Raw genomic sequence first — 72089 nt, 5'->3', positions numbered from 1 at the left:
AAGTGGCCTTGGTACACCACCGGTAGACCACCTGTCAAGTTTCGTTCCATTTGGAGGTCGTTTGATGCTCCAACGGTTAACCGGGTAAACCGCAAAGTCCTTTTGTGTGTTGCAGCAAAAAAACCCCTCCAAACAGTCCAATAACCCCTCTAAGTCCCCTCCATGCTCTCGGTCGTTCGATCACGATCGTGTGGGCGAAAACCATGCCCCATTCGGACTCTCCTAGCTCCTTCTACCTATATAAACACCTCCCCCTCCGAAATCCGGGTCGAAACCCTAGCAAAATCGCCCCCACCGCCACCGAACAATCTCCGCGCGACACGTGGCGGCCCCGTCGCCCGTACGCCGCCGGCCCGCTCGGCCCGGGGCAGACCCTCCTGGCCCATCCGGCCGCGCCGCCGCCCCTCGGCCTCTCGCGCGAAGCCCCTCCCGCGCCCGCCATCGCCCGCCGCCGCTCCGGCGACCTCGCCGCCTCTCCTCCCGCGCCCGCCATCGCCCGCCGCCGCTCCGGCGACCTCGCCGCCTCTCCGTGAAAATCTCAAAGCTACGCAATCGCGCCAGAAGAGTTACTATGATAGCAAGCACCGTGAGTTGGCTTTCGAGATCGGAGACCATGTCTACCTCCGCGTCTCTCCAATGAAAGGCACTCGTCGCTTCGGTATCAAAGGGAAGCTTGCCCCTAGATACGTGGGTCCTTTCAAGATCATTGGCAAAAGAGGCGACCTCGCCTATCAACTTGAGCTTCCCTCCAACTTCGCGAACATGCACGATGTGTTCCACGTGTCACAGCTTCACAAGTGCTTCAAGACTCCTGAGCGCACCATCAACTTCGAAGAGATTGACCTCCAAGAAGATATGTCTTATCATGAGCACCCCGTTGCTATCCTTGAAGAAACTGAGCGCAAGACTCGCAACAAGTCAATCAAATTCCTGAAAGTGTAGTGGTCGCACCATTCCGACCGAGAAGCCACCTGGGAACGCGAGGACCACCTCCGTTCCGAATATCCGGAGTTCTTTCAGTCCTAGATCTCGGGACGAGATCCTCTCGTAGTGGTGGAGTGTTGTAACACCCCGGATATAACTTTCCATATTTGTAACTCCAACTCTTGCCATTTTCGGCTATGTGTTATGATATTCCCTTCGTGGTTGGGTTTTCTTTTTCGTTTTGCATTTTGTTCATGTCATGCATCTCATATCATGTCATCATGCGCATCTCTTTTGCATACGTGTTTGTCTCATGCATCCGAGCATTTTCCCCGTTGTCCGTTTTGCAATCCGGCACTCCCACATGCACCGGCGCACCCCTCTTGTTTCTTTCCGTGAGCGGGTGTTAAACATTCTCGGAATGGACCGAGGTTTGCCAAGTAGCCTTGGTACACCACCGGTAAACCACCTATCAAGTTTCGTTCCATTTGGAGGTCGTTTGATGCTCCAACGGTTAACCAGGTAACCGCAAAGTCCTTTTGTGTGTTGCAGCAAAAAAACCTCCAAATAGTCCAATAACCCCTCTAAGTCCCCTCCATGCTCTCGGTCATTCGATCACGATCGTGTGGGCGAAAACCGTGCCCAATTTGGACTCTCCTAACTCCTTCTACCTATATAAACACCTCCCCCTCCGAAATCCGGGTCGAAACCCTAGCAAAATCGCCCCCGCCGCCACCGGACAATCTCCGTGCGACACGTGGCGGCCCCGTCGCCCGTACGCCGCCGGCCCGCTCGGCCCGGGGCGGACCCTCCTGGCCCATCCGGCCGCGCCGCCGCCCCTCGGCGTCTCGCGCGAAGCCCCTCCCGCGCCCGCCATCGCCCGCCGCCGCACCGGAGCTCCCGCCGTTGCCCGCCGCTCCGGCGACCTCGCCGCCTCTCCTCCCCGTCGCCGGCCCCCGCGGTCCCGAGCTCCTCTCCGCGCCGACGCCGCGGGCACCCGTCGCCCGACGGCGCCCGAGCCTCCCTCGAGCTCCTCTGCCGGCCGCCGCGCCCTCCTCCTTCCCCTTCGCTAGCGAGCGCTCCGGCCAGCTCAACTGCGCCGACGGCCCGAGACAGATCTTGATGCACCGACGGTTGACTTTTTCTCCCCCCCCCCCCCACGAAAATCCTCAGTCCCGAAGATAATTGCAATATGTTGCTCATTTCATCGCATCATAACTCCGTGCATACTGCTCCGTTTTGCGTGCATGTTATGTCGAAATGTTCGACTCGAGATGCTCTTCATTTTGTTCCATTCTGCCATGCTCGTTTGAGTCCATCTTGATGCCCAAATCTCTGGTGCAAGAGTGCTATATGATGTTTTCTGCTGTTACTTATCAGAACTTGGTGATTTGTTATTTTTGTTGCAATTGATGTGTGCATCTTATGAGTATGAGCTCGACATGTGTTTGGATCTATGCCATGCCATCTTTACAGAGGTGTATGCCATGTATTTTTGTGATCTATGTGGTGACTAGCACAAGCATGCAAACTAGGCTTCGTGATGTTTCTGATTTCAGGGACTTAGGATTTTGCCAAGTCTGTCTGCTGTTATCTTGTTGCTATCTATCCATGTGGCTACAGAGAGATCCATGCTTATTTTGAGTATGTTCAGTAAGGATGTTTTGTAGATATAGTTGTGCTCTATCCATCCTTGCCACGGCTTGCAATTATGGAGTGCCATAGCATGTCTCAATCTTGCTCTACTTTTGCTATAAAATATTTCTGGCATAATGTTAACATGATATTCAATTTTGCCAAGGTTGTTGTAGTTGATCCGTATATGCCATGAACTTGCTCTTGCCATGGTTAGATTCATAAACATGCCATCTTTATGTAGGTATGCTTGTTTTGTCATGCATTACTTTGTGGTGAGTGAATCAAGCTCATCAAGATGCCTTCATAATTCTGTTTACTGCCATGCTCTGTTTTCTGCCAAGTCTGAAACCTGATAACGGAACTTGCTATGTTTACATGGGTGCCATCATGTCTTCTGATCCTTTTTGGCTTATGTGCAGTAAGGGACTTTTGTCATATGCATTTAGTAGATTCATGTCATGCCTTGTTTTGATATGTTAAGTTCCTGTAACATGTGTTTTGCTTGCTCTGAACATTGCTACCTGATGTTGTTTCTGCCATGTCCAGTAATTTCACCAAGTCTGTGAACCTGTTATCTTTTGCACTATTGCCATGCTTGTTTGAACCTATTATGTTGTGATCTAGCCGTAGCTCAGTGTTCATCTTTTGTCAAATATCTCCTGTAGATCACCTTCATATGCTTTGTTGCTATGTTGGAGTGCTGTAGCATAGTTACTTGATGTATTCCAAGTGCTATCATGCTGTTAATCGCAGAATCGTGTCATTCTTGTTTTGCTTGCCATTTGCAAACCGTGCATCCGTTTCCGGTGATCTTTATATCGATTTCGACTGAAATCATCTCATCTTTCCAGTGGCATACTTGGTTTTCCAAGTTACTTCCTTGTTCATCATTTTTCTTCCGGAGCACGCATATGCATCGCATATCATATCCCGCATATCATGCATGTTTTGCATCATGTTGTTTGTGCATTTCCCGTGATTGATTGTGGTTCCTTTGCTTGTGTTCTTGCTGTGGGTAGAGCCGGGAGACGAGTTCGTGAACGAGGAACCTGTTGAGTACTCTTACGAGGATCAAGCTTTCGACAACTCTGAGAACCTTGCAGGCAAGATGACCATACCCTCGAAATCACTTCTATCTTTGCTTTGCTAGTTGTTCGTTCTATTGCCATGCTGCGCTACCTACCACTTGCTATATCATGCCTCCTATATTGCCATGTCAAGCCTCTAACCATCCTTTCCTAGCAAACCGTTGTTTGGCTAAGTTACCGCTTTTGCTCGGCCCTTCTTATAGCGTTGCTAGTTGCAGGTGAAGTTGAAGTTGGTTCCATGTTGGAACATGGATATTTTGGAATATCACAATATCTCTTATTTAATTAATGCATCTATATATTTGGTAAAGTGTGGAAGGCTCGGCCTTATGCCTGCTGTTTTGTTCCACTCTTGCCGCCCTAGTTTCCGTCATACCGGTATTATGTTCCTTGAGTTTGCGTTCCTTACGCGGTTGGGTGATTTATGGGACCCCCTTGACAGTTCGCCTTGAATAAAACTCCTCCAGCAAGGCCCAACCTTGGTTTTACCATTTGCCACCTAAGCCTTTTCCCTTGGGTTTTCGCGAGCCCGAGGGTCATCTTTATTTTAAGCCCCGGGCCAGTGCTCCTCCGAGTGTTGGTCCAAACTAGAGCACCGTGCGGGACCGTCCCTTGGCAACTTGGGCTACGTTGGTACCTGTACCCTTAGCTTATCCGGTGTGCCCTGAGAACGAGATATGTGCAGCTCCTATCGGGATTTGTCGGCACAGCGGGTGGTCTTGCTGGTCTTGTTTTACCATTGTCGAAATGTCTTGTAAACCGGGATTCCGAGACTGATCGGGTCTTTCCGGGAGAAGGTTTATCCTTCGTTGACCATGAGAGCATATGATGGGCTAAGTTGGGACACCCCTGCAGGGTATTATCTTTCGAAAGCCGTGCCCGCGGTTATGAGGCAGATGGAAATTTGTTAATGTCCGGTTGTAGAGAACTTGACACTTGACTTAATTAAATTACATCAACCGTGTGTGTAGCCGTGATGGTCTCTTCTCGGCGGAGTCCGGGAAGTGAACACGGTTTGAGTTATGCATGAACGTAAGTAGTTTCAGGATCACTTCTTGATCATTTCTAGTTTCGCGACCATTGTGTTGCTTCTCTTCTCGCTCTCATTTGCATATGTTAGCCACTATATTTTCTTAGTGCTTGCTGCAGCTCCACCTCATTACACCATCCTTTCCTATAAGCTTAAATAGTCTTGATCTCGCGGGTGTGAGATTGCTGAGTCCTCGTGACTCACAGATTCTACCGAAACAGTTGCAGGTGCCGACGATGCCAGTGCAGATGATGCAACCGAGCTCAAGTGGGAGTTCGATGAGGAACGTGGTCGTTACTATGTTTCTTTTCCTGATGATCAGTAGTGGAGCCCAGTTGGGACGATCGGGGATCTAGCATTTGGGGTTATCTTATTTTCATTTGGATTTTGACCGTAGTCGGTCTATGTGTGGATTTTGGATGATGTTTGAATTAATTTATGTATTGTGTGAAGTGGCGATTGTAAGCCAACTCTCGTTATCCCATTCTTGTTCATTACATGGGATTGTGTGAAGATGACCCTTCTTGCGACAAATCCACAATGCGATTATGCCTCTAAGTCATGCCTCGACACGTGGGAGATATAGCCGATCGTGTGGGCGTTACAAGTTGGTAATCAGAGCCATCCCCGACTTAGGAGCCCCCTGCTTGATCGAATCGCTGGCGTTGTTGAGTCTAGAACAAAATGTTTTGAGTCTTAGGATTATATATATCGGAGAGTAGGATTCTTTTTACTCCTCAGCCTCTTCGTCGCTCTAGTGAGGCCTCCTGACATAGAAGTTTTGACTCTTCTCTCCTCAAATTTGACTAAAAAAATATTTTAGGATCACGCGCGTATCTTGGAATCATTCCGATGGTTTTGTGACGAGAACATTGTTCTTGGTGCCTCCTGACATTTAGGGGTTGTGGCAGTGTCCTGGGGAGTTGAGCTCCGAGGTGTTGTCGTCACAATTTTATCGTTGCAGTTCTGGAATACCTGAGTTTCGCCGACATCGAAAATCTCTTTTATGCAGTTGTTGGTGAGATCACCTCCATGCCACCCAGTACTGGGGCGGGAGTTCGGGAGTATTGCCATAACTCGTATAACGGATGCTTTTCGAAGGTTGAGGTACACGATTTCCGAAGGTTTCTTGGATATGTGTTGACGGATGGATACAGCTGGATCTAGGGATTGCTAGTTTGGGTGATATATTTTGTGTCCCCTGTATCCCCAACACCAGATTGCATAACCAGAAAGTTTCGGGAGTTTATAGGTGGGATTCAAGTAGCTCTTAGCATTTCTTCCCGCAGATATTTGGTTTGTGATTGGGTAATCCTTACCACTTATTTGTTCCACTCGTACCTTTTTATTTTATTCATCAATCTCTTATCAAGTGGCTTCTCACCTTAATGGAAGTGTGATAATTTACTATGGAATTCATTCGTTCATCCTCGTTCGAATGTTTATTGTGAAGACTATATGTTGCAATTTCCATCCGTTGATTCAACTTGTCTATTTGTCTATCAAGATGCTAACGGATGTCACCCTCTTCAGGATGGCTCCGCCAACGTGTCAGAATCCGGAACGCAATGAGGGGAGTCAGGCGAACCCTCCACCACCACCTCCGCCTCCGGAGGCATGGCAAGCTATCATGGCAGCCACCAACGCCAACGCTCAGATGATTTTGCAACTCTTGCAAGAACGCACCCAAGGGCAAGGCAATCAAGGAAATCAAGGCCAAGGCAACAATCAGCCTCACTTCGCTACTCTCAACCAGTTCCTCGCAAATCAGCCCAAGTCTTTCAGCTACTGTGCTGAGGCCACAGACGCCGATGATTGGCTCGTGGACATCAACAAGCATTTTGAATGTAGCAATGTCAGGCCTGAGGACTTTGTCAAGTTCGCTTCTTTTCAACTCAAGGATCAAGCTGCCGAGTGGTATCAACAATACAAAGATTCCAGAGGAGGTCGTGTGATTACCTGGGATGATTTCCGCCGAGACTTCAAAGCTCACCACATTCCGCGAAGTGTTGTTGAGAGCAAGCGTGAGGAGTTCCGCAATCTCAAGCAAGGCAGCATGTCCATGTATCAATACAATACTCAGTTTCAGAAACTCGCTCGCTTCGCTAAGCAAGATGTTCCTGATGAAAAGAGCATGATCTATCAATTCAGAGGTGGCCTCAGAGAAGATCTGCAATTACCTCTCGTGCTTTTTGAGTCGACCAAGTATGATGATTTCTACAATATGGCACTGAAGCAAGAGGCTGCTCAGCTCAAGTGTGAGGCTTCTAAGAAGAGAGTCAGGGACGCAGTTCAGTCTTCTTCTTCCTCACTAGTGGCTGCTAAGCAACAGAAGTTCTGGTTGCCTCCTCCTCCTCCATTTCGTCAGCCTTTCCAGCAGAAGAAAAAAGGTGGCCATGGATCTTCCCACTCTTCCAACCCTGGCTATCAGAACAAGTCTCAGAATCAAGCTCCAAAGTTGAATGCTCCTTACCATCGTCCACTCTCAAAGGTGACTTGCAACAAGTGTCAGCAGAAAGGTCACTATGCTAACAAATGCTTCAACCAAAGGCGCCTTCCGCCTCCTCCTCCTCCTGTGAGATCTTCCAGCAATGCAGTGGTCAAGCATAATCCCAAGTATGCAAAGGTGAACATGATGAATGCAGCTCAAGAGGAGGAATCTACTGATGTGATAATGGGTAATCTTCCTGTTAATGACTTTCCTGCAAAAGTTCTTTTTGACACTGGTGCATCGCATTGTTTCATGTCAAGATCATTTGTTGCAAAGCATGATTTCATTTCGGAAATGTTGGAAAAACCCATGGGAGTTGTTTCTCTGGGCTCTTCTATGAGGGCTACCACAATGATTCCGGATGTTTCTATCAAGATGGGCAACTATAAATTTCTGTCTAAACCTTTTGTTCTTGGAGACTCTAATATTGATCTAATTCTTGGGATGGACTGGCTTTCTAAGCACAAGGCTCAACTTGATTGTGCTGCCAGGGAAATTCATTTCACACACTCTTCTGAGGATGTTATCATCTATGCCGCTCGTGATGAAACCATTCGGTTATTTTCTCCCAATGAGAAGGGCGAGTTGAATGCAATCTCTCAAATTCCAGTCGTTTGTGAGTATCAAGATGTCTTTCCAGAAGAGCTTCCGGGTATGCCTCCTCACTGGCCAGTTGAGTTCGTTATCGATCTTGAGCCTGGCACGGAACCCGTTTGCAAGCGTCCATACAAGCTTGGACCCAAGGAGCTGAAGGAATTGAAGAAACATCTCGATGAACAAGAGCGTCTGGGTTTGATCAGACCGAGTTCTTCTCCATGGGGTTGTGGTGTTCTTTTTGTCCAGAAGAAGGATGGCACGGACCGACTTTGTGTCGATTACCGTCCATTGAACAAGAAGACAATCAAGAACAAGTATCCACTTCCCAACATCAATGAGCTATTCGAGCAACTCAAAGGTGCTAAAGTATTCTCCAAGCTTGACCTTCGTATGGGTTATCATCAGATTCGCATTCGTGAAGAAGATATTCCCAAGACAACATTCAGAACAAGCTTTGGTTCTTATGAATATACTGTCATGTCTTTCGGTCTTGTCAATGCTCCTCCAACATTCTCTCGAATGATGAATTTCATTTGCAACCCCTATACCAATGAATTTGTCCTGGTGTACCTTGATGATATCTTGGTCTTCTGCAAGAATAAGAAGGATCATGCCAAACATTTGCGATTGGTGCTCGACAAGCTCAGAGAGTATCAATTTTATGCGAATTTTTCAAAATGTGAGTTTTGGCTCGATGAAGTTCTTTACCTTGGTCATATCATCTCTGACAAGGGCATCACTGTTAATCCCGAGAAAATGTCTGCAATTGTGAATTGGGAACCTCCTCAGAATGTCAAGCAGCTTCGCAGTTTTCTTGGTCTTGCAAGCTATTGCCGAAGATTCGTTGAGAATTTCTCTAAGATTGCAAAGCCTCTTTCCAACCTCCTCCAGAAGCATGTGAAGTATGTCTGGACTCCTGAGTGTGATGTTGCTTTCAACTCTCTCAAAGAGAAACTCGTCACAGCTCCTGTCTTAACTCCTCCTGACGAATCCAAGCCATTCTAAGTTTTCTGTGATGCTTCTCTTCAAGGTCTCGGTGCTGTGTTAATGCAAGAGAAGAAAGTTGTGGCCTATACCTCTCGTCAGTTGAAGCCCAACGAAAAGAACTACCCCACTCACGATCTTGAGTTGGCGGCAGTTGTCCATGCATTAATAACATGGAGACATCTCTTGTTGGGAAGAAAAGTGGACATATTCACCGATCACAAGAGTCTCAAGTACATCTTCACTCAGCCCAACCTCAACCTCAGGCAAACTCGATGGGTCGAAATGATTCAAGAGTACAATCCGAGTATTGAGTATACTCCAGGCAAGGCCAATGTCATTGCAGATGCTTTGAGCAGGAAGGCCTATTGCAACAGCTTAATTCTCAAGCCATTCCAACCGGACCTTTGCGAAGCTTTCCGCAAGCTGAATCTCCAAGTTGTTCCTCAAGGCTTTCTTGCCAACCTCATAGTCTCTCCTACTTTGGAAGATCAAATTCGTGAGGCACAACTCCTGGATACCATGGTGAAGAAGGTGAAATGTGGTATTGATAAGGGTCTTTCCAAATACAAGTGCTATCGCATTGATGACAGAGACACTTTATTCTTCGAGGACCGGATTGTGGTTCCTAAAGGTGATCTAAGGAAAGTCATTATGAATGAGGCACACAATTTTCTTCTTTCCATTCATCCTGGAAGTATGAAGATGTACCATGACCTCAAGCAGTCGTATTGGTGGACTCGAATGAAGCGAGAAATCGCTCAATTCGTGAATGAATGTGATGTATGTCGAAGAGTGAAAGCAGAACACCAACGACCAGCTGGTCTCCTCCAACCTCTTGCTATCCCGGAATGGAAGTTTGATCATATAGAAATGGACTTCGTGATTGGTTTTCCCAAGTCCAAGCGCGGAAATGATGCTATCTTCGTTGTCATCGACAAGCTTACTAAAGTGGCTCATTTCCTTCCAATCAAAGAATCAATCACAGCAGCTTAGTTGGCAGAGCTATACACCTCCAGGATTGTATCCTTGCACGGCATTCCACAATTGATTTCTTCAAATCGTGGAAGCATCTTCACGTCTAAGTTCTGGGACTCCTTCCAGAAGGCCATGGGCACCAACATTCGCTTCAGCACAGCTTTCCATCCTCAAACTAGTGGCCAAGTCGAGCGAGTCAATCAAATTCTTGAAGATATGCTCAGGGCTTGTGTCATTTCCTTTGGCATGAAATGGGAAGAGTGTCTTCCATATGCCGAGTTCTCCTACAACAACAGCTTCCAAGTGAGTTCGGGCAAGGCCCCATTCGAGATTCTCTATGGCAGAAAGTGTCGTACTCCTCTCAATTGGTCATAGACTGGTGAACGCCAACTTCTTGGCAATGACTTAATCACAGAGGCTGAAGAAATGTGTAAAGTCATCCGTGAAAATCTCAAAGCTGCGCAATCGCGCCAGAAGAGTTACTATGATAGCAAGCACCGTGAGTTGGCTTTCGAGATCGGAGACCATGTCTACCTCCGCGTCTCTCCAATGAAAGGCACTCGTCGCTTCGGTATCAAAGGGAAGCTTGCCCCTAGATACGTGGGTCCTTTCAAGATCATTGGCAAAAGAGGCGACCTCGCCTATCAACTTGAGCTTCCCTCCAACTTCGCGAACATGCACGATGTGTTCCACGTGTCACAGCTTCACAAGTGCTTCAAGACTCCTGAGGCACCATCAACTTCGAAGAGATTGACCTCCAAGAAGATATGTCTTATCATGAGCACCCCGTTGCTATCCTTGAAGAAACTGAGCGCAAGACTCGCAACAAGTCAATCAAATTCCTGAAAGTGTAGTGGTCGCACCATTCCGACCGAGAAGCCACCTGGGAACGCGAGGACCACCTCCGTTCCGAATATCCGGAGTTCTTTCAGTCCTAGATCTCGGGACGAGATCCTCTCGTAGTGGTGGAGTGTTGTAACACCCCGGATATAACTTTCCATATTTGTAACTCCAACTCTTGCCATTTTCAGCTATGTGTTATGATATTCCCTCCGTGGTTGGGTTTTGTTTTTCGTTTTTCATTTTGTTCATGTCATGCATCTCATATCATGTCATCATGCGCATCTCTTTTGCATACGTGTTTGTCTCATGCATCCGAGCATTTTCCCCGTTGTCCGTTTTGCAATCCGGCACTCCCACATGCACCGGCGCACCCCTCTTGTTTCTTTCCGTGAGCGGGTGTTAAACATTCTCGGAATGGACCGAGGTTTGCCAAGTGGCCTTGGTACACCACCGGTAAACCACCTATCAAGTTTCGTTCCATTTGGAGGTCGTTTGATGCTCCAACGGTTAACCAGGTAACCGCAAAGTCCTTTTGTGTGTTGCAGCAAAAAAACCTCCAAATAGTCCAATAACCCCTCTAAGTCCCCTCCATGCTCTCGGTCATTCGATCACGATCGTGTGGGCGAAAACCGTGCCCCATTTGGACTCTCCTAACTCCTTCTACCTATATAAACACCTCCCCCTCCGAAATCCGGGTCGAAACCCTAGCAAAATCGCCCCCGCTGCCACCGGACAATCTCCGTGCGACACGTGGCGGCCCCGTCGCCCGTACGCCGCCGGCCCGCTCGGCCCGGGGCGGACCCTCCTGGCCCATCCGGCCGCGCCGCCGCCCCTCGGCGTCTCGCGCGAAGCCCCTCCCGCGCCCGCCATCGCCCGCCGCCGCACCGGAGCTCCCGCCGTTGCCCGCCGCTCCGGCGACCTCGCCGCCTCTCCTCCCCGTCGCCGGCCCCCGCGGTCCCGAGCTCCTCTCCGCGCCGACGCCGCGGGCACCCGTCGCCCGACGGCGCCCGAGCCTCCCTCGAGCTCCTCTGCCGGCCGCCGCGCCCTCCTCCTTCCCCTTCGCTGGCGAGCGCTCCGGCCAGCTCAACTGCGCCGACGGCCCGAGACAGATCTTGATGCACCGACGGTTGACTTTTTCTTCCCCCCCCCCCCCACGAAAATCCTCAGTCCCGAAGATAATTGCAATATGTTGCTCATTTCATCGCATCATAACTCCGTGCATACTGCTCCGTTTTGCGTGCATGTTATGTCGAAATGTTCGACTCGAGATGCTCTTCATTTTGTTCCATTCTGCCATGCTCGTTTGAGTCCATCTTGATGCCCAAATCTCTGGTGCAAGAGTGCTATATGATGTTTTCTGCTGTTACTTATCAGAACTTGGTGATTTGTTATTTTTGTTGCAATTGATGTGTGCATCTTATGAGTATGAGCTCGACATGTGTTTGGATCTATGCCATGCCATCTTTACAGAGGTGTATGCCATGTATTTTTGTGATCTATGTGGTGACTAGCACAAGCATGCAAACTAGGCTTCGTGATGTTTCTGATTTCAGGGACTTAGGATTTTGCCAAGTCTGTCTGCTGTTATCTTGTTGCTATCTATCCATGTGGCTACAGAGAGATCCATGCTTATTTTGAGTATGTTCAGTAAGGATGTTTTGTAGATATAGTTGTGCTCTATCCATCCTTGCCACGGCTTGCAATTATGGAGTGCCATAGCATGTCTCAATCTTGCTCTACTTTTGCTATAAAATATTTCTGGCATAATGTTAACATGATATTCAATTTTGCCAAGGTTGTTGTAGTTGATCCGTATATGCCATGAACTTGCTCTTGCCATGGTTAGATTCATAAACATGCCATCTTTATGTAGGTATGCTTGTTTTGTCATGCATTACTTTGTGGTGAGTGAATCAAGCTCATCAAGATGCCTTCATAATTCTGTTTACTGCCATGCTCTGTTTTCTGCCAAGTCTGAAACCTGATAACGGAACTTGCTATGTTTACATGGGTGCCATCATGTCTTCTGATCCTTTTTGGCTTATGTGCAGTAAGGGACTTTTGTCATATGCATTTAGTAGATTCATGTCATGCCTTGTTTTGATATGTTAAGTTCCTGTAACATGTGTTTTGCTTGCTCTGAACATTGCTACCTGATGTTGTTTCTGCCATGTCCAGTAATTTCACCAAGTCTGTGAACCTGTTATCTTTTGCACTATTGCCATGCTTGTTTGAACCTATTATGTTGTGATCTAGCCGTAGCTCAGTGTTCATCTTTTGTCAAATATCTCCTGTAGATCACCTTCATATGCTTTGTTGCTATGTTGGAGTGCTGTAGCATAGTTACTTGATGTATTCCAAGTGCTATCATGCTGTTAATCGCAGAATCGTGTCATTCTTGTTTTGCTTGCCATTTGCAAACCGTGCATCCGTTTCCGGTGATCTTTATATCGATTTCGACTGAAATCATCTCATCTTTCCAGTGGCATACTTGGTTTTCCAAGTTACTTCCTTGTTCATCATTTTTCTTCCGGAGCACGCATATGCATCGCATATCATATCCCGCATATCATGCATGTTTTGCATCATGTTGTTTGTGCATTTCCCGTGATTGATTGTGGTTCCTTTGCTTGTGTTCTTGCTGTGGGTAGAGCCGGGAGACGAGTTCGTGAACGAGGAACCTGTTGAGTACTCTTACGAGGATCAAGCTTTCGACAACTCTGAGAACCTTGCAGGCAAGATGACCATACCCTCGAAATCACTTCTATCTTTGCTTTGCTAGTTGTTCGTTCTATTGCCATGCTGCGCTACCTACCACTTGCTATATCATGCCTCCTATATTGCCATGTCAAGCCTCTAACCATCCTTTCCTAGCAAACCGTTGTTTGGCTAAGTTACCGCTTTTGCTCGGCCCTTCTTATAGCGTTGCTAGTTGCAGGTGAAGTTGAAGTTGGTTCCATGTTGGAACATGGATATTTTGGAATATCACAATATCTCTTATTTAATTAATGCATCTATATATTTGGTAAAGTGTGGAAGGCTCGGCCTTATGCCTGCTGTTTTGTTCCACTCTTGCCGCCCTAGTTTCCGTCATACCGGTATTATGTTCCTTGAGTTTGCGTTCCTTACGCGGTTGGGTGATTTATGGGACCCCCTTGACAGTTCGCCTTGAATAAAACTCCTCCAGCAAGGCCCAACCTTGGTTTTACCATTTGCCACCTAAGCCTTTTCCCTTGGGTTTTCGCGAGCCCGAGGGTCATCTTTATTTTAAGCCCCGGGCCAGTGCTCCTCCGAGTGTTGGTCCAAACTAGAGCACCGTGCGGGACCGTCCCTTGGCAACTTGGGCTACGTTGGTACATGTACCCTTAGCTTATCCGGTGTGCCCTGAGAACGAGATATGTGCAGCTCCTATCGGGATTTGTCGGCACAGCGGGTGGTCTTGCTGGTCTTGTTTTACCATTGTCGAAATGTCTTGTAAACCGGGATTCCGAGACTGATCGGGTCTTTCCGGGAGAAGGTTTATCCTTCGTTGACCATGAGAGCATATGATGGGCTAAGTTGGGACACCCCTGCAGGGTATTATCTTTCGAAAGCCGTGCCCGCGGTTATGAGGCAGATGGAAATTTGTTAATGTCCGGTTGTAGAGAACTTGACACTTGACTTAATTAAATTACATCAACCGTGTGTGTAGCCGTGATGGTCTCTTCTCGGCGGAGTCCGGGAAGTGAACACGGTTTGAGTTATGCATGAACGTAAGTAGTTTCAGGATCACTTCTTGATCATTTCTAGTTTCGCGACCATTGTGTTGCTTCTCTTCTCGCTCTCATTTGCATATGTTAGCCACTATATTTTCTTAGTGCTTGCTGCAGCTCCACCTCATTACACCATCCTTTCCTATAAGCTTAAATAGTCTTGATCTCGCGGGTGTGAGATTGCTGAGTCCTCGTGACTCACAGATTCTACCGAAACAGTTGCAGGTGCCGACGATGCCAGTGCAGATGATGCAACCGAGCTCAAGTGGGAGTTCGATGAGGAACGTGGTCGTTACTATGTTTCTTTTCCTGATGATCAGTAGTGGAGCCCAGTTGGGACGATCGGGGATCTAGCATTTGGGGTTATCTTATTTTCATTTGGATTTTGACCGTAGTCGGTCTATGTGTGGATTTTGGATGATGTTTGAATTAATTTATGTATTGTGTGAAGTGGCGATTGTAAGCCAACTCTCGTTATCCCATTCTTGTTCATTACATGGGATTGTGTGAAGATGACCCTTCTTGCGACAAATCCACAATGCGATTATGCCTCTAAGTCATGCCTCGACACGTGGGAGATATAGCCGATCGTGTGGGCGTTACAAGTTGGTAATCAGAGCCATCCCCGACTTAGGAGCCCCCTGCTTGATCGAATCGCTGGCGTTGTTGAGTCTAGAACAAAATGTTTTGAGTCTTAGGATTATATATATCGGAGAGTAGGATTCTTTTTACTCCTCAGCCTCTTCGTCGCTCTAGTGAGGCCTCCTGACATAGAAGTTTTGACTCTTCTCTCCTCAAATTTGACTAAAAAAATATTTTAGGATCACGCGCGTATCTTGGAATCATTCCGATGGTTTTGTGACGAGAACATTGTTCTTGGTGCCTCCTGACATTTAGGGGTTGTGGCAGTGTCCTGGGGAGTTGAGCTCCGAGGTGTTGTCGTCACAATTTTATCGTTGCAGTTCTGGAATACCTGAGTTTCGCCGACATCGAAAATCTCTTTTATGCAGTTGTTGGTGAGATCACCTCCATGCCACCCAGTACTGGGGCGGGAGTTCGGGAGTATTGCCATAACTCGTATAACGGATGCTTTTCGAAGGTTGAGGTACACGATTTCCGAAGGTTTCTTGGATATGTGTTGACGGATGGATACAGCTGGATCTAGGGATTGCTAGTTTGGGTGATATATTTTGTGTCCCCTGTATCCCCAACACCAGATTGCATAACCAGAAAGTTTCGGGAGTTTATAGGTGGGATTCAAGTAGCTCTTAGCATTTCTTCCCGCAGATATTTGGTTTGTGATTGGGTAATCCTTACCACTTATTTGTTCCACTCGTACCTTTTTATTTTATTCATCAATCTCTTATCAAGTGGCTTCTCACCTTAATGGAAGTGTGATAATTTACTATGGAATTCATTCGTTCATCCTCGTTCGAATGTTTATTGTGAAGACTATATGTTGCAATTTCCATCCGTTGATTCAACTTGTCTATTTGTCTATCAAGATGCTAACGGATGTCACCCTCTTCAGGATGGCTCCGCCAACGTGTCAGAATCCGGAACGCAATGAGGGGAGTCAGGCGAACCCTCCACCACCACCTCCGCCTCCGGAGGCATGGCAAGCTATCATGGCAGCCACCAACGCCAACGCTCAGATGATTTTGCAACTCTTGCAAGAACGCACCCAAGGGCAAGGCAATCAAGGAAATCAAGGCCAAGGCAACAATCAGCCTCACTTCGCTACTCTCAACCAGTTCCTCGCAAATCAGCCCAAGTCTTTCAGCTACTGTGCTGAGGCCACAGACGCCGATGATTGGCTCGTGGACATCAACAAGCATTTTGAATGTAGCAATGTCAGGCCTGAGGACTTTGTCAAGTTCGCTTCTTTTCAACTCAAGGATCAAGCTGCCGAGTGGTATCAACAATACAAAGATTCCAGAGGAGGTCGTGTGATTACCTGGGATGATTTCCGCCGAGACTTCAAAGCTCACCACATTCCGCGAAGTGTTGTTGAGAGCAAGCGTGAGGAGTTCCGCAATCTCAAGCAAGGCAGCATGTCCATGTATCAATACAATACTCAGTTTCAGAAACTCGCTCGCTTCGCTAAGCAAGATGTTCCTGATGAAAAGAGCATGATCTATCAATTCAGAGGTGGCCTCAGAGAAGATCTGCAATTACCTCTCGTGCTTTTTGAGTCGACCAAGTATGATGATTTCTACAATATGGCACTGAAGCAAGAGGCTGCTCAGCTCAAGTGTGAGGCTTCTAAGAAGAGAGTCAGGGACGCAGTTCAGTCTTCTTCTTCCTCACTAGTGGCTGCTAAGCAACAGAAGTTCTGGTTGCCTCCTCCTCCTCCATTTCGTCAGCCTTTCCAGCAGAAGAAAAAAGGTGGCCATGGATCTTCCCACTCTTCCAACCCTGGCTATCAGAACAAGTCTCAGAATCAAGCTCCAAAGTTGAATGCTCCTTACCATCGTCCACTCTCAAAGGTGACTTGCAACAAGTGTCAGCAGAAAGGTCACTATGCTAACAAATGCTTCAACCAAAGGCGCCTTCCGCCTCCTCCTCCTCCTGTGAGATCTTCCAGCAATGCAGTGGTCAAGCATAATCCCAAGTATGCAAAGGTGAACATGATGAATGCAGCTCAAGAGGAGGAATCTACTGATGTGATAATGGGTAATCTTCCTGTTAATGACTTTCCTGCAAAAGTTCTTTTTGACACTGGTGCATCGCATTGTTTCATGTCAAGATCATTTGTTGCAAAGCATGATTTCATTTCGGAAATGTTGGAAAAACCCATGGGAGTTGTTTCTCTGGGCTCTTCTATGAGGGCTACCACAATGATTCCGGATGTTTCTATCAAGATGGGCAACTATAAATTTCTGTCTAAACCTTTTGTTCTTGGAGACTCTAATATTGATCTAATTCTTGGGATGGACTGGCTTTCTAAGCACAAGGCTCAACTTGATTGTGCTGCCAGGGAAATTCATTTCACACACTCTTCTGAGGATGTTATCATCTATGCCGCTCGTGATGAAACCATTCGGTTATTTTCTCCCAATGAGAAGGGCGAGTTGAATGCAATCTCTCAAATTCCAGTCGTTTGTGAGTATCAAGATGTCTTTCCAGAAGAGCTTCCGGGTATGCCTCCTCACTGGCCAGTTGAGTTCGTTATCGATCTTGAGCCTGGCACGGAACCCGTTTGCAAGCGTCCATACAAGCTTGGACCCAAGGAGCTGAAGGAATTGAAGAAACATCTCGATGAACAAGAGCGTCTGGGTTTGATCAGACCGAGTTCTTCTCCATGGGGTTGTGGTGTTCTTTTTGTCCAGAAGAAGGATGGCACGGACCGACTTTGTGTCGATTACCGTCCATTGAACAAGAAGACAATCAAGAACAAGTATCCACTTCCCAACATCAATGAGCTATTCGAGCAACTCAAAGGTGCTAAAGTATTCTCCAAGCTTGACCTTCGTATGGGTTATCATCAGATTCGCATTCGTGAAGAAGATATTCCCAAGACAACATTCAGAACAAGCTTTGGTTCTTATGAATATACTGTCATGTCTTTCGGTCTTGTCAATGCTCCTCCAACATTCTCTCGAATGATGAATTTCATTTGCAACCCCTATACCAATGAATTTGTCCTGGTGTACCTTGATGATATCTTGGTCTTCTGCAAGAATAAGAAGGATCATGCCAAACATTTGCGATTGGTGCTCGACAAGCTCAGAGAGTATCAATTTTATGCGAATTTTTCAAAATGTGAGTTTTGGCTCGATGAAGTTCTTTACCTTGGTCATATCATCTCTGACAAGGGCATCACTGTTAATCCCGAGAAAATGTCTGCAATTGTGAATTGGGAACCTCCTCAGAATGTCAAGCAGCTTCGCAGTTTTCTTGGTCTTGCAAGCTATTGCCGAAGATTCGTTGAGAATTTCTCTAAGATTGCAAAGCCTCTTTCCAACCTCCTCCAGAAGCATGTGAAGTATGTCTGGACTCCTGAGTGTGATGTTGCTTTCAACTCTCTCAAAGAGAAACTCGTCACAGCTCCTGTCTTAACTCCTCCTGACGAATCCAAGCCATTCTAAGTTTTCTGTGATGCTTCTCTTCAAGGTCTCGGTGCTGTGTTAATGCAAGAGAAGAAAGTTGTGGCCTATACCTCTCGTCAGTTGAAGCCCAACGAAAAGAACTACCCCACTCACGATCTTGAGTTGGCGGCAGTTGTCCATGCATTAATAACATGGAGACATCTCTTGTTGGGAAGAAAAGTGGACATATTCACCGATCACAAGAGTCTCAAGTACATCTTCACTCAGCCCAACCTCAACCTCAGGCAAACTCGATGGGTCGAAATGATTCAAGAGTACAATCCGAGTATTGAGTATACTCCAGGCAAGGCCAATGTCATTGCAGATGCTTTGAGCAGGAAGGCCTATTGCAACAGCTTAATTCTCAAGCCATTCCAACCGGACCTTTGCGAAGCTTTCCGCAAGCTGAATCTCCAAGTTGTTCCTCAAGGCTTTCTTGCCAACCTCATAGTCTCTCCTACTTTGGAAGATCAAATTCGTGAGGCACAACTCCTGGATACCATGGTGAAGAAGGTGAAATGTGGTATTGATAAGGGTCTTTCCAAATACAAGTGCTATCGCATTGATGACAGAGACACTTTATTCTTCGAGGACCGGATTGTGGTTCCTAAAGGTGATCTAAGGAAAGTCATTATGAATGAGGCACACAATTTTCTTCTTTCCATTCATCCTGGAAGTATGAAGATGTACCATGACCTCAAGCAGTCGTATTGGTGGACTCGAATGAAGCGAGAAATCGCTCAATTCGTGAATGAATGTGATGTATGTCGAAGAGTGAAAGCAGAACACCAACGACCAGCTGGTCTCCTCCAACCTCTTGCTATCCCGGAATGGAAGTTTGATCATATAGAAATGGACTTCGTGATTGGTTTTCCCAAGTCCAAGCGCGGAAATGATGCTATCTTCGTTGTCATCGACAAGCTTACTAAAGTGGCTCATTTCCTTCCAATCAAAGAATCAATCACAGCAGCTTAGTTGGCAGAGCTATACACCTCCAGGATTGTATCCTTGCACGGCATTCCACAATTGATTTCTTCAAATCGTGGAAGCATCTTCACGTCTAAGTTCTGGGACTCCTTCCAGAAGGCCATGGGCACCAACATTCGCTTCAGCACAGCTTTCCATCCTCAAACTAGTGGCCAAGTCGAGCGAGTCAATCAAATTCTTGAAGATATGCTCAGGGCTTGTGTCATTTCCTTTGGCATGAAATGGGAAGAGTGTCTTCCATATGCCGAGTTCTCCTACAACAACAGCTTCCAAGTGAGTTCGGGCAAGGCCCCATTCGAGATTCTCTATGGCAGAAAGTGTCGTACTCCTCTCAATTGGTCATAGACTGGTGAACGCCAACTTCTTGGCAATGACTTAATCACAGAGGCTGAAGAAATGTGTAAAGTCATCCGTGAAAATCTCAAAGCTGCGCAATCGCGCCAGAAGAGTTACTATGATAGCAAGCACCGTGAGTTGGCTTTCGAGATCGGAGACCATGTCTACCTCCGCGTCTCTCCAATGAAAGGCACTCGTCGCTTCGGTATCAAAGGGAAGCTTGCCCCTAGATACGTGGGTCCTTTCAAGATCATTGGCAAAAGAGGCGACCTCGCCTATCAACTTGAGCTTCCCTCCAACTTCGCGAACATGCACGATGTGTTCCACGTGTCACAGCTTCACAAGTGCTTCAAGACTCCTGAGGCACCATCAACTTCGAAGAGATTGACCTCCAAGAAGATATGTCTTATCATGAGCACCCCGTTGCTATCCTTGAAGAAACTGAGCGCAAGACTCGCAACAAGTCAATCAAATTCCTGGAAGTGTAGTGGTCGCACCATTCCGACCGAGAAGCCACCTGGGAACGCGAGGACCACCTCCGTTCCGAATATCCGGAGTTCTTTCAGTCCTAGATCTCGGGACGAGATCCTCTCGTAGTGGTGGAGTGTTGTAACACCCCGGATATAACTTTCCATATTTGTAACTCCAACTCTTGCCATTTTCAGCTATGTGTTATGATATTCCCTCCGTGGTTGGGTTTTGTTTTTCGTTTTTCATTTTGTTCATGTCATGCATCTCATATCATGTCATCATGCGCATCTCTTTTGCATACGTGTTTGTCTCATGCATCCGAGCATTTTCCCCGTTGTCCGTTTTGCAATCCGGCACTCCCACATGCACCGGCGCACCCCTCTTGTTTCTTTCCGTGAGCGGGTGTTAAACATTCTCGGAATGGACCGAGGTTTGCCAAGTGGCCTTGGTACACCACCGGTAAACCACCTATCAAGTTTCGTTCCATTTGGAGGTCGTTTGATGCTCCAACGGTTAACCAGGTAACCGCAAAGTCCTTTTGTGTGTTGCAGCAAAAAAACCTCCAAATAGTCCAATAACCCCTCTAAGTCCCCTCCATGCTCTCGGTCATTCGATCACGATCGTGTGGGCGAAAACCGTGCCCCATTTGGACTCTCCTAACTCCTTCTACCTATATAAACACCTCCCCCTCCGAAATCCGGGTCGAAACCCTAGCAAAATCGCCCCCGCTGCCACCGGACAATCTCCGTGCGACACGTGGCGGCCCCGTCGCCCGTACGCCGCCGGCCCGCTCGGCCCGGGGCGGACCCTCCTGGCCCATCCGGCCGCGCCGCCGCCCCTCGGCGTCTCGCGCGAAGCCCCTCCCGCGCCCGCCATCGCCCGCCGCCGCACCGGAGCTCCCGCCGTTGCCCGCCGCTCCGGCGACCTCGCCGCCTCTCCTCCCCGTCGCCGGCCCCCGCGGTCCCGAGCTCCTCTCCGCGCCGACGCCGCGGGCACCCGTCGCCCGACGGCGCCCGAGCCTCCCTCGAGCTCCTCTGCCGGCCGCCGCGCCCTCCTCCTTCCCCTTCGCTGGCGAGCGCTCCGGCCAGCTCAACTGCGCCGACGGCCCGAGACAGATCTTGATGCACCGACGGTTGACTTTTTCTTCCCCCCCCCCCCCACGAAAATCCTCAGTCCCGAAGATAATTGCAATATGTTGCTCATTTCATCGCATCATAACTCCGTGCATACTGCTCCGTTTTGCGTGCATGTTATGTCGAAATGTTCGACTCGAGATGCTCTTCATTTTGTTCCATTCTGCCATGCTCGTTTGAGTCCATCTTGATGCCCAAATCTCTGGTGCAAGAGTGCTATATGATGTTTTCTGCTGTTACTTATCAGAACTTGGTGATTTGTTATTTTTGTTGCAATTGATGTGTGCATCTTATGAGTATGAGCTCGACATGTGTTTGGATCTATGCCATGCCATCTTTACAGAGGTGTATGCCATGTATTTTTGTGATCTATGTGGTGACTAGCACAAGCATGCAAACTAGGCTTCGTGATGTTTCTGATTTCAGGGACTTAGGATTTTGCCAAGTCTGTCTGCTGTTATCTTGTTGCTATCTATCCATGTGGCTACAGAGAGATCCATGCTTATTTTGAGTATGTTCAGTAAGGATGTTTTGTAGATATAGTTGTGCTCTATCCATCCTTGCCACGGCTTGCAATTATGGAGTGCCATAGCATGTCTCAATCTTGCTCTACTTTTGCTATAAAATATTTCTGGCATAATGTTAACATGATATTCAATTTTGCCAAGGTTGTTGTAGTTGATCCGTATATGCCATGAACTTGCTCTTGCCATGGTTAGATTCATAAACATGCCATCTTTATGTAGGTATGCTTGTTTTGTCATGCATTACTTTGTGGTGAGTGAATCAAGCTCATCAAGATGCCTTCATAATTCTGTTTACTGCCATGCTCTGTTTTCTGCCAAGTCTGAAACCTGATAACGGAACTTGCTATGTTTACATGGGTGCCATCATGTCTTCTGATCCTTTTTGGCTTATGTGCAGTAAGGGACTTTTGTCATATGCATTTAGTAGATTCATGTCATGCCTTGTTTTGATATGTTAAGTTCCTGTAACATGTGTTTTGCTTGCTCTGAACATTGCTACCTGATGTTGTTTCTGCCATGTCCAGTAATTTCACCAAGTCTGTGAACCTGTTATCTTTTGCACTATTGCCATGCTTGTTTGAACCTATTATGTTGTGATCTAGCCGTAGCTCAGTGTTCATCTTTTGTCAAATATCTCCTGTAGATCACCTTCATATGCTTTGTTGCTATGTTGGAGTGCTGTAGCATAGTTACTTGATGTATTCCAAGTGCTATCATGCTGTTAATCGCAGAATCGTGTCATTCTTGTTTTGCTTGCCATTTGCAAACCGTGCATCCGTTTCCGGTGATCTTTATATCGATTTCGACTGAAATCATCTCATCTTTCCAGTGGCATACTTGGTTTTCCAAGTTACTTCCTTGTTCATCATTTTTCTTCCGGAGCACGCATATGCATCGCATATCATATCCCGCATATCATGCATGTTTTGCATCATGTTGTTTGTGCATTTCCCGTGATTGATTGTGGTTCCTTTGCTTGTGTTCTTGCTGTGGGTAGAGCCGGGAGACGAGTTCGTGAACGAGGAACCTGTTGAGTACTCTTACGAGGATCAAGCTTTCGACAACTCTGAGAACCTTGCAGGCAAGATGACCATACCCTCGAAATCACTTCTATCTTTGCTTTGCTAGTTGTTCGTTCTATTGCCATGCTGCGCTACCTACCACTTGCTATATCATGCCTCCTATATTGCCATGTCAAGCCTCTAACCATCCTTTCCTAGCAAACCGTTGTTTGGCTAAGTTACCGCTTTTGCTCGGCCCTTCTTATAGCGTTGCTAGTTGCAGGTGAAGTTGAAGTTGGTTCCATGTTGGAACATGGATATTTTGGAATATCACAATATCTCTTATTTAATTAATGCATCTATATATTTGGTAAAGTGTGGAAGGCTCGGCCTTATGCCTGCTGTTTTGTTCCACTCTTGCCGCCCTAGTTTCCGTCATACCGGTATTATGTTCCTTGAGTTTGCGTTCCTTACGCGGTTGGGTGATTTATGGGACCCCCTTGACAGTTCGCCTTGAATAAAACTCCTCCAGCAAGGCCCAACCTTGGTTTTACCATTTGCCACCTAAGCCTTTTCCCTTGGGTTTTCGCGAGCCCGAGGGTCATCTTTATTTTAAGCCCCGGGCCAGTGCTCCTCCGAGTGTTGGTCCAAACTAGAGCACCGTGCGGGACCGTCCCTTGGCAACTTGGGCTACGTTGGTACATGTACCCTTAGCTTATCCGGTGTGCCCTGAGAACGAGATATGTGCAGCTCCTATCGGGATTTGTCGGCACAGCGGGTGGTCTTGCTGGTCTTGTTTTACCATTGTCGAAATGTCTTGTAAACCGGGATTCCGAGACTGATCGGGTCTTTCCGGGAGAAGGTTTATCCTTCGTTGACCATGAGAGCATATGATGGGCTAAGTTGGGACACCCCTGCAGGGTATTATCTTTCGAAAGCCGTGCCCGCGGTTATGAGGCAGATGGAAATTTGTTAATGTCCGGTTGTAGAGAACTTGACACTTGACTTAATTAAATTACATCAACCATGTGTGTAGCCGTGATGGTCTCTTCTCGGCGGAGTCCGGGAAGTGAACACGGTTTGAGTTATGCATGAACGTAAGTAGTTTCAGGATCACTTCTTGATCATTTCTAGTTTCGCGACCGTTGTGTTGCTTCTCTTCTCGCTCTCATTTGCATATGTTAGCCACTATATTTTCTTAGTGCTTGCTGCAGCTCCACCTCATTACACCATCCTTTCCTATAAGCTTAAATAGTCTTGATCTCGCGGGTGTGAGATTGCTGAGTCCTCGTGACTCACAGATTCTACCGAAACAGTTGCAGGTGCCGACGATGCCAGTGCAGATGATGCAACCGAGCTCAAGTGGGAGTTCGATGAGGAACGTGGTCGTTACTATGTTTCTTTTCCTGATGATCAGTAGTGGAGCCCAGTTGGGACGATCGGGGATCTAGCATTTGGGGTTATCTTATTTTCATTTGGATTTTGACCGTAGTCGGTCTATGTGTGGATTTTGGATGATGTTTGAATTAATTTATGTATTGTGTGAAGTGGCGATTGTAAGCCAACTCTCGTTATCCCATTCTTGTTCATTACATGGGATTGTGTGAAGATGACCCTTCTTGCGACAAAACCACAATGCGGTTATGCCTCTAAGTCGTGCCTCGACACGTGGGAGATATAGCCGCATCGTGGGCGTTAAACCTGCCCAGCCTCCACGCGCGGGACGCACGAGGAAGAGTGACGGGCAACTGCCACTCCCCCTGAGGCGAGACCTGGAAGAGCGAACGGTGCAAGGAGAAGAAATTTCCAAACCCTCAAATGAAACGTGAAAAAATTCAAATTCCATTCAAGAAGTTGCAAACCAGCTACAGAAAGCAAGCAGAAGAATAGCCGCGTCCGGCACCTATACTAGTCTTCTTGTCTTCCCACCAGAACGTGGGTGGGAGCCCCCGTGAGGCCCTGGGGCGGCGCTCAGGAGACTCCGGGGCGTGTACAGCCCCAACTCATTATTATGTGAGAGTGTCACGAGCGGAGATCTTCACGGGCGCATGTCCTTGGTCATGGGTAGAATTTCCGGAGGTGCTGGATGTTCCAGGCGTTCTGGATGGGGACCCTATCCTGTGTCTCTAGGCACGCGGCGCCAGGTTTGGAGACACAGGCGATCCTGAATGGGCCCTCCCACATGGGTGAGAGCTTGTGAAGCCCCTCCCTAGAGAGCACCCGCCTCAGGACGAGGTCACCCACCTCGAGGGTCCTAGAGCAGACGCTACGGCAGTGATACCACTGTAGCGCCTGCTGGTACCTCACTGCATGGAGCGAGGCTTGGCGGCGGTGCTCCTCCCCCAGCACAAGGTCCATCCCCCGCGAGGCGTCCTGGCGTGCCTCGTCGAACGCAAAGACCCACGGGGAGCTATGCTTGACGTTTTGAGGGAGGACCGCCTCGGCTCCGTAGATGAGGAAGAACGGAGTCTCGTCCGTGGGCTTGGTCTCGGTGGTGCGGATGGACCACAGCACGGACTGGAGCTCATCGATCCAGCCCCTGCCATAGGCCTCGAGTTTCTTCTTGAAGCACCTCGCCTTGAGGCCCCTCAAGACCTCCGCGTTGGCGCGCTCAGCCCGGCCATTGCTCCGTGGGTGCGCCACCGAAGCGTAGCATATCTGTGTTCCAAGGTTAGCACAATGTGTTTTGAAAAGGTTGCTCATGAACTGAGAGCCATTGTCGGTGATGATGCGGTTGGGGACCCCAAAACGGCTCACGAGGCCCTTGATGAATTTGACAGCCGAGCCGGCAGGGATGGTGCAGACGGCTTTCACCTCCGCCCACTTGGTGAACATGTCAATGGCGACGTAGAGGTAGCGGTACCCCCAGGGCGCTCGAGGAAACGGGCCCAGGATATCCAACCCCTAGACCGTGAACGGCCACGAGAGCAGGATGGTCCGGAGGCCCTGAGCCTGCTGGTGGATCTGCTTGGCATGGAACGACAGGCCTCACAAGATCTCACCAATTCAGTGGCATCATTGAGTGCCGTGGGCCAGTAGAATCCGCTGCGGAATGCCTTGCCCACGAGGGTGCGTGATGAGGAGTGATGCCCGCAGTCCCCGCCATGTATGTCGGCTAGCAGCTCGCACCCCTGCTCCTTGGAGATGCATCGTAGAGAAACGTTGTTTGGGTGCCTTCGGTAGAGCTCACCGTCCTGGATGCAGTACGCGGTGGCCTGGCGGGCCACACGCTCTGCGTCTTCCTCCTTCTCCGGCAAGACGCCCCGGGGAAGGTATGCCTTGAATTCCTCGGTCCAGCACCCCTCCTGAGGCTCGAGCGCGAGAAGCAGGCGGACTCCCGAGGTCGGGGCGCCCGAGGAAGGTGTCGGGGACAGCTCCTCCCGAGGTAGAGCCGGTCCCGCAGTGGGGCGAGCTGCTGACGGCTTGAAGAGTCGCTCCTCGAAGACGCCAGGCTCCTGAGGGTGGCGCCGGGACGCCCTCTTGGCGATGTTGTCTGCCTCCTTGTTCATGCCACGTGGCACGTGCTGCAATTCCAAGCGCAAGAATCGTTTTTTTAATTTTGCGTACCTCCTCAAGGTATGCCTCCATGTGCTCGTCCTTTGGCTTGTACGCCTTGTTGGAGAAGTTGACGAGGAGCTGGGAGTCGCCCCTGAGGTGAGGTGCCTGACCCCCAGAGCCGACGTAGCCTTGAGGCCGGTGATTAGGCCCTCGTACTCAGCGATATTGTTGGAGACCTTCTCACCATGCTGGAAGCAGAGTTGCACGACGTAGTAGAGCTTGTCCTGGGTAGGTGCGATGAGCACGGTTCCAGCCCTCGCGCCTTGGTGTGCAAACGCACCGTCAAAGTACATGACCCAACCATCTGTGCCTCATCCCCGGGCGCGAGAGAACGGTCCTCGCCCACTTCTCGGCCAGGGGCGTCAGTCCATTCTGCCACAAAGTCAGCGAGGGCCGCGCCCCTGATGACTCTGGTGGTGCTGAACTCCAGCTGGAACGCCTGCAGCTCGATGTTCCATTCGGCGACCCTTCCCGCGGCGTTGGGGCTCCGAAGCACCCTTTCCAGGGGGTAGGCTGAGACAACCTTGATGGGGTGGCCTTGGAAGTAGTGATGCAGTTTCCTGGAGGCAACGAGGAGTGCGAGCAGGAGCTTTTGTGGCATGGGGTAGCATGCCCGCGTGTCGCGCAGCACCATGCCGGGGAAGTACACGGGATGCTCGACGAGGGAGGAGGCGTCGGTGGGGTCCTATCCTTCTTGAGGCGGGGGAGTATCAGGAACTTTGTCATCTGGCGGGGCAACCGTGGCCTCAGGAGCGCCATCCTCGGGAGCCCCACCGCCTGGTGGGGTGGCCAAGGCCTCTGGAGCACCGTACTGAGGCTCTAGCGCCTTGGTCAGGCGCGGGGTGGCGTGCCGCACACCCTCAACCACACGCCCCACGGTCAGCCTTGGGTGCCGCCCAGCCCGAGGGGGGGCGCCGCGACTGGGCGGCCCCCACCTGGCGAAAGAACTGCTTGACGTGGCGGTCTGAGGCCAGCGCCTGCGACCCGCCGAGGATGGCCGCTATGGCATGGGGCGCCGGAGCCGCGAAGTGTGCAGTGAACAGGCCACGCAGCTCTTCCCCGGAGGCCACTGAGGACTCCGGCAGGTTGAGGAGCCAAGCGCGCGGCACACCCGTAAGAGCCATAGGGAGCCAATTCGCCATGACCTTGCCGTCGTTGTCGGCTGCCCAGATGGCCTTCGCATACACCTGGAGGAACTATGCGGGGTCCGCCATGCCATCATATCGCGGCGGCAACTCCGGCCTGAACTTCAGCAGCCACTGCACTCGACGCAAGGCGGGGGAGAAAGCCCGGAGGCCCGCGATGCCCCCAAACGCGCCCAGCGGCCCGGGGAGAGGAGCGACGCCTGCGATGGGACAAGCGGCGAGGGCGGAGCACGCCGATGAGGAGGCAAACCTTCGACACGCCCCTACCTGGCGTGCCAAATGTCGGATTCTGGGCTCCGCAGACCCAAGAAAGGTTCGCACTCTGGGGCATGTGCGAAGAACTCAACCTCCCCAGCCAACCAACTCGTCGCCCCCACGGCCTAGCTCGATGAACAAGAAAGGAAAGGGACACGGCAGTTTACCCAGGTTCGGGCCACCTTGCGGTGTAAGACCCTACTCCTGCTTTGGGGTGGATTAGTGTCGCGAGGGGCTGAGGATGAACTAGTACAGGGGAAGAACAACCTCAGGAGGTCTGTTCTTGTGTGGGTGTAAGCTGAGGGTTCGGCCTGGATCCCAGCTCCGATCCCCTCCTATGGTGGTGGCTAGGCTATATTTATAGTGGCATTGGTCCTCTTCCTCCAAGCGAAGGCGGGAAGGGCTTCCACAGTGGCCAATTTTGAAGGGGGGCAAGAAGTACATCCTATCCTGACGAAAGGTGGTCTTCGCCTGCAAAGCTTCTGGTCCTGACGCCATGGTGGGATCGGCGATGACATCCATCCTGCCGTCCTGGCGGTCTTGGTTATGTTGCACGGGAATGGAAACCTTTGGGCGATTCCTCGGGACCCCGCGCCTGCGCTTGCCTCCTTAGCACCAAAGAGGAAACCTACCGCTCTGCGCCTGCTGGCGCCCGCCTGGCCTTTGTCGTCATGGCTTGTGTCACCTCAACCTCATGAGGTGGGCACTTGCATAGGAATCTCCTCTCCTCGGGAGCCCACCTTAGGAGGCCGCTCCCTCCGGAGGTCTTGGCATCGTCCGCCTCGCGAGGCTTGGCTCCTCGCGAGGGTCTTGTCTTGAGCTGAAGATGGGCCGTGCCAGGCCGTCGATGGAGCCACGCCGTGGGCCGCAGGCAAGCAAGTCTGGGTAGCTCGGTTCCCAGAATGCCGACAATCTCTATCAAATCTCACCATTGCAGGTGCAAGTGTTTGATTGTTTGTGCAGGTGCATAGATTGGCGACTTGCTTGTACCTCCTACTGGATTGATACCTTGGTTCTCTAATTGAGGGAAATACTTATCTCTACTTTGCTGCATCACCCTTTCCTCTTCAAGGGAAAAACCAACGCAAGCTCAAGAATTAGCAAGCATTACATCCCTAGGGTGCATAACTTTGCATTAAATATTCCCTTGGTCGCCGAGGAGCCAAAACAATGGAAACGTCAGGATTGGCTAGACCGAGCAGCGACACACTTTGGGCTTGCACACCGGCAGGGTTCTATCAAAGACCTAGCCAAGAATAGCATGCCTCAGTGGCTTTAACCACCCAAAAGGCAGTCGTGCACCTCTTCAAAGGACTCGACCATCGAAAGCATCAAGTATGTAAACAGCCGAGGTTGCAGGCAGCCTATATCAACCTCGCCATCAATGAAGATGAACTAGTCAATAGCATGGAGACACAGACGTGCAGTAGGAAGCGGCTCGGGCTAGTGAACCCGATGACAAGTTCGCCCTGTTTTTATTTACTCCTTATTTTTTTCTCATTCCTCGCATTGTATCTTTTCGAAGTTCTTCTTATCCAAGCTCGGCATGTATGGCTTGACCATATGAAATGAAGAATCTGCGCCCCTCAAGGTTTTTTAGCATTTCCTTATAATTACTGCCTTTGAGCCTAAAAGAACACTTTATGATACAATGGGCTTCACTTTTTAATTGCCTGCCCCAAATAAAAGTTTGAGGTACTCGGCGTCTCGGATGTTTGCACTATATGAATCAATTTCGAATCCAGGTTTTGGTCAATAGTTGGGTTGCCCGGCTCCTATGTTTACCCCTTATGTTTCCGACCAATTCGGATAATGGCGTAACTGGAGAACCACTGCAATAGTGCCGCCAGCTCGCATGGCAGCGCCCCTCAGTGGAGAAAGCCAAAAATTGACTGTCTTGGTAAGAGTAAAATGGTCGGCAGTACAAAAACCGCGTTAAGCGACGTGTCATTAGCGGTCACCCATGTTAAATGAAGGGCTTCTTCCTTGCATTGGCCAAAGTGGTTAATGGCATGGACCCCGGTTACCCAAGCTGACCACTTCACACACTGGGGGCTCGTCATCAGCCCTCACAGTCAAACTCCTATGACTGAGTGAAAGTTATAAATCCAAAATAGTCTGATTGCCTAGTTCCTGTGCGCACGGATCGCCTTTGGGAATCGATACGTCAGCTAAGGGTCACGATTGCCTAAAGGGACACCCTTTGTATACTGTACATATAGGGGTCGAAGTCGACGACTGGCCACTTTCAGTTCAACACGGTCAAACATGCGGCATATTAAATAAAAACTATACAATACAATCACATGACGGAATTTAAAGCCGCATTCATTCAAGCAAATTATAGTTTTTATACATCCTACACACTTCGGCATTCTAAAGTACTATCTAAAAATACAAAGTGTCCTTGGGACACTTGACTTCGGTAATCTGGGCTCCTTTTGCTACCTCGGCAAAGAACTGCTCCGCGGTCTGAACCTTCCCTTCGGGGGCCCCCGCAGCCACAACCTCTGCTTCGACGCACCGAAAATGCGTCTTCACACAGGCGTATGCCTTTTGAGCCCCTTCCAGGCACGCGGACTGTTTCCAGTGGGCCACCTGGGGGGACGACTTCTTGTAAACGAGCTATTAGCCCGAAGAAGCTGGTGGGAAGCACCTCCGCAGGCCACAGATTGATGCAGATGTCCTGGAGTGTCGGCTTGGCCATTTGGAGAAGCTCCACCAGCTGCTTCATCCGGTGATTCAACAGCTCCGGTCATGCAGATGCCTAGAATTGCTGCCAGAACGCCTTCTCCACCTCATGGCCCTCCCGCTCGCCGATGTGGTGGGTGGTGTCTGATGCACTCCTCAGGAGATCCAGAAGACCTTTGTGGAGTGCCACAGCTGGGTGATCTCGATGAACCCCTTGCCGCCAAACACACACTGAAGTAAATATGGCTTACCCGTGGCAATCTGCTCCACTTGCTGGAGCACCTCGCGGTCAGCCCTAGTCTGGATCTGGAGCTTGGAGTGGGCATGGCGGAGCTTCTTGAGATCTTCACTCGCCATCTCCTCCATGACCTGAAGGGCATCACGCGCCTCGTACACACCCTTCAAGGTCTCCTCCACCTCTAGGACACTCGCCTGGTCCCTGCCCCTAGCCACCTTTTCGGCGGCTAGGTCCTTCTCTACCTTGGCGACCGCAGCCTTCTACTGCTGGGCCTCCTGCCGAGCTTTCAAAAGCTCGGCCTTGAGCCCCTCAAGCTCGGTCAAAGCCGCTATCATCCAAATAGTTTGGCATTAGCCTCTATTTCACAAAGCGATCCTTATGTAAAGTAAGTTTGATGATGTTTGGGATTTTACCTTGATACTGCTCGATCTGTTTGTTCATCAGATCAAGGTCCTTTTCGGACCTCTCAGCTTTCGGTTCGTCTCCGCAATCTCCTTGGAGGTGGAGCTCGGAGCCAAGGTAGAAACTTGCAAACAAACATTTTACAATTAGCCCCTGTCCCAGTCATCAATACTCCGGACATGCATGCCAGAGTCTTGGGGGCTACTCATTTATAAATTTATGATACTCTACTTCAATCCCAAAGCCAGTTTCTCAAAACTAGCATTGGGCCCGGGGGCTCACTAGCTACGTTGTCTAAATACTATGGCGTAATATAAGAAAGCATCCTCGGACAGATATACGAATTTGCAAATAAATCTAAGCACAGAGGTTATTCTTAATATGAGTGCATAAGAATACCTCGAAGCTTGTGACGAGGCCTTTGAAGACCTCATGCATTCCAGCCTCTATGAACCGGAAGCCTTGCAGTGCCACGCCGATCAGCGTGTGGTGCTCTTCTTTGAGGGAGGAGCCCGTTAGGTGAAGGAAATATACCCTAGAGGCAATAATAAAGTTGTTATTTTATATTTCCTTATTCATGATAAAGGTTTATTATTCATGCTAGAATTGTATTGATCGGAAACTGAAAAACATGTGTGAATACATAAACAAATATCGTGTCCCTAGTATGCCTCTACTAGACTAGCTCGTTGATCAAAGATGGTTAAGGTTTCCTAACCATGGACATGTGTTGTCATTTGATAACAGGATCACATCATTAGGAGAATGGTGTGATTGACAGGACCCAATCATTAGCTTGGCATAATGATCGTTCGATTTTATTGCTATTGCTTTCTTCATGTCAATACATATTCCTTCGACTATGAGATTATGCAACTCCCAGATACCGGAGGAATACCTTGTGTTCTATCAAACGTCACAACATAACTGGGTGATCATAAAGATGCTCTACAGGTATCTCCGAAGGTGTTTGTTGAGTTGGCATAGATCAAGATTCGGATTTGTCACTTCGAGTACCGGAGAGGTATCTCTAGGCCCTCTCGGTAATAAACATCATAAGAAGCCTTGCAAGCAAAGTGACTAATGAGTTAGTTGCAGAATGATGTATTACGGAACGAGTAAAGAGACTTGTCGGTAACGAGATTGAACTAGGTATAGAGATACCGACGATCGAATCTCAGGCAAGTAACATACCGATGGACAAAGGGAATTACGTATGTTGTCATAAGGTTCGACCGATAAAGATCTTCGTAGAATATGTAGGAGCCAATATGGGCATCCAGGTTCCGCTATTAGTTATTGACCATAGAGGTGTCTCGGTCATGTCTACATAGTTCTCGAACCCATAGGGTCCGCACGCTTAACGTTCATTGATGATATAGTATTATATGAGTTATGTATGTTGGTGGCCGAATGTTGTTTGGAGTCCCGGATGAGATCACGGACATCACGAGGAGCTCCGGAATGGTCCATAGGTAAAGATTGATATATGGGATAATAGTGTTTATGAAGGAAATATGCCCTAGAGGCAATAATAAAGTTGTTATTTTATATTTCCTTATATCATGATAAATCTTTATTAATCATGCTAGAATTGTATTAACCAGAAACTTGATACACGTGTGGATACATAGACAAAACACCGTGTCCCTAGTAAGCCTCTACTAGACTAGCTCGTTAATCAAAGATGGTTAAGTTTCCTAACCAAAGACATGTGTTTTCATTTGATGAACGGGATCACATCATTAGGAGAATGATGTGATGGACAAGACCCATCCGTTAGCTTAGCATAATGATCGTTAAGTTTTATTGCTATGCTTTAGTCATGACTTATACATGTTCCTTTGACTATGAGATTATGCAACTCCTGAATATCGGAGGAATACCTTGTGTGCTATCAAACATCACAATGTAAAAGGGTGATTGTAAAGATGCTCTACAGGTATCTCCAAAGGTGTTTTGTTGGGTTGGCATAGATCGAGATTAGAATTTGTCACTTCGAGTATCGGAGAGGTATCACTGGGCCCTCTCGGTAATGCACATCATAATAAGCCTTGCAAGCAATGTGACTAATGAGTTAGTTACGGGATGATGCATTACGGAACGAGTAAAGAGACTTGCCAGTAACGAGATTGAAGTAGGTATAAGGATACCGACGATCGAATCTCGAGAAAGCAACGTACCGATGACAAAGGGAATAACGTATGTTGTCATAACGGTTCGACCGATAAAGATCTTCATAGAATATGTGGGAACCAATATGAGCATCCAGGTTCCGCTATTGGTTATTGACCGGAGAGGTGTATCGGTCATGTCTACATAGTTCTCGAACCCATAGGGTCCGCAGGCTTAACGTTCAATGACGATTTGTATTATGAGTTATGTGTTTTGGTGATCGAAGATTGTTCGGAGTCCCGGATGAGATCACGAACATGACAAGGAGTCTCGAAATAGTCGAGAGGTAAAGATTGATATATTGGACGATGGTATTCGGACACCGAAATGGTTCCGGACTGGTTCAGGTATTTTTCGGAGTATCGAGGGGTTACCGGAACCCCCCGGGGAAAGTAATGGGCCTACATGGGCCATAGGGGAGAGGGGAGGCAGCCCACAAGGGGTGGTCGCGCCCCCCTCCCATGGGGAGTCCGAATTGGACTAGGGGGCCCTTTCCTTCTCCTCTCCCCCCTCCTTCCCCCTTTCCCCCTACGGAAGAAGGAAGGGGGAGGCCGAATTGGACATGGAGTCCAAGTCGGTTTCCCCCCCTATGGCGCGCCCCTTGGCGAGCCTCCTCCCTCTCCTCCTTTATATACGGGGGCAATGGGGCACCCCAAAGTAGAACAGTTGTTTCTTAGACGTGTGCGGTGCCCCCTCCACAGTTTACTCCTCCAGTCATATCGTCGTAGTGCTTAGGCGAAGCCCTGCGCAGATCACATCACCATCACTATAACCACGCTGTCGTGCTGACGAAACTCTCCCTCGACACTTTTCTGGATCAAGAGTTCGAGGGACGCCTTCGAGCTGAACATGTGTAGAACTCAGAGGTACCGTACGTTCGGTGCTTGATCGGTTGGATCGAGAAGACATTCAACTACATCAACCGCATTAAGCTAACGCTTCCGCTTTCGGTCTACAAGGGTACGTGGACACACTCTCCCCTTCTCGTTGCTATGCATCTCCTAGATAGATCTTGCGTGACCATAGGAATTTTTTTGAAATTGCATGCTACGTTCCCCAACAGTGGCATCCGAGCCAGGTCTATGCGTAGATGATATGCATGAGTAGAACATAAAGAGTTGTGGGCGATCATAGTCATACTGCTTACCACCAACGTCTTATTTTGATTCGGCGGTATTGTTGGATGAAGCGGCCCGGACCAACCTTACATGAACACGTTCATGAGACCGGTTCCACCGACAGAGATGCAACTTGTTTTGCATAAAGGTGGCTGGCGGGTGTCTGTTTCTCCAACTTTAGTTGAATCGAATTTGACTACGACCGGTCCTTGTTGAAGGTTAAAACAGCAAATGTGACGAAAAATCGTTGTGGTTTTCATGCGTAGGTAAGAACGGGTCTTACTAGAAGCCTATAACAGACACGTAAAACCTACAACAACAAAGTAGAGGACGTCTTTTGCAGGTCTTGTTGATATGGTCAAGACATGATGAGATATATTTTGATGTATGAGATGATCATGTTTTGTAAAAGTTATCGGCAACTGGCAGGAGCCTTATGGTTGTCGCTTTATTGTATGAAATACAATCGCCATGTAATTGCTTTACTTTATCACCATGCGTTAGCAATAGTCGTAGAAGCAATAGTTTGCGAAACGACAATGACGCTACGATGGAGATCAAGGTGTCAAGCTGATGACGATGGAGATCATGACGGTGCTTTGGAGATGGAGATCAAAGGCACAAGATGATGATGGCCATATCATGTCACATATTTTGATTGCATGTGATATTTATCTTTTATGCATCTTATTTTGCTTAGTACGGCGGTAGCATTATAAGATGATCCCTTACTAAATTTCAAGGTATAAGTGTTCTCCCTGAGTATGCACCGTTGCAACAGTTCGTCGTGCCGAGACACCACGTGATGATCGGGTGTGATAAACTCTAGTTCACATACAACGGGTGCAAGGCAGTTTTGCACGTGTGGAATACTCGGGTTAAACCTGATGAGCCTAGCATGTACAGACATGGCCTCAGAACACTGAGACCGAAAGGTCAAACGTGAATCATATAGTAGATATGATCAACATAGAGATGTTCACCATTGAAAACTACTCCATCTCACGTGATGATCGGACATGGTTTCGTTGATATGGATCACGTGATCATTTAGATGACTCAAGGGATGTCTATCTAAGCGGGAGTTCTTAAGTAATATGATTAATTGAACTTAAATTTATCATGAACTTAGTCCTGATAGTTTTTGCATATCTATGTTGTAGATCAATGGCCCGTGCCGCCGTTCCCTTGAATTTTAATGCGTTCCTAGAGAAAGCTAAGTTGAAAGATGATGGTAGCAACTACACGGACTGGGTCCATAACTTGAGGATTATCCTCATTGCTGCACAGAAGAATTATGTCCTTGATGCACCGCTAGGTGCAAGGCTTGCTGTAGGAGCAGATGCTGATGTTATGAACGTCTGGCAAGCTCGATCTGATGACTACTCGATAGTTCAGTGTGCCATGCTTTACGGATTAGAATCGGGACTTCAAAGACGTTTTGAACGTCATGGAGTATATGAGATGTTCCAGGAGTTGAAGATAATATTTCAAGCAAATTCCCGAGTTGAGAGATATGAAGTCACCAACAAGTTCTATAGCTGCAAGATGGAGGAGAACAGTTCTGTCAGTGAACACATGCTCAGAATGTCTGGGTACCATAACCACTTGACTTAGCTGGGAGTTAATCTTCCGAATGATAGTGTTATTGACAGAGTTCTTCAATCACTGCCACCAAGCTATAAAGGCTTTGTGATGAACTATAATATGCAAGGGATGGAGAAGACTATTCTCGAGCTCTTCGCAATGCTCAAAGCTGCGGAGGTAGAAATCAAGAGGAGCATCAAGTGTTGATGGTTAACAAGACCACTAGTTTCAAGAAAAAGGGGAAAGGAAAGAAGGGGAACTTCAAGAAGAATAGCAAGCAAGTTGCTACTCCCGGGAAGAAGCCCAAGTCTGGACCTAAGCCCGAAAATGAGTGCTTCTACTGCAAAGAGACTGGTCACTGGAAGCGGAACTGCCCCAAGTATTTGGCGGATAAGAAGGATGGCAAAGTGAACAAAGGTATATTTGATATACATGTTATTGATGTGTACCTTACTCATGCTCGTAGTAGTGCCTGGGTGTTTGATACCGGTTCGGTTGCTCATATTTGTAACTTGAAACAGGGACTACGGATTAAACGAAGATTGGCTAAGGACGAGGTGATGATGCGCGTCCGGAATGGTTCTAAGGTCGATGTGATCGCCGTCGGCATGCTACCTCTACATCTACCTTCGGGATTAGCTTTAGACCTGAATAATTGTTACTTGGTGCCAGCTTTGAGCATGAACATTATATCTGGATCTTGTTTAATGCGAGACGGTTATTCATTTAAATCAGAGAATAATGGTTGTTCTATTTATATGAGTAATATATTTTATGGTCATGCACCCTTGAAGAGTGATCTATTTTTATTGAATCTCGATTGTGGTGATACACATATTCATAATATTGATGCCAAAAGATGCAAAGTTAATAATGATAGTGCAACTTATTTGTGGCACTGCCGTTTAGGTCATATTGGTGTGAAGCGCATGAAGAAACTCCATGCAGATGGGCTTTTGGAATCACTTGATTATGAATCACTTGATGCTTGCGAACCATGCCTCATGGGCAAGATGACTAAGACTCCGTTCTCCGGAACATGGAGCGAGCCATTGACTTATTGGAAATAATACATACTAATGTATGCGGTCCGATGAGTGTTGAGGCTCGCGGCGGGTATCGTTATTTTCTGACCTTCATAGATGATTTGAGCAGATATGGGTATATCTACTTAATGAAACATAAGTCTGAAACATTTGAAAAGTTCAAAGAATTTTAGAATGAAGTGGAAAATCATCATAACAAGAAAATAAAGTTTCTACGATCTGATCGTGGAGGCGAATATTTGAGTTACGAGTTTGGTCTTCATTTAAAACAATGTGGAATAGTTTCGCAACTCACGCCACCTAGAACACCACAGCGTAATGGTGTGTCCGAACGTTGTAACCGTACTTTATTAGATATGGTGCGATCTATGATGTCTCTTACCGATTTACCACTATCGTTTTGGGGTTATGCATTAGAGACAGCTGCATTCACTTTAAATAGGGCACCATCTAAATCCGTTGAGATGGCACCATATGAACTGTGGTTTGGCAAGAAACCTAAGTTGTTGTTTCTTAAAGTTTGGGGTTGTGATGCTTATGTAACAAAAGGCTCCAACCTGATAAGCTTGAACCCAAATCGGAGAAGTGCGTCTTCATAGGATACCAAAAAGAGACTGTTGGGTACTGTCAGGACCCCGATCCTAAGTCACACTGATCTAGCATGTAACACATCATATCACTTTGCGGCCTCACGCACGGTATTCCCACAGGTGCCACCTTACCTGGCCCGGGACCGTTTGCGCCTTTTGTCTCACGTATATGATAGTGTCGCTAGCATCCATATGACAAAGAACCCGGGCCGACATGACTAGTCGTGAACCCAAAGTGGCACTAACTTACGGGGACAGGCATACATGACCCAGCCTCGAACGTGTCGGTCATCAGCGTGTGAATCCGGGCTGTAGCAACTGGGCTAACAGGACTCCGGGAACCCGGGATGTAGCAGGCTAGCAGGACTCCGGAAGTCACCGCATGACATTTCCCCGAAGGGAGAGACACAGGAACGAAGTGGGACACATACCAGCCAGTCTAGGTGTTCCGGAGCAGTAGTAACTGGGCTAGCAGGACTCCGGTAAACCGGGTTGTAGCATACTACCATGGCTCAGTGGAAGAACCAGACTACATTTCCCCATAAGAGAGGCTACCAAGGATAGACAACTAGGTTGTCGGATCCCACACATACCAAGCATTTCAATCATACACACAATATGCTCGATATGTGTAAATACAACATGACATCACAGCAAAACTCTACGACTCAAAGTATTGATTCATTAGGCTCTGAGGAGCCAAGTATTACAATCATGGGTCTCATGACCCAACATACAGAGCATACAAGCAACAAGCACGTGTGGAAGCTTAACTTGTTTGAGTACAGACAACTACAAATGAAAAAGGCTGAGAAGCCTGACTATCTACAAGACCCTACCGAGGGCACAAGATCGTAGCTGAGGTAACAAGCTAAACGTCAAAGTCCACGCGGAACTACTAGTGAGACTGAAGTGTCTCTGCAAAAACATAAAATAAGCAAACGTGAGTACAAATGTACCCAGCAAGACTTACATCAGAACTAGCTACATATGCATCAGTATCAACAAAGGGGGTGGTGGAGTTTAACTGCAGCAAGCCAGCTTTGACTCGGTGGCTATCCTGAACTACGACTGCAAGTAACTCTTTTGGGGTGGCGCACATGAGTCCACATATTCACCAATCAATACACCACTATGGATCCGCTCCCGTCTTCCTACGAGAACTCCATCCATAGCACTCACGCTTATCTTGCGCATTTTAGAGTATCCACTTTCACTTGTCTATGAACTGTACAGACAACCCAGAAGTCCTTTACTGCAGACACGGCTATTCGAATAGATCATTTATAACCCTGCAGGGGTGTACTTCTTCACACACGCTCTCGCCACTTACCACCATGTACACGTCGTGTATCTCGGCAACCTTCAAGCGGAAGCCTGGCGAGGGAGTCCGCCATGACCTGACTAACCAAACAAGTCTCTAGTACATGTTTATCGCCTATTCGGGTTCCATCCGCGAGGAGATCCGGCCGGGGTTTCGCTCACAGCCCCAAACGATGTGTGCAGGGTTCCCGAGACACCAAACGGGCGACTCGGTACACCGGGCCATGGTGTATCTACCGCATCATAGCCCACCCCTAGGGTCAGCGCTATGCACGGCCTCCAACACATATCCTACAAACACCAGAAACTAGTTGCAACTCCTGGACAGAGATCAAGGCGATTAATAAGTCGAGAGAGTCAATTAAGGATCCCAATGTGTGGTAGTAGCTGTTCATGGATCACAAACACAGAACTCAGTTCCTGAGGACGGTTTCAATGAGACAACCCACCATGTACTCCTACATGGCCTCTCACCGCTACCTTTACCAAATCGTGTTCACACACTTAGCTCTCAACAGTAAGACATGTTCACCACATTCCAATTCATCCCCGATGAATCAGACCTGACTCAACTCTAAGCAGTAGCAGGCATGACAACAAGCATGAATGAGTAGGCACATCAGGGCTCAAACAACTCCTACTCATGCTAGTGGGTTTCATCTATTTACTGTGGCAATGACAGGTCATGCAGAGGAAAGGGGTTCAGCTACCGCAGCATGTAATATTTGAAACGTTGTTGTCCTAGTGCAGTAAAAGAGAGCAGGAGCGAGAGAGTGGGATTGTATCAGAATGAACAAGGGGGTTTTGCTTGCCTGGCACTTCTGAAGATAGTATAGTTCTTCATCGGTGTCATCGATCTCATCGTCGGATCAACGTCTACTGAGAGGGAACAAGCACCGACAAGCAAAGAAGAAACACAATCAATGCAATGCAACAATATGATGCATGATCATGACATGGTAATATGATTTTGATTGAGCTAATGCAAATAGCAACAAGGTTAAATGAAGTCCATATGAACTAAGGGTTCATATGCAACTCCATACTTAGCATTTAAAATGTCATTATCATGTTTTCACCTGTACAGCAGGTATAACTTAGTTTTTCATGCATGAAAATGGTACAGATGGACAGATTGCATTTTTCTGATAATTTTTCATATATAAATTATTTCATTTGGAGTTACGGTTGATTTTATATGATTTTTAGAAGTTTATAACATTTTCTGAAATTTCCTGAATTAAATTAAATCCAGAAAATAGCTCATTGCGTCAGCATGACATCAGTGTGACATCAACAGGTCAACACGCAGGTCCAGGTCAAACCTGACCAGTGGGTCCCACTGGTCAGTCTCACAGTGATGGCTAGGCTCACCGACATGTGGGCCTGGTCAAAGGCCACGTCAGCACGGTCAATGCTGACGCGTGGGTCCACTGATTTTATTAATTAACCTAATTATTTTGGTTAACCAGTAACCTAACAAAGTGGGTCCCACTGTCAGTGCCTAATTAATCCAAAAGGGTTAGCTAGCCCCTAATCTAATGACGGCCACGTCGGCTAACCGACGATTTGCCGCCGGCGCTAAGCAGGGCACGGCGGAGGTCCTCGTCCGGCTGCTTCCGGCAACGAGAGGTCATGCGGATGGGTTCTGCGGGACCGGCGCGACGAGGCACGTCAAACAGTGGCAACGGCGGGTGCTGGGGTCACCGGAGTTGACGCCGGCGAGCTCGGCTGCGGCGGCCGGAGCTCGGCTTCATGCGAGCGTGGCGCTAGAGCAAGCAGGCGAGCGCGTAGAGGGGCTAGGCGGCCTCTTGGAGGCACCAGAAGTGCGATGCAGTGCAAGGGCGCAGGTGGTTCGAGCTCAGGCCACGGCGGCGACAAAGCCGGGCGGGGTGAGCTCCGGTCACAGCGGGAACGGCACTACGGCATGCAAACGACAACAGGAGCAGGGGTGGAAGGGGGAGTGGCTCACGGCGCTTGCAACGGAAGGCTCGGCATGGTCGGGGCAGCTCTGGAGGTGGCGCATCGATGACGGCGATCTCCGGCGATCCGAGGACGAAGACGGCGACGTGAAGGCGATGCAGAGCTTCCGGCGAGGCGTGGCTTGGTGAGGATGAAGAGGGGAATGAGGCGGTCCTTCTGGACATGACGGAGAGGCGGGGCAGTGGCTCTGGCCGCGGCGAACAGCGTCGGTGGTGGTGCCATGCTCGGCCATGGGAAGAGAAAGCAGAGGAGCGAGGGGGAGGGACACTGGGAGAGTGAGAGAGGGTCGAGGGGTTTCCAGGGTGGGTGCGTGGCGCTCGGGGCCGTCTCCAGTAGCGGTAGGCAGGCAGGAGGTGGCCGGGCGCGTGCTCGCGCGCGTCGGCCACGGGCGGTGTCCGACTGGCGCGGGGAGGAAGACGACTGAGGGGGAAGCGGTGGTGGCTTGGCCACTTCTGCCAGGTAAGGCCCAGGTGAGATTCCTCTCCTCTGTGTCTTTTCCTATTTCTGTTTGTTTTCTAATTTGTTCTGTTTGTTTTGATTTAGTTCCAGCACTAAATCATTTTAGTTGCTTCTAGAAATTCTTGTGGGTGTAAGATGAACTAATCCAAAGCCCCACATTATTTTTCAGAATTATTGGAGTTATAAATATATTTATAGGTATTTATAACCCCAATTCAAATATTTAGGAGTTAACTCAAAGTCCACAAATGTCATGGAAAAATGTACAATATTTATGGAGGAGCTTTTAATCACTTCCCATAATCATGAACATTTTTGAAGGGCACTTTGGAATCATTGAGAAATATTTTAGGTTGATCTTGTTTGAAATAAATTGGTGCTAGGGTTTGGTCATCCCCATTTCAAGTTTCAAAAAAATCTAGACATGATGCATGGATGCTTGTGCAACTATTTGCAATCAGATTCTAGGGATGTGACAGGTACACCTTCTATCACAGATCCGAAGGCAAGATCTTTGTTGCTAATAATGGATCCTTTCTAGAGAAGGAGTTTCTCTCGAAAGAAGTGAGTGGGAGGAAAGTAGAACTTGATGAGGTAATTGTACCTTCTCTTGAATTGGAAAGTAGTTCATCACATAAATCAGTTCCAGTGATGTCTACATCAACTAATGAGGAAGCTAATGATAATGATCATGAAACTTCGGATCAAGTTACTACCAAACCTCGTAGGTCAACCAGAGCACGTTCCGCACCAGAGTGGTATGGTAATACTGTCCTGGAAGTCATGTTACTAGACCATGACAAACCTACGAACTATGAGGAAGCGATGATGAGCCCAGATTCCGATAAATGGCTTGAGGCCATGAAATCTGAGATAGGATCCATATATAAGAACAAAGTGTGGACTTTGGAGGACTTGCCCGATGATCGGCAAGCCATTGAGAATAAATGGATCTTCAAGAGGAAGACGGATGCTGATGGTAGTGTTACTATCTTCAAAGCTTGAATTTTCGCAAAAAGTTTTCAACAAGTTCAAGAAGTTGACTACGATGAGACTTTCTCACCCGTAGCAATGCTTAAGTCTGTCCGAATCATGTTAGCAATTGTCGCATTTTATGATTATGAAATCTGGCAAATGGATGTCAAAACTGCATTCCTTAATGGATTTCTTAAAGAAGAGTTGTATATGATGCAACCAGAAGGTTTTGTCGATCCTAAAGGTGCTACCAAAGTGTGCAAGCTCCAGCGTTCCAATCTATGGACTGGTGCAAGCATCTCGGAGCTGGAACATACGCTTTGATGAGGTGATCAAAGCATATGGTTTTATACAGACTTTCGGAGAAGCCTGTATTTACAAGAAAGTGAGTGGGAGCTCTATAGCATTTCTAATATTATATGTGGATGACATATTGTTGATTGGGAATGATGTAGAATTTCTGGATAGCATAAAACGATACTTGAATAAAAGTTTTTCAGTGAGAGACCTTGGTTAAGCTGCTTATGTATTGGGCATCAAGATCTATAGAGATAGATCGAGACGCTTAATAGGACTTTCACTAAGCACGCACCTTGACAAGATTTTGATGGAGTTCAAAATGGATCAGTCAAAGAAGGAGTTCTAGCCTGTATTTTAAAGTGTGAAGTTGAGTAAGACTCAAAGCCCGACCACGGCAGAAGATAGAAAGAAAATGAAAGTCATTCCCTATGCCTCAGCCATAGGTTCTATAAAGTATGCCATGCTGTGTACCAGACCTATTATGTGCCTTGCTATGAGTTTGGCATGGGGGTACAATGGTGATCCAGGAGTAGATCACTGGACAGCGGTCAAAATTATCCTTAGAGGACTAAGGAAATGTTTCTCGGTTATGGGGGTGATAAAGGGTTCGTCGTAAAGGGTTACGATGATGCAAGCTTTAACACTAATCTAGATGACTCTGAGTCTCAATCTGGATACATATTGAAAGTGGGAGCAATTAGCTAGAGTAGCTCCATGCAGAGCATTGTAAACATAGAAATTTGCAAAATACATAGGGATCTGAATGTGACAGATCCGTTGACTAAGATTCTCTCACAAGCAAAACATGTTCACACCTTAGTACTCTTTGGGTGTTAATCACATGGTGATGTGAACTAGATTATTGACTCTAGTAAACCCTTTGGGTGTTGGTCACATGGCGATGTGAACTATGGGTGTTAATCACATGACGATGTGATCTATCAGTGTTAAATCACATGGCGATGTGAACTAGATTATTGACTCTAGTGCAAGTGGGAGACTGAAGGAAATATGCCCTAGAGGCAATAATAAAGTTGCTATTTTATATTTCCTTATATCATGATAAATGTTTATTATTCATGCTAGAATTGTATTAACAGGAAACTTGATACATGTGTGGATACATAGACAAAACACCGTGTCCCTAGTAAGCCTCTACTAGACTAGCTCATTAATCAAAGATGGTTAAGTTTCCTAACCAAAGACATGTGGTGTCATTTGATGAACAGGATCACATCATTAGGAGAATGATGTGATGGACAAGACCTATCCGTTAGCTTAGCATAATGATCGTTAAGTTTTATTGCTATAGCTTTCTTCATGACTTATACATGTTCCTTTGACTATGAGATTATGCAGCTCCCGAATACCGGAGGAATACCTTGTGTGCTATCAAACGTCACAACATAAAAGGGTGATTATAAAGATGCTCTACAGGTATCTTCGAAGGTGTTTTGTTGGGTTGGCATAGATCGAGATTAGGATTTGTCACTCCGAGTATCGGAGAGGTATCTCTGGGCCCTCTCGGTAATGCACATCATAATAAGCCTTGCAAGCAATGTGACTAATGAGTTAGTTACGGGATGATGCATTACGAAACGAGTAAAGATACTTGCCGGTAACGAGATTCAACTAGGTATAAGGATACCGACGATCGAATCTCGGGAAAGTAACATATCGATGACAAAGGGAATAACGTATGTTGTCATAATGGTTCAACCAATAAAGATCTTCGTAGAATATGTGGGAACCAATATGAGCATCCAGGTTCTGTTATTGGTTATTGACCGGAGAGGTGTCTCGGTCATGTCTACATAGTTCTCGAACCCGTAGGGTCCTCACGCATAACGTTCGATAGCGATTTGTATTATGAGTTATGTGTTTTGGTAACCGAAGATTATTCCGAGTCCCGGATGAGATCACCGACATGACGAGGAGTCTCGAAATAGTCGAGAGGTAAAGATTGATATATTGGACGATGGTATTCGGACACCAGAATGGTTTCAGAGTGGTTCGGGTATTTTTTGGAGTACCGAGGGGTTACCGGAACCCCCGGGGAAAGTAATGGGCCTACATGGGCCATAGGGGAGAGTGGAGGCAGCCCACAAGGGGCGGTCGCGCCCCCTCCCATGGGGAGTCTGAATTGGACTAGGGGAGGGGTCGCGCCCCCCTTTCCTTTTCCTCTTCCCTCTCCTTCCCCCTTTCCCCCTACGAAAGAAGGAAGGGGGAGGCCGAATTGGACATGGAGTCTAAGTCGGTTCCCCCCCCTATGGCGTGCCCCTTGGCCAGCCTCCTCCCTCTCCTCCTTTATATATGGGGGCAGGGGCACCCCAAAGTAGAACAATTGTTTCTTAGCAGTGTGCGGTGCCCCCCTCCATAGTTTGCTCCTCCGGTCATATCGTCATAGTGCTTAGGCGAAGCCCTGCGCGGATCACATCACCATCACCACGCCGTCGTGCGGACGAAACTCTCCCTCAACACTTTGCTGGATTAAGAGTTCGAGGGACGTCATCGAGCTGAACGTGTGCAGAACTCGGAGGTACTGTATGTTCGGTGCTTGATCGGTTGGATCGAGAAGACGTTCGACTACATCAACCGTGTTAATCTAACGCTTCCGCTTTCGGTCTACGAGGGTACGTGGACACACTCTACCCTTCTCGTTGCTATGCATCTCCTAGATAGGTCTTGCGTGATCGTAGGAATTTTTTTGAAATTGCATGCTACGTTCCCCAACAGTTTAGTCTTCGGAAAGGTTCCAAAATTCACCGGAAGGAGTTTCAGATATTTCCCGAAATGTTTGGGCACGAGAACACTTTATTTGGGCCAAGGGGTAAAGCCCACGAGGGTTTTGGAAAGTGTTAAAGGAAGTTTTGCAGAGGCCAGGGGCCAGACGCTAGGAACCCTGGCGTCTAGCCCTGGAATCCGAGAAGGACTCTTGCCTTTCGGGAAAAATCGACTTTGAGGAGGCTTTTTCTCCTAGTTTCGACCCCAGGGCTCAACAAATAAATAGAGGGGCAGAGCTAGCACCCAAGACACATCAAGACTCACCAAGCCGTGTGCCGGCAACCCCGTCCCCTCTAGTTTATCCTCCGTCTAGTTTCTGTAGTGCTTGGTGAAGCCCTGCGGAGATTATTCTTAATCACCAACCGTCACCACGCCGTCGTGCTGCCGGAACTCATCTACTACTTCGCCTCTCTTGATGGATCGAGAAGGCGAGGACGTCATCGAGCTGAATGTGTGCTGAACACGGAGGTGTCGTACGTTCGGTACTTGATCGGGATGGATCGTGAAGGTGTACGACTACATCAACCGCATTGATAAACGCTTCCGCTTAGTGATATTCAAGGGTATGAAGATGCTCTCCCCCTCTCGTAGCTATGCATCTCCATGGATAGATCTTGCGTGTGCGTAGAAATTTTTTTGTTTTCCATGCAACGTCTCCCAACATTAGGCTACCTCCATCTCTTCGGTCCACCCCGCACTAGCCTGCCCTGAGGCAGAAGGCGGGGTTGGCAGAACCTCATAACCCAGCACCAAAGTGCCGGGCACAAGGGTCTCTGGCTATGATGCTGGCGCAGGAGCCGACTTCGAGTGGGCCGATGTTTGGCCCAGCCCTTCTTTGACGACCTCGGGGACCCTGTCCCCTTGGCCCTGTTGGGCCGAGGTCCCGACCTCGGCCATGACGACCGACACTTCGGCCCCCGTTGTGCTGACCGGGAGGGCTGGAGTAGGCACCGCCTCCCCCAACCCCTCTTGAGCTGGAGGGGCAGTGGCAGGGTCGGGCATCCCGCTGGTGGGTGGCAGCCCATTCGAGGAGTCGCCACTGATACGCGTCCGCGGCGAACTGAAGAAATTGCTCATATAAATCTTATTTTGACAGAAAGACTTATTAAATAATGGACATAGTGATGATACCATACCTCCTAGGCACAGGTTTCTCCCTCCCCATCTCGAGGAGGTCGTCGTACGACTCGTCGGGGAAGGTGATCATCTCCGGCAAAGTGGGCCTACTGGCGGGATTGGTAGAGGCCTTACGCGCTCTCTTCTGGCCCTTTTCCCGCGCTTCAGCCTCGACGTCCTCGGACGCCGCCCTCTACCCCTTTAGGGAAGGGTTTTCTTCCTCCTTGTCCTACTCCATATCGTCTTCGTGGGTGGAGGAGGCGTGGGTATCCTCGGACAGAGTGACTGAGGTCTCCCGAATCCAATGACCCGCCTTGCCCTCTGGGAGCTTTGATCCCTTGGGGATCACTACGTGCGGCTCCACGACCAGGAGGGCCGTGAGCAGGGGCTCCTCTCCTCCTCGAGAAGTGGCGCCAGGCACAACATGTGCCGCGCCTTGGTGATCCATTTCTGCAAGCATTAAATCAGTTGATTAGCCGAGATCTTACATTGCAGGGTATAGAACTATGTGTCAAAAAATTACCTCAAGGATGTCGTAGCCGGCTTCGAAGCCGAGGTCACGCCCTTCCGAAGGAAGTCATCCTCGGACGACTTGAATAGACGCGTCCACAACCCCACCAAGGTGGAGCGGAAGAAGCGGAGAACGGGCCCCTGCTACTTGTGAGTTGCGTTGGGATTTCTCCGAAGAGGACAGCATGATGTAGTATAGTAGAGATAAGCATTTCCCTCAGTTAAGAACCAAGGTTATCAATCCAGTAGGAGAACCACGCAACACCTTGTTAGCAGTACCTATACACAAAATAACAAATACTTGCACCCAACGCAAACAAGGGGTTGTCAATCCCTTGGCGCTTAATTGCAAGGATCAAATCTCGTAGTGATAGTTAGATAAACAAAAACACAAAATAAAATAAAGTAAATAAATTGCAGCAAGGTAATTTTGGATTTTAATATATGATAAAGATAGACCCGGGGGGCCATAGTTTTCACTAGAGGCTTCTCTCTTGAACATGGCATACGGTGGGTAAACAAATTACTGTTGGGCAATTGATAGAAAAGTGAATAATTATGACGATATCCAAGGCGATGATCAAGTATATAGGCATCACGTCTGAGACAAGTAGACCGACTCCTGCCTGCATCTCATCGACCGCTATCCAGCACGCATCTAGAGTATTAAGTTCATAAAGAATGGAGTAACGCCTTAAGCAAGATGACATGATGTAGACAAAGTAAATCCAATTAATATGAATAAAACCCATCGTTTTATCCTTAATGGCAACAATACAAATATGTGTCATGTCCCCTTCTGTCACTGGGATTGAGCACCACAAGATTGAACCCATCACAAAGCACCCCCCCCCATTGCAAGATAAGTCAATCTAGTTGGCCAAACCAAATGGATAGATCGGAGAGAAATACAAAGCTATAACAATCATGCATAAAAGAGTTCAGAGAAGACTCAAATAATATTCATAGATAATTTGTCATAAACCCACTATTCATCGGATCCCAACAAACACACCGCAAAATAAGATTACATCGAATAGATCTCCAAGAACATCGAGCAGAACATTATATTGAAGATCAAAGAGAGAGAAGAGGCCATCTAGCTACTAGATATGGACCCATATATCTGTGGTAAACTACTCACACATCATCGGAAGGGCAACAAGGTTGATGTAGAAGCCCTCCGTGATCGATTCCCCCTCTAGTACAGCGCCGGAAAAGGCCTCCAGATGGGATCTCGCGAGTACAGAAGCTTGCGGCGGTGGAAAAAGTGTTTTAGGTGGATCTGTGGTTGTTTCCCGATTTTAGAGAATTTAGAGTCAAAATTAGGTCAAATGGAGGAACGAGGGGCCCACAAGGCACGAGGGCGCGCCCTGGTGGCTCGTGGCCACCTCCTTCGCCTTCTGGCCTCCCCCCGAAGCTTGTAGTGTCTCTTATGTCTAGAAAAAAATCATCAAAAACCTTCGTGGCATTTGGACTTTGTTTGGTACTAATTTCCTGGAAAACCAAAAATAGGCAAAAAGAAATAGCAACTGGCACTTGGCACTAAGTTAATAGGTTAGTCCCAAAAAATGATACATAATTGCATATAAAGCATCCAAGATTGATACTATAATAGCATGGAACAATCAAAAATTATAGATACGTTGGAGACATATCAAGCATCCCCAAGCTTAATTCTTGCTCGTCCTCGAGTAGGTAAATGATAAAAACATAATTTTTGATGTGGAATGCTACCTAACACGTCCATCATGTAATCTCTCTTTTGTGGCATGAATATTAAGATTCGAATGATTCAAATCAATAATCTATAATTCGAGGTAAAAACATCAATACTCGGGCATACCAACAAACAATCATGCCTTTCAAAATATCAGTGCTAAAGAACGTTATCCCTACAAAATCATATAGCCTTGTCATGCTCCATCTTCTTAACACAAAATATAAATCATGCACTACCCCGGTGTCAGCCAAGCAATTGGTTCATACTTTTTAATGCGCTTCAGCATTTTAACCCTCACACAATACATGAGCGCAAGCCATGGATATAGCACTATGGGTGGAATAGAATACGGTGGTAGAGATTAATATGGAGAAGACAAAAAAAGAGAAAGTCTCACCTCGACGAGGCTAATCAACGGGCTATGGAGATGCCCATCAATTGATATCAATGCAAGGAGTAGGGATTGCCATGCAACGGATGCACTAAGAGCTATAGGTCTATGAAAGCTCGACATAAAACTAAGTGGGTGTGCATCTAACTTGCTTGCTCATGAAGACCTCGGGCATTTGAGAAAGCCCATCATTGGAATATACATGCAAGTTCTATAATGAAAAATTGCCACTGGTTATATGAAAATTAAAGCATAGGAGACTCTCTATATGAAAAACATGGTGCTACTCTGAAGCACAAGTGTGAAAAGGACAGTAACATTGCCCCTTCTCTCTTTTTCTCTCATTTTTTCTTTTCTTTTTTTCTCTTTTTTTGTTGGGCTCTTTTTGGCCGCTTTTTTCTCTTTTTTCCGTCTGATTCCTCATCCCGACTTGTGGGGAAGTCATAGTCTCCATCATCCTTTCCTCACTTGGGACAATGCTCTAATAATGAATAATGATGATCATCACACTTATATTTACTTACAACTCAAAATTACAACTCGATACTAGAACAAAATATGACTCTATATGAATGCCTCTACCGATGTACCAGGTTGTGCAATGATCTAGCATAACATGTATAAGAAATGATGAACGGTGGCTGAGCCACAAATACTATGTTAGCTATATGATCATGCAAGGCAATATGACAATGATGATGTGTGTCATAAAAAGGGAACGGTGGAAGTTGCATGGCAATCTATCTCGGAATGGCTATGGAAATGCCATAATAGGTAGGTATGCTTGCTGTTTTGGGGAAGATATAAGGAGGCCTATGTGTGATAGAGTGTATCATATCACGGGGTTCGGATGCACCAGCGAAGTTTGCACCACATCTCAAGGTGAGAAAGGGCAATGCGCGGTACCGAAGAGGCTAGCAAATTGCAGAAAGGTGAGAGTGTGTATAATCCATGGACTCACATTAGTCATAAAGAACTCACATACTTATTGCAAAAGTTTATTAGCCCTTGAAGCAAAGTACCACTCCCTCCGTCCCAAAATTCTTGTCTTAGATTTGTCTAGATACGGATGTATCTAATACTAAAATGTGACTTGATACATCCGTATTTAGACAAATCTAAGACAAGAATTTTGGGACGGAGGGAGTACTACGCATGCTCCAAGGGGGAAGTTGGCAGGAGTTAACCATCGCGCATCCCCGACCTTCACGCAAAGGAAGACACTCAATAATAAATCGTGCTCCAACTTCATAGAATAAAGAGAGACCATACATGCATGCTTCAGAAATCACAAACCTTAACACCAATATTCTTAATAAACCACAATCATTCACTAGTACCTCCCACATATTACCACCTTTATATCGCAAAACTATTGCAAGGAATCAAACTTATCATATTCAGTGATCTACATGAAAGTTTTTTATTATATCCATCTTGAATACCTATCATATTAGGACCATGTTCATAACTTGTGCGTATTGCCATTACTATTATCAAGTCTCAAAATGATATAAGTGAAGCATGAGAGTGCAACTATTTCTTTAAAATATAACCACCGCCGTGCTCTAAAAGATATAAGTGAAGTACTAGAGCAACTGCCTAGCTCAAAATATATAAGTGAAGCACATAGTGTATTCTAACAAATCACGAATAATGTGTGTCCCTCTCAAAAAGGTGTGTCCAACAAAGATGAATGTGGCAAACTAAAAGGCAAACAAAGCAAAGACTCATATAATACACGACGCTCCATGCAAAACTCATATCATGTGATGAATAAAAATATAGCTCCAAGTAATTTACCGATAGTTGGTAGAAGAAAGAGGGGATGCCTTCCAGGGCATCCCCAAGCCAAGATGCTTGGGAGTCCTTGAATAATACCTTGGGGTGCCTCGGTGTCGTGATGAAATCACGACAGATGCCATGAGATGGCTGAAAGTGGAGGGATGTGTGTGGACGCCGCCAGGTTCCGGAGGCAAGGTCGGCACGCGCGAGTGTGAGACACAAGACGACCCAGGTTCGGGGCCCTCCGGGGGAGGTGACACCCCTAGTCCTGCCGAAATAGTATGATATGCTCGAGGGCTACAATGGTGCTCCTGGAGCTGTTTGCTGCAGGAGGAAGAAGGGGCTAGCTCTCCATTCTTGCCACTCATGGGTGTGTGTTGTACTAAATATCGCCCCTCTGCATGGAGGGCTCCTCGGGGGGGTCTTATAGGCCGACTCCCCAGGGCTACAACGGTAAAGTTACATGGGCGCAGGGCCCCAGTGTCATTGTCTGAAGCCGGCAATGGGGCCCGCCGGGTGCCCAGGTCTGTCGGGTGTGGGTCCTGCCAGCCATGCGTTACCGTTGCACGTCTCGCCTCACGTCACGGAGCGGTTGACGTTGTGGGACTATATTGGAGAGCCGCGCTGACGTTGGCCGTCCCAGCTGGCGGACATGGCCGCACTGTAGCCACGCTCTCCCATCGTGGGGGTTGTCTTGTCGTACGGATGGATGGGACGACCGCTGACCCGCTGCCAGCTGGCCGGCCGGGTTGCCGCGTCCAGCCAGCCCGGGTCGGGGAGCCAGATGGAGAGCCAGCCGAACCGATGTTTGAAAAAGGTGCTTCAGCCTGATCCAGGTTCCGGTGCCTACTCGGGGGTCATCCCCCAAATAGTAGTCCCCGAAGCTGTAAAGGTCCACCGGCTCCAAGCGGCAGGGCCCTTGCAGCTTATCCCCCAGAGGAACGGCAGGCGATGAAGCGCACGGACCCGGCCAGGAGTCATCCCATGGCCGGGTTGCGAGGCCCAGCCGGATCGAGGAGCGGGAGGGCCAGCCGATCAAGCTGGCGTGACGATTCGTGCACGCTGCAGTCCGAAGGGTCGCCATGTGCGACCCAGTGGCGGGCAAGGCCCTGCCAGGCCACGCGCGTGACGTGACACGACGGTAGGCTAGGCCCTGCTAGGCCGCGCCCTCAGCTCGCGCGCGGGATTTATTGTGGCAACGCCTATCAATTGGGCTTCTCGATGCAGTTATTGCGTGCGTGTAATGCGCCCGCACACTGCGGGGGAGTGGGGATCATGGGCGCAAACGATCCCACTCCCCCACATTCTCCCGTGTGTTTAAATGGAGGGGGAGGAGGAGCGGCCGAGGCACTCTCGCTCCTGCCCCCGCCCTCTGCATCATCTTCTTCTTCTTCTCTGCCTCTAGAGTCTGCCGCCGGACCACATGCCTGAGCCACCACCGCGCCGCGCAGGCGAAACATGGGGTCCGGGTCTCATTCATCTTATTCTTGCCTCATCGCTGCGACCGCGCTCCCACCGAGCCCCTCGATGGCGTTGCCCAAAGGCTCGTGGGAGGGGTCTGATGTGAGCGACAACAACATCACCTACCTCTGCAGCACATGGAGGCTGCTACCGGAGACGGAGGTGGAGGCACGCGCGCCCGACGGGGAGCTCATGCTGGAGCCACGGGAGGGCGAGGTGGTGGTCTTCTACAACCACTTTGCCCGTGGGTTTGGCCTCTCCATGAGCGATTTCTACCGGCGCTTCCTTGATTTCTTTGGCCTGCAGCCGCACTACTTGGGGGCAAACGTCGTCCTACAGCTCGCGGCTTCACCACGTGTTGTGAGGGCTAGCTTGGGCTCCTGTCGTACATCGAGCTCTGGTGCCGGCTATTCTACCTCAAGCAGCAGGGGGCGGCGACCGGCGGCATGTCCGCCTGTGGGGCGGCGGTGGTGGTTGACCGGCCAAATGGGCCTTTTCCCAAGCTCCCGCTCGAGGATTCGGCCAAGAAATGGCAGAAGTCATTCTTCTACATGAAGAACGCCAACCCGACGGTGGACTGCATCAACCTGCCCCCCTTCAACAACAAACAGCCGGTCGAGAAGCGAAACTGGAGCCATGATCCCAGGAGCCTGTTGGCGGAGATTGTAAACATCTGCGTCCGGATCCAGGAGATGATGTACCGTGAGGGGCTAGTCCCAGCGGATCTTATTGCGGCCTTCGTTGCCCGTCGGGTGCTTCCACTGCAGTACCGCACCGGATCTGCAACATGAGCGGCCGGCATGAACCCTGCCGGATGTCGACAAAGGAGCTATCACTGGCCGAGATCGTCCAGCGTGTCAACAACATCACCAAAGCCGGGCACAGCGAGATGGCATGGTGCTTCGGGAGGAGGCCGTACAGCCGCCTAGACCCCGCGCCGACGGTGAGTCCTTGGTCTCTGTTCTTCGCCACTTCTTCACTTTTCTTGCGCCCTGACGCATTAGGCCGCCCGCAGCTCTTCCCGAGTCAGCAGACCGCCGATGGGCCGAATCCCCAGGACCTGTTGCCGGACCTACCCCACTCGGACGAGGAGGAGGCCGGGAACAACGCATGCCTCGAGGGCGCCGGTCGTGGAAGCAGAGGCCACCCCCCCCCCCCCCCCCCCCCCCGGAGCGGCTATGGAAGGTGGCCGGAGCACGAGAAGGATGTGGTGGAGAGGCCAGCCGGGATGCACCCAGCTGTGTTGCAGGCTTGCAGTCGGTGCGTGGGAAGAAGCGTCGGCTCGCCCCATTGGTAGGTCCGAGACGGGCGGTTCCCACGGTTGATGGGTAAGTGCTCTGTTGCTATGATCTTGCCGTCTGAGTTGGTGTTGTTTTTCTTCTTTCTCATGCCCGCCGCACGTCACACAGGGCCCCCTCGAGTTGACGGAAACGGCTGCCCCGAATGCGCCCGGAGGCGGACGCGATGGGCGGAGAGCCCGGAGCGGCGTGGACGGAGGCGAGCCGGTCCAGACCCCCAAGCAGGAGCTCGTGGCCCGGCAGACCGGCATGGAGCTCGAGGAGGTGGAGCGCACCGCACGGCGGGATCGGACGGCCGCCACGAAGGAGGCGGAGGAGGCCTCGGGCGCGGCATGGAGGGCCGCCGCGGGGACGCGGGAGAGGACCGCCAAGGACTCAGCGTGGCCGGCTTGGGCGTAGAACTCACCGCCGCCGTCGCCGCCCCAGGAGGGTCGTTTGAAGTCGCGGCGCGACCCGGCCCACCGGGCGGAGGCTGACGCCCGGGCTGCCGCCGAAGCAGCCAACCGTGGCGAGACGGACGACCATGAGACAGACGTTGACGAGACCATCATTGTGAAGTCGCCGGCGGCTACCGCCCCGACCGACCGGGCCGAGCGTGAGGACAACGAGGGCAGCGTCCCAGAGGCCCCGCCAACCGGTGGGGGAGCGCCGCCGCCGAGCACGGAAGCCACACCCGCGGGCTCCGGCACCATGGTGGTCGTCGGGACGTAGCCTGCGAGGCGTGGCCTTGAGACAAGGCCCGCCGGGAGCGGGACCAGCGCCGGGTCCGCGACCCAGATGCAGCGGACCTGGGGGGTAGTTGGCAAGGCCACGAGCGGGTCATGCACCAGTGACCTGGACGCGGCGGTGGACGCCCTGCGCCTGCAGTTCGCCGACAACCACAGCCGCCTGGAGGCCTACGCCTAGACAGAGCGGGACCGGATGCAGCTGCTGGAGCAGACCGTCGCGGTGAGTGACTTGTCCTTCACGTTTCTTGCGATTTTTGCTTTTCTTTCCCTTTCTTCGACTGTCTTGGTGACTCTCCGGTGGGGGCTTAGGGAGCATAGTTTGATATGTTTTTATAGATCGGTTACAGCCGACTCATTCGAAAAATCATTGACTACGGTTAAAATTTTAACCAATTACAAAATTGAGTATCTCAATCGAATGGGATAGCTCCAAAATTAGGGAGCCTAATGAATTGACAAAATTAGGAACCCAGTCAAAATCGGATGACCCAATTCTAAATTGGAAACCTCAATTGACTGTGAGGCCTTAAAACTTAGGAAGCATAGTGTAGTTGTAGAATTGATTGAAAGAGCTCCAACACTAGGGATCATAGTGAATTAAAAGAACTCAACGAGAGAACTCCTTCATAAAATGTTTAAAATTCGATAACCAAATTCCAAATTGAAGATCTCAATTGACTGTGAGAGCTTATGAATTAGGAACTATAGTGCAGTTAATAGATTCGTATGTTATTACTCATTTAATGTTGGAGTACCTGCCTCCCAGGGCTTGCATCAGGGCGAACTTCTTCGCCCACATCGTTTGATCTCGTTAGTGTCGTACATGGGCCCATTCTGGTATATCAAAAATCTGTTGCATTGTCTTCACTGTCAAGCCCGTTGTGTTTCAGGTGGATCTGCTCGGATCTGGTCGTCATTCATTTATGTTCATATGTTTTCAGATTGGTTCCTTCTGATCTACGTTACTCTTCATCGGCGGTGGTTTTTGTTCTTATGTGCTGGTCTTATGGGGTCTTAGCACGACGACTTGCCGACTATCTACTACAACAGATTTTGTCCGGCTATGGCGAGGGAGGGGTGATGATGGCGGCACGCCTTTTGCTCGCTTCAGTGCTTGTAGTCGTCGCTAGGTGGTCTACAAATCTAGATGTAATTTTATTATTTTTTGTGTTCATTATACTATCATGATTGAAGATGAATAGATTGAAAGTTTTACGAAAAAAACTTCTTAAATAAAAATAAAAGTAAAAAAAATTCCTTCCAAATTTGTTGCCCAAATGACAAATTTTCTCTCGTTTTTTGTCGAGTCATCACACTGATTCAATAATACACTTTCAATCAAGGGGCAGATCAACCATCTCCCGAGGGTCCTAATTATCACTGTTTTGCTTTCAAGTTGCCTCCGGCTATAAAATTAAATGTGAATAATCCGCCCTCGTCTCTTTGAAACAAGCGGCGCTTCCAATCTAATACAGATGGCAGAAGTTAGTAGTTCTCCTTGTCTGACTTGGCCTTTGTCATCCTCCGATCTGGTTAATACGTTTCTCACCTCCCCGATCATGAATACTGTCGTGAGTCAGCACCCCCCCTCCCCCCCCCCTTGCGGGGGTAAAAGAGTTTTATTCCATATAGGGTTACAATCGAGAGGCACCAACTCCTCAATACACGATGGTCCACGCTTAAGCCATACATCAGTAGTACTCTCCATACGATTATAAAAAGCCAACTGATCTGCTATCCTATTTTGCTCACGCTTAATTTTCTATGAAATAAACTCACGTTGTACCACAAGATGCTTAATTTTCGCTACCAAATGTCCGTATGCCGACCGGGACAAATTATCACCGGTTAATGCCGTCAATGCTCTCGAGGAATCCGATTGGACTATAATAGAATCATTAGTATGTTGCAACGCCAGCACCATACCTTGCATTAGAGCATGCAACTCTGCCTTCTGAGCATCATTGCAGTTAAATAAACACTGATATGCTGCAAAAATAATGCTTCCATCAGAATTCTTCAAGATCATCCCAGCTGTTGCGGACCCATCAGCCGTGCAAAATGCTCCATCCACAGATAGAGCCACCCGGTCTGCCGGTGGAGGAGGCCAAGGCATTGCCCGAGAGATCACAATGGGTTGAACGCTCATATCATCCTCCTTCACTGGCATCTTGCCTTTAATAATATCCTCCGTGCTATATCTCCTAGATAGATCAAGAGAGCTCATATAACTTTGGAGGTAATCAACCGAGATACTCGGTGACGGTATATCCTTACCATGCGACATATCTGACGGTATATACGCACCCCCCTTCCAAGACTGTTTTGCGTGCTATATGGGCTGACCCACTCTACGTCTTTGTTTTTCCCATATTTTTTATGCCCACCAACTTTCAATTAAAATGATTTATAAATTTTTAAAATGTACGGGAAAAACACAAATTAAAAAAATTCCCGGGGATTATAAAAAAGGGTTCCCAAATTAAAAAAACGCAAAATTGTAAAAGTGTTCATAAACTAAAAGATGTCCATGAATTTTAAAAAATTATCAAGGATTTTTTAAATAAATATTAATGAATTTGAAAGATGTTCACAAATTTCAAAATATTCCCAGATTTCAAAAAATGCTCCTGAATTCAAAAAATGTTCCCTATTTCAAAAAAGACCATGAATTTAGTAAATATTCTCGGATTTGTTAAAAAATACTGAATTTCAAACAATGTTTACTAGTTTGAAAAATAGTCATTGATTTCCAAAAATGTTAATAAAATTTAAAAATAAAACAAAATAAAAAACCGACAAAGCCAGCAAAAACGATACCAGAAAAAAAACTCTTCAGGGAAGGTTCTTGAACTCTTGCAAAATTGGTGGGAAAAGACAGATAATATGGTAGGGCGGCCGGCCCATATAGTGTGCCCGAGCGTTCGAGACTGCACCATTGCGAGACTTCTGTAGGTGCAGTATAGGGATTGGCGAAATCACTAATTAAGGAGCACTCTTTGTAGGTATTTCTCTGGAGGCTTGCCCAATGCTCCTTCCCTATAATAATGCACCATCGCCATATGTCCACTACTTCAACCTGCGCATTATGTGGGGCAGATGACTCGTGGATGCACTCACTCCTCCTCTATTCCATGGCTCGATGCGTGTGGGCGCTATCTGATGCGGAGCTCGTGGAACATATGCTAGCTACAGCCGAGTTAGACCCGAAAAATTTGATCTTTGCAATGTCAGAATCAGTATCACATGTGGAGTTCACTACACTGGTGGTGACGTTATGGGCGTGTCCACTCATCAGTTTATAAACCGTTATTTGGATGAGGTTGAGATTATTTCACCAAGACACAAACCCAGCACACTATCGCATGCACCGGTAGTACACAGGACTTGGATCCCACCTCCAGTCGGGCATCACAGACTTAACGTAGATGCGACAGTGGACTAGCACATGCACACATGCGCCATATCTACGGTGTGCTGCGATGATGCAGGTCTATATGTGGGTTCGTCAGCTCTTGTATTACATGGCTTGACGTATCCTACGATTCTAGAAGCGCTTGCTTGTCGGGAGTCTCTAGCCCTGGCAAAGGACCTCATGCTACATCAACCGAGGATTGCTTCGGATTGCAAAACGGTGGTGACTGATATTCATAGCAGCACGATGGGGCCAATTGCACCAATAGTTCATGGAATTGTCTACTTCGAGTGATTTTGCTTCTTGTACTTTTGTCTTTGAAGGTAGAATGTCAGCATGTAAGCACGTAGGCTTGCTAAACATGCTTTATATCTAGGTGAGGGGCACCACTTGTGGCTACTCAATCCCGATGATACTTCTGTAATTCTGGTACTACGTCCGATTGATTAATAAAGCATGTTTCCCTAAAAAAAGGAGCACTCTTTGCAAAGGTCACTCCCATCTCCCTAGGTTGCAACAAGTGGCGCACTGCATGTACGCCACTGGTCACAACCTAGGAGTTTTCTCATTTTTCATAGATTGGTTTATTCAAAACGTTTTCCTTATTTCGTTTTCGAGAAGCACGAACGTGCCTCTCGCGGAAGCAAAAAAGAACTCATTTTTCCCACAAGTTTTTTCGAAATATTTTTTGTCCAGAAGTTAAGAAAAAACGGAGAAAAAACAAAAAGCCAAAAAAAACAGGAAAAACAACTAAAAAGCCAAAAATGGTGCGAAAAAAATATAAAAATCAGAGGGAGTGTCCCGAACGTGACACATGGCGGCGGCTGAGAGCGCACCAAGTAGCCCAACCGAAGTGACCCTTGGGGAGGCTCCCAAAGGAGCGCTACTCCTGTTTCACGCGCTATGCGTGGAGTATTGACCAAACACACACCCTCGCTCCTCATGCTTGAACTTGGGCCGGCTCAGGTGCAGGGCGGGCTTCCCTGTTTCCATTTTGGTTTTCTTCTTTTTATTTTTTATATTCTGTTTTTATTTTACGGCTTCCACTAAAATTGTTGGGATTTCAAAAAAAGTTTTGAATTAAAAAAAGATCATCAATTTAAGAAATCTTCACGAATTCAGAAAAATGTTGACAATTTCCAAAAATGAACATTTTATGAATTTTCTGACCATTTTTTGTATTTTTATGAAGATTTTTTTTTTCAATTTTGATGAACATTTATTGAATTTTATGAACATATTTCTGATTTACTGATTTTCTGAAATATAAAAACATTTTTTGAATTTTATGAGCAAATATTAATTGATAAATACATTTTTAATTAGATGAAATTTGAATATTATGAACATTTTTAAAAATTAATGAATATTTTTTGAATTCCATGAACAGTTTTGAACTTGATGAACAAAAAATATTCATGATTTTAGATAATTTCCTTAATTCAAAAATGTTGGAAAAAATAAGTAAAATGAAAAATAAATATGGTAAAAGAAAATGGGAAAACGAAATTTAAAATAAAAAACAGTTCGTGAAGGTTTTAGAAGCTTCCCAAAATATGAAGAGGGAAGCTTGCGCTAATTGGGCCAACCCAAATTCCGCGTTGGGTCGAGAAACGTCGACCTTACGCGGAGAATAGGAATCCTGCTCGTAACGAGCACAACAACTAGCGTCACTGGTAGTTTTTTAGGGACGTCAATATCCACTATATGTGTGGTATATTCGACATGTGCCCACACACTGTGTGTGGTGTGAGTAGGAGGCAGCTCACATGGGTTGTGTGTGGGCGGACATTAAAATTGCCCACACGTGTGGGCGCGACTACTTCGTGCCACACGCCTAATAAATACTATTCATCTTCACCTCGCGCGTGTGGCACGAAGCAAAAATGCCCACACGTCCTGATACAGCTACGTTAGGTGCCCCCGGGATGACGATTTAGTTGCCATCCTGGTTGGCAGATATAGTTATCCGGGATGGCAAGTGTAGTTGTAAAAGCATGGCAACTCTATCAGTTTTGGTTAACTATAGTTGTCATGTCTAATTTATGGTAGTTGCCAGGTGTAATCAAACCGTAGTTGTCGTGTGTGATTAACTACTTGCCACATATGGTCAAAACAGTAGTTGCCATGTGTGTTTACCTAGTTGCCACGTGTGGTTCAACCATAGTTGCCATGTATTCTTAATCACAGTTGTCATGTGTGTTTATCTGGTTGCCACGTACGCGCAACTGCAGTTGCCGTCTAGCAAAGAATCACAATTGCCATGTGTGTTTACCTAGTTGCCACGTTCGCGTAACTGCAGTTGCCGTCTAGCAAAAGAATCACGGTTGCCATGTGTGTTTACCTAGTTGCCACGTTCGCGTAACTGCAATTGCCATCCACAACGTAGGAATGTCGTGTGGGCGAAAAGTAGTTCGCCCACACGCGCATGAACTAGGTGGTGGTTGTGTGGGCAGAAACTAGTTCGCCCACACAGCGCAGCTGGCAAACAGCGTGGTGCGGGCGTGTGGGCAAACTCTCCAACACCCACACACCAGCTCCGTCCTACGTGGCACACCAAATCCACCTTTTCGTGTCAAGATTCGTGCAAAAGACAGTGAACGACGATCCAGGCGTGTGGGCAAGTTGGGGAACACCCATACATGTGGGCGTTAGTGTTTTCGTTTTTTAGGGGTAAAGCAACTCTTTTATTCATCAAAAACCATAGTTTGTGTGATTACATTTGGTCTTGGGCTTGCAAATGCCATAGATGGCAGCCCTGGTCTAAAGAAAGGAAAATCTAGCTAAATTTTGCCCATTCTCATTGACTGACCGACGTTCAAGAGAAAAATTACAATTGAAATTAGCTGCTCTAGTTTTTATCTCCTCGATGATGCTACGTGACGCCCTCGGCTTGCTTTAGCTATATCATTGACAACCTGATGCACATCTAGTGCCACCAAAAAGAAAAATTGGAGGCTAAGATCTTCTGCTAGTGTCACGGCTTTGTAGCAAGCTTATCGTCTCAAGTGTACTCGCATCGTCCATACAAAAAATGACAAGAGATACAACTCGCGTAACTAGTAACGGGCACAACAACTCGCGTTGCACAGGCTCACATAATACATGGGCCTGGCCCAGCGATCATAGAACAAGCATGTTTCTCTTTTATTTGGATCATTATTTCGGTTGGTTTACTTCAACTAAAACTACCATGAATACGAACAGAATGGATAAATTTTAAAAGTTCAGAAATATTAAAGAAAAGTTCACTAATTTTAAAAAAGTTCGCAAACTCAACAAAATCTTCGTGCATTTGAAAAAATAATGAATTCATAAAGTGTTTCCATAAATTCAAAAAAAAAATCATGAAATCAAAAAATGTTCCCAATTTTTTTTACATGTTTCCATATTAAAAAATTTGAATTCAAAAACATATTTGTGAATTCGAAAAGTGTGCAGAAAATAGAGAAATTTCGTTAAGTCAAAAATATTGTCAATTCATGAATTTGGAAATTTTTTAACAATATAAAAATATTGACAAATTATACGAATGGTTAAAGATTCAAAAAAATTAACTCAACAATGGTCACGAATTCAAAAATACTTTCTCAAATTGATTTTGTTTTCTCAAAATTAATAAATACACGAAGTCATAAAACCACCGTCAATTTCAAAAATGTTAACATGTTTAGAACAATGTGCAGAAATATAAATAAATCGAGATTGAAAAATGTTTGAAATTTGACAATCATCATGAAGCCAAAAATGTTCAATAATTAACTAAATTATGAAATGAAAAAATCATGAGTTTTAAAAATGATAATTTGCCAACAGAATAAACAGAAAAATATAGAAAGAACCTAAGAATGGACAACGAAGGAATAATGGAATGGAAAAAATAATTTTTTAAGAAAGAGAAGAGCAAAAAGGAAGACATCTACAAGACCCATTGAGAATAGAACTTGGGATATATCGCAGGGAAAGAAAACAGATATATATGTGCGGGACAGAGACAGCGCTGAATAAGAAAAGGAATGGCCGTTAGCTGCCGGTCCACACTCGTACATCTAGAAGATAGCTATTGCTCACTGTGAGCGGTATATAGCAATTCTGGTATAGGATTGGTCGCGCGGGGGGGGGGGGGGGGCTAGGGGCCAATTGACCCCCTCCCCAGCTTCTCCCAGAATTGCCACTTCATTTTTTTTACAATTTCTAGCTAGTTGAGGTCTAATTAGCTAGGAATTGTAAAAAAAATAGAGTGGCAATTCTGGGAGAAGCTGTGGAGGGGTCAACTCTGGGAGAATTGCCCAAAAGAACTGGCCCTAGTGCTCTTGTGGGGAATTCCTAGTTGTGGCACGGTAGCAACGCGTTATTGTGTTAGACAGCTAGCTCATGTAGGGCTTCCTTTGCATCAGTTTTGGGAAGTTTTTTCATGATTTTATGTGCTTTTTACCGATTTATGCTGGTTTTTTATTTCCTTTTTCCATTTTTATATTTCTTTTTCACATTCATTTTCTAATAAAACATGAATAATTTGCAAAAAAAATTAAGTTTTCCAAAATTTATAAACTTTGTTTCAATTTTGAGATTTAGAGAAACACCACAGACATTTTCATATTCGTAAAAAAATTAAAATTTGCAGAAAAAAATCGTATTTTGAAAATTTGCAGACATTTTAAAAATCGTGATTAAAAAAAATCTTTGACCGGTTTTTTATTTGAGAAAAAGAACGGTAGCTGGGTTTTTCCTTGAGGCCCTAGGCAGCAACAGTAAAAGGCAAGCAAAATAAACCAAGCGAAAGCGAGCGACAGGCGATGGAGAACGTTAATGGATCATGGCCTGTGCGAACGTTCCATTTGGGTGCTATAGAGGTTGGTGGCGCCTGCTGCGATGAATGGGGGGCAAATTTGTGATCATAGCATCAGACTGTAAGGGTGTCGTCAATGACATCAAGGAAGGCACGGGTGGGCAGTATGCAAGCATTATGAAGGAGATTAAAGCGACATCAAGACAATTTGCAAGATGCTCCTTCATCTTCGAAGGACGCGATACCAATATTGAGGTACATAGCTTCACTAAAGACGCTCTAAGACTTTCTTTGGGATGCCATGTGTGGCTCCTTAATACTCCGGACCTAGATTATATTCCCATGAACCTTGTTATTCATCAGTAATGAAGAGTGTAGTTAGACTAAAAAAATTGAACGGTGTCCTCATTTTAAAAAAAACTAAGGGGTGCCCTCTGGGGAGATCATACCACATCGCTTCAGAGCACAAGTGTGTGTGCTTCCTTGGACCACAGTTGTGTTTCACCCACACGGGGCCACAGGTTAGTGTTAACTAGGAGCACATATTAGTTCACATTGGAAGCACATGTTAGTATTAGCCGGGAGTGTGCGATAGGTGGAAAGCGTCTTACCTCGTTGGAGGGACGCGCTGCATGTTTATATAACAGGGGCGCACCTCCCTGGATGACAGCGCATACAAGTTTGTTGAGATTATATTCTTGGAGGAGAAGAGATAAGAGAGGAATTCAGTTACATGAGATAGAGTACATTGTAATCTACCTAGGCCTACCGAAAGCACTTAAACATTTATCCCTATGTGTCATGTTACAATGCTGCGTTTAACACCCTCCCTTAATCGCAACTTCATCAAGTTGAGATTATGCTTGAAATCTTCAAAACTCCGTGTGGGCAAAGCTTTGGTGAATCCATCTGCAACTTGATCTCTAGAGTGCACAAAACGAATGTCAAGTTGCTTGTTAGCAACCCTTTCTCTGACAAAATGAAAATCTATCTCTATGTTTTTGTCCTGGCATGAAACAAAGGATTAGCAGACAAATAAGTAGCACCAATATTATCACACCACAAACATGGAGCTTTAGTATTTTTCACACCAAGTTCCTTAAGAATGGATTGAACCCATATAATTTTTGTTGTTGCATGTTTGTATTCTGCCTCTGTACTGGATCTAGACACAGTTGCCTGTTTCCTTGCACTCCATGATATCAAGTTAGGACCAAAAAATACTGCAAATCCACCAGTGGAGCGCCTATCATCCAGGTTGCCTGCCCAATAAGAATCAGAGAAGGTACTAACCAAAGTAGATGGTGACTTGCTGAAATTCAGACCAATGCTCAGAGTGTTTTTGACATATCTAACTATACGTTTGGCAGCAGTCCAGTGAATAGTGGTTGGTGCATGAAGAAACTGGCATACTTTGTTGACGACGAAAGAAATATCAGGTCTTGTCAAAGTTAAGTACTGTAATGCACCTACCAAGCTCCTGTATTTAGTGATGTCCTCTTTGCTTAGAGGTGTACCTTCTGTAAGAGACAGTTTCTCAGAACTTGACAAAGGAGTGGGTGAGGGTTTACAACCTTGCAAGCTAGCCTTTTTTTACCAAATCAGTGGCATATTTTTCCTGGGAGAGATGAAGTCCATCATCATGTTTATTCACTTCAATCCCTAGGAAATAATGAAGATTTCCAAGATCCTTAAGAGCAAAATCGGTACTCAAGTCCTTCAACAATCGAGCTATTGCCTCATCAAATGAACTTGTAACAATAATATCATCAACATAAATGAAAACAAATATGGATGTGTTCAATTTATTGTAAATGAACAATGAAGTGTCAGACTTGGAAGGAACAAAACCAAGTGTTTGCATCTTATGGCAGAGACGTGAGTACCATGCCCTTGGTGCTTGCTTTAACCCATAAAGTGCTTTGTCAAGTTTGCATACAAATAAGGGTGCTTTTTCATTCTCAAACCTAGGAGGTTGTTTCATGTATAACTCCTTTTCCAGAATGCCATGCAGAAACGCATTCTGTACATCTAGATGTCTGAGACTCCATCCCCTAGAAACAGCAATGGACAAAACAAGGCGTATGGTTGCAGCTTTAACAATGGGACTAAAGGTGTCCTCATAGTCTATTCCATATCGTTGCTTGAACCCCTTGGCAACAAGTCTTGCCTTGTACCAGTCAATGCTTCCATCAGATTTTCTTTTTATTCTGAAGACCCATTTGCAATCAATACGGTTTTAACCTTGCTGTGGAGGAACTAGATGCCACGTGTTGTTTTTCTCTAGTGCCAAATATTCTTCCTTCATTGCCTTTTTCCATTTTCATCACCAAGTGCTTCCTCAAGAGTACTTGGCTCACCTAGTTCACCTGTAGAACAAACTAGGCCATATTTTGTTATATGCTTATAATCAACAGGTTGGATCACACCTTGTTGTAGCCGTGTTCTTCGTTGTGACGGTGCAGCAGGATCAGTTGAAGCAGAAGATCCCGACCTCCCGACCGGCTCATCATGGGCGCTGAAGGAAATATGCCCTAGAGGCAATAATAAAGTATTATTTATTTCCTTATATCATGATAAATGTTTATTATTCATGCTAGAATTGTATTAACCGGAAACATAATACATGTGTGAATACATAGACAAACAGAGTGTCACTAGTATGCCTCTACTTGACTAGCTCGTTAATCAAAGATGGTTATGTTTCCTAGCCATAGACATGAGTTGTCATTTGATTAACGGGATCACCTCATTAGGAGAATGACGTGATTGACTTGACCCATTCCGTTAGCTTAGCACTCGATCGTTTAGTATGTTGCTATTGCTTTCTTCATGACTTATACATGTTCCTATGACTATGAGATTATGCAACTCCCGTTTACCAAAGGAACACTTTGTGTGCTACCAAACGTCACAACGTAACTGGGTGATTATAAAGGTGCTCTACAGGTGTCTCCAAAGGTACTTGTTGGGTTGGCGTATTTCGAGATTAGGATTTGTCACTCCGATTGTCGGAGAGGTATCTCTGGGCCCACTCAGTAATACACATCACTTTAAGCCTTGCAAGCATTGTAACTAATGATTTAGTTGCGGGATGATGTATTACGGAACGAGTAAAGAGACTTGCCGGTAACGAGATTGAACTAGGTATCGAGATACCGACGATCGAATCTCGGGCAAGTAACATACCGATGACAAAGGGAACAACGTATGTTGTTATGCGGTCTGACCGATAAAGATCTTCGTAGAATATGTGGTAACCAATATGAGCATCCAGGTTCCGCTATTGGTTATTAACCGGAGAGGTGTCTCGGTCATGTCTACATAGTTCTCGAACCCGTAGGGTCCGCACGCTTAAAGTTACGATGACAGTTATATTATGAGTTTATATGTTTTGATGTACCGAAGGTTGTTCGGAGTCCCGGATGTGATCATGGACATGACGAGGAGTCTCGAAATGGTCGAGACATAAAGATTGATATATTGTACGACTATATTCGGACACCGGAAGTGTTCCGGAGAAGTTTCGGATAAAACCGGAGTGCCGGAGGGGTTACCGGAACCCCCCGGGGAAGTATTGGGCCTTAGTGGGCCTGAGGGGAGAGAGAGGGCAGCAGCCAGGAGGTGGCGCGCCCCCTCCCATGAGGAGTCCGAATTGGACTAGGGGAGGGGGGCACGGCCCCTCTTTCCCTCTCCCTCTCCCTCTCTTTCCTTCCCCCTCTCTCTTCCTAGTTGGACTAGGAAAGGGGAGTCCTACTCCTACTAGAGGACGTCTAACTTGCAACAACAAAGTAGAGGACGTCTAACTTGTTTTTGCAGGGCATGTTGTGATGTGATATGGTCAAGACATGATGCTATATTTTATTGTATGAGACGATCATGTTTTGTAACCGAGTTATCGGCAACTAGCAGGAGCCATATGGTTGTCGCTTTATTGTATGCAATGCAATCGCCATGTAATTGTTTTACTTTATCACTAAGCAGTAGCGATAGTCGTAAAAGCAATAAGTCGGCGAGACGACAACGATACTACGATGAAGATCAAGGTGTCGCGCTGGTGACGATGGTGATCATGACGGTGCTTCGGAGATGGAGATCACAAGCACAAGATGATGATGGCCATATCATATCACTTATATTGATTGCATGTGATGTTAATCTTTTATGCATCTTATCTTGCTTTGATTGGCGGTAGCATTATAAGATAATCTCTCACTAAAATTTCAAGATAAAAGTGTTCTCCCTGAGTATGCACCGTTGCAAAAGTTCTTCGTGCTGAGACACCACGTGATGATCGGGTGTGATAGGCTCTACGTTCAAATACAACGGGTGCAAAACAATTGCACACGCGGAATACTCAGGTTAAACTTGACGAGCCTAGCATATGCAGATATGGCCTCGGGACACGGAGACCGAAAGGTCGAGCATGAATCATATAGTAGATATGATCAACATAGTGATGTTCACCATTGAAACTACTCCATCTCACGTGATGATCGGACATGGTTTAGTTGATTTGGATCACGTAATCACTTAGATGATGAGAGGGATGTCTATCTAAGTGGGAGTTCTTAAGTAATATGATTAATTGAACTTGAATTTATCATGAACTTAGTACGTGATAGTATCTTGCTTGTCTATGTTATTTGTAGATAAATGGCCCGTGCTGTTGTTCCGTTGAATTTTAATGTGTTCCTTGAGAAAGCAAAGTTGAAAGATGATGGTAGCAATTACACGGACTGGGTCCGTAACTTGAGGATTATCCTCATTGCTGCACAGAAGAATTACGTCCTGGAAGCACCGCTAGGTGCCAGGCCTCCTGCAAGAGCAACACCAGAAGTTATGAACGTCTGGCAGAGCAAAGCTGATGACTACTCAATAGTTCAGTGTGCCATGCTTTACGGCTTACAACCGGGTCTTCAACGACGTTTTGAACGTCATGGAGCATATGAGATGTTCCAGGAGTTGAAGTTAATATTTCAAGCAAATGCCCGGATTGAGAGATATGAAGTCTCCAATAAGTTCTACAGCTGCAAGATGGAAGAGAATAGTTCTGTCAGTGAGCATATACTCAAAATTCTGGGTATAATAATCACTTGATTCAACTGGGAGTTAATCTTCCAGATGATAGTGTCATTGACAGAATTCTTCAATCACTGCCACCAAGCTACAAGAGCTTCGTGATGAACTATAACATGCAAGGGATGGATAAGACAATTCCCGAGCTCTTCGCAATGCTAAAGGCAGCGGAGGTAGAAATCAAAAAGGAGCATCAAGTGTTGATGGTCAGTAAAACCACTAGTTTTTCAAGAAAAAGGGCAAAGGGAAGAAGAAGGGGAACTTCAAGAAGAACAGCAAGCAAGTTGCTGTTCAGGAGAAGAAATCCAAGTCTGGACCTAAGCCTGAAACTGAGTGCTTCTACTGCAAGCAGACTGGTCACTGGAAGCGGAACTGCCCCAAGTATTTGGCGGATAAGAAGGATGGCAAGGTTAACAAAGGTATATGTGATATACATGTTATTGATGTGTACCTTACTAATGCTCGCAGTAGCACCTGGGCATTTGATACTGGTTCTGTTGCTAATATTTGCAACTCGAAACAGGGGCTACGGATTAAGCGAAGATTGGCTAAGGACGAGGTGACGATGCGCGTGGGAAATGGTTCCAAAGTTGATGTGATCGCCGTCGGCACGCTATCTCTACATCTACCTTCGGGATTAGTATTAGACCTAAATAATTGTTATTTGGTGACAGCGTTGAGCATGAACATTATATCTGGATCTTGTTTGATGCGAGACGGTTATTCATTTAAATCAGAGAATAATTGTTGTTCTATTTATATGAATAATATCTTTTATGGTCATGCACCCTTGAAGAGTGGTCTATTTTTAATGAATCTTGATAGTAGTGACACACATATTCATAATGTTGAAGCCAAAAGATGCAGAGTTGATAATGACAGTGCAACTTATTTGTGGCACTGCCGTTTAGGTCATATCGGTGTAAAGTGCATGAAAAAACTCCATACTGATGGACTTTTGGAATCACTTGATTATGAATCACTTGGTACTTGCGAACCGTGCCTCATGGGCAAGATGACTAAAACACCGTTCTCCGAAACTATGGAGAGAGCAACAGATTTATTGGAAATCATACATACAGATGTATGTGGTCCGATGAATATTGAGGCTCGTGGCGGATATCGTTATTTTCTCACCTTCACAGATGATTTGAGCAGATATGGGTATATCTACTTAATGAAACATAAGTCTGAAACATTTGAAAAGTTCAAAGAATTTCAGAGTGAAGTTGAAAATCATCGTAACAAGAAAATAAAGTTTCTACGATCAGATCGTGGAGGAGAATATTTGAGTTACGAGTTTGGCCTACATTTGAAACAATGTGGAATAGTTTCGCAACTCACGCCACCCGGAACACCACAGTGTAATGGTGTGTCCGAACGTCGTAATCGTACTTTATTAGATATGGTGCGATCTATGATGTCTCTGACTGATTTACCGCTATCGTTTTGGGGTTATGCTTTAGAGACGGCCGCATTCACTCTAAATAGGACACCATCGAAATCCGTTGAGACGACGCCTTATGAACTATGGTTTGGCAAGAAACCAAAGTTGTCGTATCTTACAGTTTGGGGTTGCGATGCTTATGTGAAGAAACTTCAACCTGATAAGCTCGAACCAAAATCAGAGAAATGTGTCTTCATAGGATACCCAAAGGAGACTGTTGGGTACACCTTCTATCACAGATCCGAAGGCAAGATATTCGTTGCTAAGAATGGATCCTTTCTAGAGAAGGAGTTTCTCTCGAAAGAAGTGAGTGGGAGGAAAGTAGAACTTGACGAGGTAACTGTACCTGCTCCCTTATTGGAAAGTAGATCATCACAGAAATCAGTTTCTGCGACACCTACACCAATTAGTGAGGAAGTTAATGATAATGATCATGAAACTTCATATCAAGTTATTACTGAACCTCGTAGGTCAACTAGATCAAGATCCGCACCAGAGTGGTACGGTAATCCTGTTCTGGAGGTTATGTTACTAGACCATGACGAACCTACGAACTATGAAGAAGCGATGGTGAGCCCAGATTCCGCAAAATGGCTTGAAGCCATGAAATCCGAGATGGGATCCATGTATGAGAACAAAGTATGGACTTTGGTTGACTTGCCCGATGGTCGGCAAGCCATTTAAAATAAATGGATCTTCAAGAAGAAGACTGACGCTGATGGTAATGTTACTGTCTATAAAGCTCGACTTGTTGCGAAAGGTTTTCGACAAGTTCAAGGGATTGACTACGATGAGACCTTCTCACCCGTAGCGATGCTTAAGTCTGTCTGAATCATGTTAGCAATTGCCGCATTTTATGATTATGAAATTTGGCAAATGGATGTAAAAACTGCATTCCTGAATGGTTTTCTGGAAGAAGAGTTGTATATGATGCAACCGGAAGGTTTTGTCGATCCAAAGGGAGCTAACAAAGTGTGCAAGCTCCAGCGATCCATTTATGGACTGGTGCAAGCCTCTCGGAGTTGGAATAAACGCTTTGATAGTGTGATCAAAGCATTTGGTTTTATACAGACTTTTGGAGAAGCCTGTATTTACAAGAAAGTGAGTGGGAGCTCAGTAGCATTTCTGATATTATATGTGGATGACATATTGCTGATTGGAAATGATATAGAATTTCTGGATAGCATAAAGGGATACTTGAATAAGAGTTTTTCAATGAAAGACCTCGGTGAAGCTGCATATATATTAGGCATTAAGATCTATAGAGATAGATCAAGACGCTTAATTGGACTTTCACAAAGCACATACCTTGACAAAGTTTTGAAGAAGTTCAAAATGGATCAAGCAAAGAAAGGGTTCTTGCCTGTACTACAAGGTGTGAGATTGAGTAAGACTCAATGCCCGACCACTGCAGAAGATAGAGAGAAGATGAAAGATGTTCCCTATGCTTCAGCCATAGGCTCTATCATGTATGCAATGCTGTGTACCAGACCTGATGTGTGCCTTGCTATAAGTTTAGCAGGGAGGTACCAAAGTAATCCAGGAGTGGATCACTGGACAGCGGTCAAGAACATCCTGAAATACCTGAAAAGGACTAAGGATACGTTTCTCGTTTATGGAGGTGACAAAGAGCTCATCGTAAGTGGTTACGTTGATGCAAGCTTTGACACTGATCCGGACGATTCTAAATCGCAAACCGGATACGTATTTACATTGAACGGTGGAGCTGTCAGTTGGTGCAGTTATAAGCAAAGTGTCGTGGCGGGATCTACGTGTGAAGCGGAGTACATAGCTGCTTCGGAAGCAGCAAATGAAGGAGTCTGGATGAAGGAGTTCATATCCGATCTAGGTGTCATACCTAGTGCATCGGGACCAATGAAAATCTTTTGTGACAATACTGGTGCAATTGCCTTAGCAAAGGAATCCAGATTTCACAAGAGAACCAAGCACATCAAAAGACGCTTCAATTCCATCCGGGATTTAGTCCAGGTGGGAGACATAGAAATTTGGAAGATACATACGGATCTGAATGCTGCAGACCCATTGACTAAGCCTCTTCCACGAGCAAAACATGATCAGCACCAAGACTCCATGGGTGTAAGAATCATTACTGTGTAATCTAGATTATTGACTCTAGTGCAAGTGGGAGACTGAAGGAAATATGCCCTACAGGCAATAATAAAGTATTATTTATTTCCTTATATCATGATAAATGTTTATTATTCATGCTAGAATTGTATTAACCGGAAACATAATACATGTGTGAATACATAGACAAACAGAGTGTCACTAGTATGCCTCTACTTGACTAGCTCGTTAATCAAAGATGGTTATGTTTCCTAGCCATAGACATGAGTTGTCATTTGATAAACGGGATCACCTCATTAGGAGAATGACGTGATTGACTTGACCCATTCCGTTAGCTTAGCCCTCGATCGTTTAGTATGTTGCTATTGCTTTCTTCATGACTTATACATGTTCCTATGACTATGAGATTATGCAACTCCCGTTTACCGGAGGAACACTTTGTGTGCTACCAAACGTCACAACGTAACTAGGTGATTATAAAGGTGCTCTACAGGTGTCTCCAAAGGTACTTGTTGGGTTGGCGTATTTCGAGATTAGGATTTGTCACTCCGATTGTCGGAGAGGTATCTCTGGGCCCACTCAGTAATACACATCACTTTAAGCCTTGCAAGCATTGTAACTAATGAGTTAGTTGCGGGATGATGTATTACGGAACGAGTAAAGAGACTTGCCGGTAACGAGATTGAACTAGGTATCGAGATACCGACGATCGAATCTCGGGCAAGTAACATACCGATGACAAAGGGAACAACGTATATT

The 72089-nt window shown here is 46.8% G+C and overlaps 1 long non-coding RNA gene across 1 annotated transcript; it reads left to right on the top strand.

Moving 5' to 3' along the window:
• Positions 1-53680: 53680 nt before the first annotated feature.
• Positions 53681-55766, top strand: LOC141039322 (uncharacterized). Its single transcript, XR_012200253.1, has 3 exons — positions 53681-53814; positions 53896-54732; positions 55454-55766. It is a non-coding gene; the product is annotated as an uncharacterized lncRNA (long non-coding RNA).
• The last annotated feature ends 16323 nt before the right edge of the window (positions 55767-72089 follow it).

The sequence above is a fragment of the Aegilops tauschii genome, chromosome 1 (genome assembly GCF_002575655.3).
Source record: "Aegilops tauschii subsp. strangulata cultivar AL8/78 chromosome 1, Aet v6.0, whole genome shotgun sequence".
Lineage (NCBI taxonomy): Eukaryota > Viridiplantae > Streptophyta > Magnoliopsida > Poales > Poaceae > Aegilops > Aegilops tauschii.
This window is presented reverse-complemented; position numbering and strand designations above follow the sequence as displayed.